The sequence below is a fragment of the Erinaceus europaeus genome, chromosome 2 (genome assembly GCF_950295315.1).
Source record: "Erinaceus europaeus chromosome 2, mEriEur2.1, whole genome shotgun sequence".
Classification (NCBI taxonomy): domain Eukaryota; kingdom Metazoa; phylum Chordata; class Mammalia; order Eulipotyphla; family Erinaceidae; genus Erinaceus; species Erinaceus europaeus.
In genome coordinates, this window is record NC_080163.1 from 72,999,152 (window position 1) to 73,071,240 (window position 72,089).

Below are 72,089 nucleotides of genomic sequence, written 5' to 3' on the forward strand. Positions count from 1 at the left end.
CTTAAAAATACACAAATTTTCAAAATAGAAAGAGGTCTAGGAAATTACCAAACTAAAGGCTCAATGTGTAGAAAAATCTGAGTTGTGTCAGTCCAATAAGTAGGCAACTGGTTTAAAGATTTGGCTAATACTGCTTTCACTCTTTTGCAAGGTAGAAAAAAAAAAGATTAAAGAATGTTTCAGATTTTCAAAAAATATTCATTTACTTCTTTAATATGACAGAGAGAATGATAAAGGAGAATGTGAGAGAGAGGACCAGAGAGAGCACTGCTCTAATATAGGTAGTGGCAAGGATTGAGCCTGAGACTGCTAGGACCTTAGATATGCAAGTGATATGCTCTAACAAGCTGAGCTAAGAGTGCTTCATTTATTAAAAATTCTGAGAAAGTAAAATAATTCTTTTTTATTTTATTTATTTATTTATTCCCTTTTGTTGCCCTTGTTGTTTTTATTGTTGTAGTTGTTATTGTTCTCATCATTGTTGGATAGGACAGAGAGAAATGGAGAGAGGAGGTGAAGACAGAGGGGGAGAGAAAGATAGACACCTACAGACCTCCTTCACCGCCTGTGAAGCGACTCCCCTGCAGGTGGGAAGCCAGAGGCTCCAACAGGGATCCTTACTCTGGTCCTTGCGCTTTGCACCACCTGCACTTAACCCACTGCGCTAAAGTAAAATAATTCATACAGGGCTGATGGATAGCTCCTTTGAGAAGGTGGTTGCTCTGCGATGAGTGTGAACTAGATTCAAGCACATGCCCCCTTACCCCTAGAAAAACTTTTAGTACTGTGGTATCTCTCTCTCTCCTTTTTATGTGAATAAAGTCAACCTGGAGTGTTGAAGATTGGCAATGGCTAATAATAATAATAATAATCCTATATAGGAAGACAAAAGAAGTTGCATATCTGGGTATTAAATGATATTTAATGGCATTAAATAAATACTTAATATTTAGTGATATTAATCTGAACAGCAAGCCATGAGCATCCATAATATTACACATCACTAAAAATCTGTTTACAGCCATGTGTTATCTTTTCTCATTTTATATAATAGCAATCTCATATTGAAGTGCATTCTGAAAAAAATCATGCTTTTCTTGAAATTTCTTTATAAAGGAATTTTCTTTGAAAACACAATTAATTAATTGATTGATTGATTAATGAGAGAATGAGAAAGGAAGGAGTAACAAAGCAGGACACTGCTCAACTCTGGTGTAAAGTGATGCCAGGATTGAACCTGTAGCCTCTGGGGTCTCAGGCACAGAAGTGTTGTATTCTAACAATCTGATCTATCTCCCTGACCTAAAAGTAGGATTTTTCAGCAAATACCAGACAAACTTTATGTAAGTAATCATACATATTCCTATCTAGGAAATTTGGCTACATAGTAAATGTTGTACTACCTATCTTTTTTTCTTCTCCAGGCATCTGCAGCCAATGTTATTTTTTTTGCCCAATTTTCCCAGTGCTCCTTTTAATTTGAACTTTCCACGTCTGTTTATTTTTCTCATTCTGTCATTTTTAAAAAAAACTTTTTATTTATAAAATGGGAACACTCGGGAGTTGGGTGGTAGTGCAGCGGGCTTAGTGCACGGCGCCAAGCGCAAGTACCTGAGTAAGGATCTCTGTTCGAGCCCCCAGTTCCCCACCTGCAGGGGAATCGCTTCATAGGCGGTGAAGCAGGTCTGCAGGTGTCAATCTTTCTCTCTGCTCTCTGTCTTCGCCTACTCTCTTCATTTCTGTCTATCCTATCCAAGAACTACGACATCAATAACAACAACAGTAATAACTACAACAACAGTAAAAAACAAGGACCTGAGTAAGGATCTCTGTTCGAGCCCCCAGTTCCCCACCTGCAGGGGAATCGCTTCATAGGCGGTGAAGCAGGTCTGCAGGTGTCAATCTTTCTCTCTGCTCTCTGTCTTCGCCTACTCTCTTCATTTCTGTCTATCCTATCCAAGAACTACAACATCAGTAACAACAACAGTAATAACTACAACAACAGTAAAAAAAAAGGGCAACAAAAGGGAAAATAATAAATATAAAAATTATTTAAAAACAATGGAAACACTGACAAAAAAACATAGAGGAGTACTACTTCACACAATTCCCACCATCAGAAGTCTGTATCCTACCCCTTCCCCTGATAGCTTTCCTACTGTTTATCCCTCTGGGAGTATGGACCCAAGGTCATTGTGGGATGCAGAAGGTGGAAGGTCTGGCTTCTGTAACTGCTTCCCCGCTGAACATGGGCGTTGACAGGTCGATTCATACTTCCAGCCTGCCACTCTCTTTCCCTAGTGGGGCGGAGTTCTGGAGAAGTGGGGCTCTAGGACTCATTGGTGGGTTGTCTGCCCAGGGAAGTCCGGTTCCAGATGCTAACATGATGCCAACTGGACTTCCCTGGACCGACGATCCAAATCTGTTTCTTAACCAGATTCATTTTGGATCTTTTCACATGCACCTGCCATGTATCTCTTGAACCCATTATTCCTCTATTTATGCTCCCAGTCCTCTGTCCACTGTCTCCAGAGGAAGTGCATTATCCTAACACCTTTTAGGGTTAGAAATAGATATGAGGAAATGCTCTGGTGAAAGTTGAACCTAGGATTTATGAAGAGGTCAAAGACAAAGGAAAATCCTTGGCCATTTAACATAATGCTTTTTTTTTTTTTGCTTTTCTGCTCTTTAAGATACTCCATCAAGTAGTTATTATATTAAACACAATATGAAGTTTTGTCTTTTATCCACGTTTGGAGTCTTCTACCTTAATTAGTGGATTAGGCTAGTTCAAACTTTAGTTGGCAGCCTTCAAAATGAAGATTCAGAGGAAACCACTTTTAATTTTAAAATACAACAATTTTATCCTAAACTTAATGGTTCCCAATAGCTCTATTTCTAGTTCTTTGTTTTTGCTCATTAAACTATTTATGGTACACAGTGCAATAAACTTTTAGATCAATTCACAGGCTTAGTGAAATGTGTAAGGGAGATTTTGAAATTAATCTGAAAAAAAAATGAAAAGGGTAAAACCTGTGAATATTGGATTATTTCACTGGCAACTTCAGTTTTACTTCCCAACTTTTCCTTCCAGGGACTTTCATTGTTCTGCAGCCCTGAGTGAGCTGTTTCACCTTTTCCCTGCTGGGAAATAAGCAACAATAGGGCTGCTTTGTAAGACAAAATGATGAAGGCTTTCCAAATGAGGAGGATGTGGGTCCTGCCAAAGAGCCAGAGGGCCAATGCAGCAAAAATGGATTCAACTTCCTCTACCTCCTAATGAACACAATTCATTTGAATCTAAGCTCAGGTAAGCCTGCAGAAAGAAGACAACATTTAAATCTGTAAAGAGCCAGCGTTTTGAGGGGCAAAGCAGATGCTCTCTTCTCTGTATGACACTTTCTCTACTCTGGTGCACCTGCTGAGTAACAACTATATGCTCTCCAAGTGAATTCACTGTCTATGATTTGGGGATGGAAATAGGAATTTATTCACTTGTGTAAAACATTAATGGGAAAAGGTTTATTTATTTATTTATTATCATTTTTGATAACTGTCAACAAATGAACAAGTAACTGCCAATTAAGCAGTGACTTTATGCCAAGGGCCAAGTTAGAAAGCTTAATGTCTTACTTTGAATTTCATAATTCTGCAGCACAGTTAAGGTATTTATATTTTATTTTTTAGGAGAAAAATAAGAATCAGACTTGAAAATCTTAAGCTAGTAAATGCCTATAATTCAAGATCTTTGAAGTCTTTCCCACAATCCCAGACCTTAGATAAATTATTGGCATTATATTTTTTTATTCCTTTTTCAGATGGAAGGACTATCAGAGACTGTTTCTCTTTCAGAGAGAAGAAAAGACACCCAGTGAAATTTCCTTCTGTGTGATCAACTTGGGCTCAAACCTGTGTCGCTCACATGGCAAAGCAGGCACACTACTCAGGCAAGCTGCTTTGCCATCCCAGCATTACAATTCTAATTTTTGGTTGAAAAGCAAGGCTGACTTTTTGATTATCTCTTCTGGGGCCCAAACGTAAAATCTGCTGCCTGAAATCCTTTAGCACCCTTGAAATCAGAGGAAGGTTTGCAAAATTCCAAGTGTGAAAATGAACCTGACTCAAAGAACCAAAAATGGGCTTCTAACAGCCTGGTGTTTGCAACCACGGAGATGGTACAAACACCAAGCAGGCAGGCGAAGTGCCAATTCATTTGCATTTGGTTGTGTCATAGAAACCTAGCCTAAAGCATGTACCAATCAAAACTATCAAGAAAAATGCCTGACTTTAAATCTAAAACTATTTTCTTAATCTCTGAGGCTGAGAGCTCTAAGACCTTTTCTGCTATGAGTTTTGTGCCAACAAACTGGAAAAATAAAAGACCGTAAAACAATCAAAGAATAAGTATATTGAGGAAAATATGCCTGAATTTAACTATGATTTATAAGTAGGCTTTTCAGAATGTGAGAAGAAAAATGTCTGTTTTCTCATGAATACACAATTTAAAGTCAAATTCTGTTGAGTCTTTTGGTGTTTGGAAAACCTCAATTTAAAACCTGTAAAACCATGTTCAGGCAAGCCTAGATCTATGCAATATCTTTATATAATCTCATTGAAAGAAATACCCAGCCCTTCATTTTAATTAATAATTTCATATAAAGCAAAGATGGCACACATCCTAGTGAACTGCTACTTTTCATCCTGTCTAAATGGTTCACTGAATCATAGTCTTAATGAGTGTGAGACATCACTGTACATCACCATGGAAACAACTATGATGACACATGTTAGCCCATGGCACTCTTAGTCATTAGTTTCTTCAGCCAATTCAAATTATATCTTCACATGCTAAAAAATTCTTTCTGTATTAAAAATCACAAAGCCCCTAAAACAATGACTGTGTTTCAAGTCACCAAAGTGAAATTAAAAGCAAAAGTAATTTCTGAGGTCCCAGGCTCAATCCCCACTGCTACCATAAAACAGACCTGAACAGTATGAACAGTGCTCTCTCTTTTTCTTTGCATTTTTTCTGTATCTCTCTCATTCAAATAAATAATTAGAAAAAGACCAAACATAATAATTGGTAATTCTATCTCTCTTCCCCCCAGCGGCTAATTCTAATTATTACCCAAATTTAATTTATTTTTCATATGTATAAGCACTACATAGTTAAGTAGCCCTTAATAATTTATTATTATATGATGTTATAGTAAGTAGAGCAGACTAGAGAGTTGATATTAAAAGCATAAGGCCGTAAGCTTTATCCCAAGCATATCATGTGCCAGAGTAATGATATTCTGGTCTCTCAGGGAGACAGAGAGAGAGAGAGAGAGAGAGAAGAGGAGAGAGAGAGAGAGAGAAAAGGAGAGAAAGAGAGAGAAAAGGAGAGAAAGAGAGAGAGAAAGGGAGAGAGAGAGAGAAAGGGAGAGAGAGAGAGAAAGGGAGAGAGAGAGAAAGGGAGAGAGAGAGAAAGGGAGAGAGAGAGAGAGTGAAAGGGAGAGAGAGAGAGTAAAGGGGAGAGAGAGAGAGAGAGAGAGAGAGAGAGAGAGAGAGAGAGAGAAAATATCAAATCCAGGGAATTGAATAGTAATGAGTGTGTTACACCTATTAAGCTATCCCAGGCCATTCTAAAGTAGTCTCAAGGGACTCCATTGGTATAGCAGCAGGTTAAGTGCAGGAGGCACAAAGCACAAGGACCAGAGTAAGGATCCTGGTTCCAGCCCTAGGCTCCCCACCTGCAGGGGAGTCACTTTACAAGCAGTGAAGCAGGTCTGCAGCTCTCTCTCCCTCTCTGTCTTCCCCTCCTCTCTCCATTTCTTTCTGTCCTATCCAACAATAACAACATCATCAATAACAACAATAATAATTACAACAATAAAATAACAAGGGCAACAAAAGGGAATAAATAAGTAAATATTAAAAAAAGTAATCTCAAGTGACTTTTTACAGTGATACCTAGTTTACTTATAATTGCTTTTAAAAATAATATTTGATATGTTTTTTGAAAGCATCGTTTGATGATCTCAGAAATATCATTGTTTTTTAGTAGGGACATGAGAAGTAAAAGTAAAGATTGTGAAAATCTTCATAAAGTTTCTTGTAGGTAGATATAAAGTTCATTTTATTATATTTCTTCAAGTTCAGCAGCTAAAAGCAAAATAAAAGCTTATTTCTCATTTTAATTATAAGACAGTGAAGATTTAGGAAATAAAATTATCAAGAACAGTGAAGATTTAGGAAATAAAATTATCAAGAACTTTTAGGAAATAAAATTATCAAGATTTAGGAAATAAAATTATCAAAGAAATTGCCACATTGAATCTAGATGCAATCCTGGAAAATTTAAGTGCCTGAAGCAAATAAACCATAAATTATGAGTCTTGTGTCCTATTACTCAAAACAACATTGGTACTCAAGAAATGTTACTGGAGTAAATTTATAGTCAAATATTTGAGCAAAAAAAAAATTAGCCAATTTGTAATTGAGGGCTCTATTTTCGTTATTAATGTGGATAAATCTCTACATCACTAATGGAGATAGATCTATGAATACATAAACACAATTTTACATCATTTTGGATATTTTTCATCAAATGAAACATTAGGTACTCAGAAAAAATAATCATGTTTATCAACATTAAAACTTTACTCTGTGAAATACCCAGTATATTAAAAGCTAAAGTATATACTGGGAGAAAACAATTGCAAACAATATACTCATGAGAGGACTGCTTTCAGGAATATACAAAGAATTGCTAAAACTCAGGAGCCAAAAATAACCCAATAGAAAATAAGGACAGGTAGAAAAAGACATTTCATTAAGGGGTTAGAGAGATAGCATCTATATGAAAAGATACTTAATGTTAATAACTATAAAATATATTTAACATCATTATCCATTAGAGAAATAAAAAAGTAAAGTCAAAATGAGATTTTCTAGACTTCTATCATAATGACTAAAGCAAAAATAGTGACATTGGCGGCCAGGGGAAAGCACATCTAGTGGAGTAGAAATTCTATCATGATGGAGGACCTCGGTTTGAGCCTCCAGTTACCCAGTGGAAACACTTGCAAAGGGGAGTGTCATCAGTGGTGGAGCAGTCTATGCTGCTTTGCCCTCTCTCTCTGTCTTTTGCTGTCCTTTTGTTTTGTTTGTTTGTTTTCCATCCTCTATCTGGAAAAAAAATATGAAAAAGAAAAAAAGAGTTTTCTTTGAGCAGTGAAATTGTATAGGTGTGAAGCCCCATTAAAGTCCTGGTGAGAGAGAGGAGGAAAGAAGGAAGGAAGGGTGGCGAGAAGGGAGGGAAGAACGAAGAGAGGGACAGAAGAAGGGAGTGAGGGAGAAAACAAAGAATCCTCATTAGAAAATCCATATAAAAATAAAATGATGTTATCAAATTCTGATGTAGACAGGAAAATCTGAACCACTCTCACATTGCTTAAGAGAATGTAACACGGCACAGATTTTTTGGAAATCATTTTGTTAGTTCCTTGGAACTAATCATGCAACTACCATAGGGCCCAACAATTATACTCCTAGGCATTTGTTCCAAGTAAGTGAGAATTTATGCTCACAGAGGAACATTTTCATTAATATCATAGCAACTCTGTTTGTTAATATCCTTAAACTAGAAAAAAAAAATCTTGTCATTCTCCAATGCATGGATAATAAAGTAGTCATTACTTTGAAATATTATGCAGCAATAAAAAGGAAGAAACTATTGATTTAGACAGAATCTGAATTAACAGCAGCTCGTTATGCTAAGGCTCTCCAAATGATTGTGCTAAATTGGAAGAACTAGAACACTAAAGGTACACACTATATGATATAATTTATATACATTTTTTAAATGCCAAAATATTAATGGTTTTCAAGGCTAAGGTTAGCTGTGGGCAAAGGAAGAGAGTAGATATTATATAAAAGGATATCCAGAATCCTGCAATAATGAAAATATTCTATATCCTGACTGTATCAATGTTGACACTCTGTGATAGTGTAAAACAGTTTTGCAACATATTAATTTGGGGAAAAACTGGTTAAAAGGTGCACAGGAGTTCTGTGTCTTTTTTTTATATATCATTTTGTGAATATACAGTGATCTCAACATAAAAGGTTTAATTTTACGTGTTATCTTTCAGAAATATATTCTTTTAAAATTTATTAAGATACACACGCAATGTTATATCTAAACATTTTATCAAAACTGCCTTATTTTCTGAATAGGATTTGCAAACTTGTAAAATTCTACTTGTGAAGTGTAATAATAGAAAGCAATGTAATTCAATCAGATGTTACCTACTTAAAACATTAGTAGAAACGACGGCATTAGTGCTAAGAGATGATGGTGGTAATACAAAATCCTGAATGATAATTTTAAGCAGCACCCTTTTCAATAAGAAGAACTCAAAGTTACAACTTCATGTTCATGATAGAGTACTAAGGATTCTTGCAAATTAATTTTTCCCTTCCTCTCTCCTAATAGTTGTCTTTGTGAAAATCTATTTGGAGAAATGAAATGAGATGCCTAGTGCAAATAAAGAAGGTGGTGTGGGATTTCCTAAATTTTATAATTCATTCAAGAACACTTATTTTCCTTCACTATATAAAGGCACAGTGCAGGGAGTCAGGCGATAGCACAGCAGGTTAAGCGCAGGTGGCACAAAGCGTAAGGATCCCGGTTCGAGCCCCTGGCTCCCCACCTACAGGGAGTCGCTTTGCAAGCAGTAACAGGTCTGCAGGTGTCTTTTTCTCCCCTTCTCTGTATTCCTCTCCTCTCTCCATTTCTCTCTATCCTATCCAACAACGATGACATCAACAACAATAATAACTATAACACTAAACAAGGGCAACAAAAGGGAATAAATAAATATAAAAAAAAAACTAAAAAAAAGGCACAGCACCAAAGATGAGGGGAAACAAAGGCAAATATGGTCTTGCCATTCTATTAAATATGCCCAGACATAAAGGCAGGAGTGTTGTTTGCTTTACATTGGGTTCTAGTTCTCCCCCGCCAAGAGAATTGGATCAGTCCAGTTAGTTTCGCAGGCCGGCTTGGCCCCGCCCCTAGGAACCCGGAGAGAGGGTTCCGGAGTTCGAGAATAGGAGAGAGTGCTTGTGCCACTGCAAAGAGACAGCAGAGTTCTGTTTGGTAATTAGTTTGTTTTACTTTATGAATTGTTGTTCCTGAATAAAGAAATACAGCTTCCCTGCCCAGCCGTTGTCTCCGCATCTCTGTTACCTGCCCGTGAAGCTAGCCCGGCCAGTAAGAGCCTCTGAATTATTAACAACACAGGAGAAATGCTTCCCTAGTAACATAATATAATATAATAAGTGCTATGAAGTATTTCTCCTGCCTTTATGTATGAACTTATTTAATAGGAAGGACATGAATGAAGAGGTGTTAATCATGCTTAAAAGACAAACACACCTGGGAGTTGGGTGGTAGTGCAGGTGGCACAAAGCGTAAGGACTGGGATAAGGATCCTGGTTCCAGTCCCCAACTCCCCATCTGCAGGGAAGTCACTTCACAAGCAATGAAGCAGGTCTGCAGGTGTCCATCTTTCTCTCCCCTCCTCTGTCCATTTCTCTCTGTTCTATCCAACAATGATGACATCAATAACAATAACTAACAATAAAAAACAAGGGCAACAAAAGGAAATAAATAAATATTTTTTAAAAATATAAACACACCTAGAAAGAGTTCCTGAAAGGACCTGTATTTTCATTTTGGACAAATCACAAGTCTGAGTAAACTATAGAAGTAGATGATCCCCAATTCAGCTACAAGTGAACCGTAGATCATCTCAAGTTAAACCCATATGCTGAGAAGGAGCACACCCAAGAATACAGTCTCAAGTATTTCTGTTACCTACCTGGCTATGAAATATGACAAGAGTTATGACTGAGGATACTGGTTCACAGTATGCCATGAGACACTTGAAATGTTTTAAGTGTGTAATATTTAACTATATGAGGCCTGCTTGTGCAACAGGACATTGACACTCCTAATAACTAGTAATTCACTAGAATTCCCCAAAGAAAGCAAATATATATTATTTTATTATCTATGATCTCGCACACAGACCTAAACATATAGCTTTATCTTGAGTAAATGTTGACAGTCTAATCAATGATTATTTTTAATATAAAGAAAAGACCTTGGCAACTCTGTCGAAGAGAGTGTATCATCATAGTGATCATATTTGTGCTTAGTTTAGCAATGGAAATGAAGTAAAAAAGAATAAAATCTGAGCATAGAGGTTATTTCATAAGCTGCCATTAGGAGAAAACAAAAGTCACACAAAAACTGCAAAGCCAATGTAACTTTTTAATCCTTTTACAAAGTAAATTATTTGTTGAAAACATCAGAAATGGAAACTGAGAAATAGAAAGTATATGAAGTCTTAGTGTGGGAATCATACCCAAATTCAGACAAAGGAAAATGTCAGACAATATACAAATAAATAATATGAAAGACGTTTTCATATGTTTAATATTCACCAATAAGATATTTTATTTTTCAAGTATTGTTCTGTATCTATAAAAATCACAGCAGGTTAAGCACACATGGTGTGAAGTGCAAGGTCCAGCATAAGGATCCCTGTTTGAGCCCTGCAGGGGGGTCGCTTCATAGGCGGTGAAGCAGGTCTACAGGTGTCTCTCTTTCTCTCCCCCTCTCTGTCTTCCCCTCCTCTCTCCATTTCTCCCTGTCCTATCCAAAAACAATGATAATAATAATAATGATAAACAATAAGGGCAACACAGTGGGGGGGAGACTCCAGGAGCAGTGGATTCATAGTGCAGGCACTGAGACCCAGAAATAACCCTGAAGGCAAAAAATGTAACACATAGATTTTACCATATTAAAGTGTGCAGTGATATCAAAAACTGCATTGAAAACATTAAATACGAAATCTCTACGGATGTTATTGAATTCTTATATGTTATAAACTTGAAGTCACTTTATTTTATTTTATATTTTTAGATTTGAAAGACTGAAACTATTGCCTCGGGGCCAGGAGATATAACTCACCTTGTTGAGCACATACTATACCATGTGCAAAGACATGGCTGCAGGCTCTAGCATCACATGAGAATATCTTGCATAGAGGCAAATTGAAGAAAGACAAGCAATGTTGCGATCTATCAGTTTATCTCTCTGTGATTAAAAAACACACAGCAAAACAAACCTACCAGGAGTGAGGAGTGGTGAAATCATGCAAGTATACAGCCACCATGTCCACAATAGTAACAAAAACAACAGCAACAACAAAATCTTTTAAAAGATTTCCTTATCACACTTAAAAATTTAATTAATATGCCCATGTTCAGTTGGAAGCTGAACATGGGCATATTAATTACAGAAGCCAGACCTTCCACTTTCTGCATCCCACAATGACCTTAAGTCCATACTCCCAGAGGGTTAAAGAATAGGAAAGCTATCAGGGGGAGGGGATGGGATACGGAGTTCTGGTGGTGGGAATTGTGTGGAGTTGTACCCCTCTTATCCTATGGATTTGTCAATGTTTCCTTTTTATAAAAAAATCATTTATTAATTAATTTTTATTATTGCCACCAGGATTATCACTGGTGTTTGGTGCCAACACTACAAAGCCACTGCTTTCAGTGACTATTATTTCCTCCCCCTTTTCCTTCCTCCCTTCCTTCCTTCCTTCCTTCCTTCCTTCCTTCCTTCCTTCCTTCCTTCCTTCCTTTCTTTTTTCCTACTATACTTAATAGGAAAGAAAGAACTTAAGGGCGGGGTGGGGGGAGAGATAGAGCTAGACACCTGCAGACCTGCTTCATTGCTTTTGAAGTGCTCCCCTGCTGGTCGGGAGGTTCAAACCCTGGTCCTTATACATGGTAATATGTATGCTTAACCAATTGCAAAACCACCTAGCCCTGCTTTTTAGCACTTTTTCTGTAGAAAAAAATAATTTCTTTCATAAAATGACAAATAAAAACACTGAGATTTGTAGGTTGTGAGCCAGGCATATTTAAAAACTACCAACTGAGGGAGGATGACTAGCTGTAAGAGCTCACAGTGCACCAGTAGAAAGATCTATATGGGGAGCTAGGCGATGGGCGATGGTGCAGCGGGTTAAGTGCATATGACCTGAAGCACAAGGGCCGGCATAAAGATCCCAGTTCGAGCCCCTATCTCCCCACCTGCAGGTGGTTTGTTTCACAGGCGGTGAAGCAGGTCTGCAGGTGTCTAGCTTTCTCTCCCCTTTTTGTCTTCCCCTCCTCTCTCGATTTCTTTCTGTCCTATCCAATAACAATGACAGGAAATAACAAGGGCAACAAAAGGAAAAAAATAAGTTAAAAAAATAAAAAAGAAACTGTAATGTTTAAAAAAGAAAGACTTATATGATGCATCTGGATTATGAAAATGCTCTTCTCCCAACATGACCCCACACAGAACCACCAACTCATTGATTTGAGTGGACACCCATGTTTATGAATTTTGCTTTCTTTCAATTTGGCTAACTATGTGTTTTAAAATATTTTTAAAGGATGACAGAGGACCTAGTGGGGGTTGTACTGTTATGTGGAAAACTCAGAAATGTTATGAATGTACAAACTGTTTTATTTATTGGAGACTGTAAAACATTAATCCCCCAATAAAGGGGGAAATGTTTAAAAATTAAAAAAAAATCACAGTCTTATGCTGGCAACTTCCTCCACACTGAGCTGAGAAAATGAAAAAAATGAAGTTATTTAATAGTGCATTATCAAATTCTCAGATTCCAGGAATATATTCACACTAACATATGGTATATTAAGTCAGCACACTCTCCATCAAAGTTCAGTGCCCTCACCCATAAATACCTTAATTTTCACAAAGTCTAAGAGATAGTTTGGTCGCCATTTTTTTTGGTACGTTCATTTACTTTAGTCAACTATATTTCATATATGAGTGAAACTATTCAGTAGCTATCCTTAGCTAAAGATATTTTTATAGAAATAGAGAAATTGAGGAGAAAAGGGAGATAGAGAGGAAGAAAGAGTGACATTTGCAGCACTGATCTTCAGCTAGTGAAGACCCCCACTTTCCCCTGCCTCACAGGTGGGCACCACTGACTTGAATCTGGGTCCTTGCTTATGATAATATGTGCATTCTACTAAGTGTAACAGCCCAGCCCTAGGTATTTTAAATTGAAGTCCCTCAGAACATTTTTTATGATGCATACATAACCTTTGTTTATCTGATAAATCAATGACCAATGAGCTACTGAAACAGTCATTGTGACAGTTCAGCACCTGTATCATAAATGAAAGCAGAAAGGGTCTGACTTGAGAGATATTCCATGAAATATCTGGAATATCTGCCTGTCTACCATCTTTCTCCATTCAGTGAAATATATACCAATCTACCATCTTTCTCCATTCATACCAGTTTATAAATAGTATCATACTTTTAGAAGAGAGAGGGAGAGAGACAAAGATATGACTCCACATTGGCATATGTGGTGTCAGGGACAGAAGTCAGGTCTTCAAATATACATAACATGTACTCTATACTCCGAATTAAATCCACAGCCAAAACCATCCTGATTTTTGACAAAACACTAGTGTCTTGCTTCAAAAAAAAAAAGTCAGCATGTATTAAAATACAACAAGAAAGAGATGATCATCACTGGAAATCTCACCAAAATTATCCCTCTAAATCTTGTGTCAATTTAGACAACTATCATTTAGAAGGCAATGAATATTGGAAACTGATACTCTGGGCTCAGTTTTAATGAACTGAGTACAGAACAAGGTAATGGGTGAATCAAGGAGCATGTGAGTCTATAGAACTATATGATTGTCATCTCAACTTCTAGGTGCATGAAGAATTGAATAAATTTGGAGGCTCTAAACAATTTGATTTCTGTCTGTCACATAATAATTACATGGTCTATGTACATGTCACTTACATTCACTGAAAATCATCCTTTCTAAAACATAGGCATACTTTTATCTATTTTTCAGAGGCATTATGAAAACTAAGATACAGTAGAATGCTTTATGAGTCCAAGAAGCATATTGTATAAGAACAGTTTTTGAATGAATAGCATGTGTAACATACATAAGTCACTGATTTATACAAGATTCTCAGTAAGTTAAAACTTGTAGTTTACTCCAAACTCAGTCAATTTCTGCTTTGCGTTTCTACTTCTTTTTTTTTTTACATGCATAACATTCCCCAGATTCCCATTTAGCAATACAACCCCCACTATTTCATTCATCATTTTTCATGGACCTGTATTCTCCTTTTACTTTGGTGTAATACTCCAATTCCATTTCAAGTTCGACTTGTGTTTTCTTTTCTAATCTTGTTTTTCAACTTCGGCCTGAGAGTGAGATCATCCCATATTCATCCTTCTGTTTCTGACTTACTTCACTCAACATGATTTTTTCAAGGTCCATCCAGGATCGGCTGAAAACGGTGAAGTCACCATTTTTTACAGCTGAGTAGTATTGGGATATGGAGATTGGGTGGTGGGAATTGTGTGGAGTTGTACCCCTCCTACCCTATGGTTTTGTTAATTAATCCTTTCTTAAATAAAAAAAAAAAAAACTTGTAGTTTAAATTTTACTGATGTGGAACATTCAAACTTTGCCCAACTATCAAGATATAAAAGCCCACAAATCTCTTAGTCCAAGAAGAAAAAGTAACTGTGCTATGAAATATTTTTTCTTACCAAACTTAGAACATCCTCTTGAAGGTACTTGTCCCACTGACATTAAAAATGTACACCAGCCAGAAAAAGAGGTGAATTTGAAAATCTATTTAGAGCTGCAAAGGTAGGAATTTTTCTTTCATGTTGCCAGGAACCAAAACAGTACAGGTTATAAAAAGGAACATTCTCCACTTATTCACTACACACATTTATTTAGTATTTTCTATTTTGGTCCATTATTAATCTGTAATTATTTTTCTTTGTAGAGTTGAGAAATCATAGCAAGATGTTACAATAGGCAAGGAATTAGTTTGTCCTCGAACAAGGAAAATTGGAAAAAACACAAGCCCCAAAGAGAAAAATACCTTCCCATTTCCTGAGGCACACAAAGAAGTCTACAATTAGCTCAGTTTCTAATAGTTTCCATAGCTCTGCTACTGGACATATCTCATTGTTCCACCATGAGCCTGGTAAGAATTGCCTAAATCTGCAATCTCTCTTCTACTCTTTTGGGTCCATATCACTTCTTTCCTATCTCCTAGGAAGAGGTGTGAGTTGGAACCTCTCTTAGAAACCTACTCTTTTGCGTTCTGACCTTTTCCTTGATGCCTCATTACTTGTCCCTTTTAGTGGATGCTATGTTTCCCAAGAGTGCACTTGAAAATTAAACAAAGTGATATATTTGAAAACAAATAGTTGATGCTCAATAAATACTACTTATTATTACCATGACAGGCATCTCTAAACTGTCACTGGAGGACAGGGACCTTGTCTTATTCATCCTCATATTCTTAATGTCTATTGCAAAGTCATGCTCAGTAAATGAATGTTGACTTACAGTTCAACAAAAAAACTAATAATAATCAGAAATACAATTTTTGCATTTCAAAGAATACCACAAAACTGCAATGTAACACAAGCTACAATCACACAATTTATCTTTACAGTAGAAAGGGTTCATTTTGTAGTAAACACAATCTGCCAATGTGTCATATAATTTTATAGATTATGGACATCTTTATACTTTAGCCAATGTATATATAACTTCTTTGTTGCTTATCCATAATTTACTCCAAAAGAAAACTCTCAGTCCCTACTTTCAGTAATGAACATAATATATAACCTTTGAGAGTCATCAGCTACTATAAAAGTTGATCTGGATTTTGAGTGGTTCCATCCTGAGTCTGAATGGATATACTCTTATAGAAGAGCTTCCAAACACTTATCCCTGACTTTAACCGGTATATCACCCAGCTTCCAACTCTTGCCCAGGACCTGAGGATGTGTCCTAACATAGTTTGACAAGGTTCTTCTAGGAGAATCATAATGTTTTATTGACACTCATACACATGTTCTTGACTTGGTGAAACAAAGCCAATATTATAATATTTCTTGCTTCATTACTAAGCAGAAATAATTCTATATCAAGAAGCTGAAAATTCCTACTGGGGTCTTGTAGAAAAGTAAGGCTCTGATCACTTGAAATGGAATTCCTATGGACCTGGAGTCTGATCTCAGGTGACTATGATTTTGTGTGGTTCACAGAATGAGCCATGATTAGGTTGCAAAACCAACCATAATACCAACCATAATAGTAGCATTGTCTTAGTGCTGGAGACACAATAATTAGAAAATAGAATTATAAAAGCACAGTTATAAGTAGTCCTGTGTGATTTTACTAATCAATTTTCTCATTTAAACCATAATGCATTCAAATTCTGTATACACATGCCACATTCATGTTTACCTTTTTAATCTGCAAGAAATAAATTAGGAGAAGCAAAAATAATGCACATACAGACTATATAGGTATTGATTTTAAGATAATAGTTTTTATTAATTTAAATTTATTTAGACATTACATGGAATCCATAGAGAATAATGACAGGACACAGATTCTGGACATGAAGCTCTAGCAAAGAAGTGGATGGATGGTAAACCAGATACAGTATGTCTGATATCAGAGAAAAAAAGGCCATATAGTTTTCAAGGACTTCTTGTACTGCTGCTGATTTATAATATTGTCCACACACAGGTATCAAACAGACAGACAAAGAGAGAGAGAAAAAAATGTTAAACTTATGTGCTCTTTTTTCCTCTATTGAAAAACAAAGAATTGTTTCTTCCTGAATTATTAACTGTACGTTGCTAGTCCTAGTCGTGTTCTAACAATTTCCCAGTAATTAGAAACATACGTATCTGCCTAAGTTACTGCCAAGGTACCTAGGTATTTTACTGGCATTCATAATCAGCATATGGTAGGGAAGCTCAGCCAGAGCAGAAGGATGTCTGGTATTTGGGCCAAAATAGTAGAAGGCGGTTATGACTGTATGATGATGTACTTGGAGAACAGAGTCTCACTTACCTTTATATTTTGGTTTATTTCACCAAGTCTGATGTCTTTGTCATTTATGATCAAATTTCCTGATTGTGTCCCATCCTTCTATAAGAGAAAGAGAAGAAAGCCTTAGGATAAATGTTCTTGTGTATCACTAATCCCATACATATTGCAAAACATATAGGCAAACAACTTACCTGTTATAAGGGAATCCGTAGAAATGTCTGCCTTGAACCAGTTGTTCTGTATTAAGAACAGATCCTACATAAAGACATCTTCAGGTGAGGTTTGGAGTCCAGGACAATCCATTACTATTGCTGAAATGAACTCTGGGTTTTCATCGTAGAATAATACAATCAGGAATTATCAGAGTGCTGTCATAAGCACAGGTTCTGTGAATTTGCTGAAAAGTGACACCTCAGCACCTTATACCAGATAGTTTTTATAACTTGCTGGAGGAAACCACAAAGGACAGAGCAGGAGGAAGAGGACTTTTGGTAAAAGGTGTTCTCTTTTTATGCATGTGTGAAAACAGTAGAAAAACCTGACATTCTATGGGTGAAGCTCTAACATAGATCTTAAGTCTATAGAAATCTAACAACACATAACATATTCCAACAACAAAATCCCCGCCTTAATGCATGTAAAATTGATTATGATAAGCACTGTATCCAGGGCTATGTTTTCAAGGCAGTCTATAAATCTCTCTCTCTCTCTCTCTCTCTCTCTCTCAAATAAAGCAATGTTATAGGTATTTAATGGAGTGGCGGGCTTTATTGTTCACCCATACCTGTTTCATCTTCTGAGGATGGGATTGCATTTTCCCAAAACACTAAAGTCAGAGTTGGATAGACTTGCTTTTCCACTGAAATAAACATGAGTGGAAATGACTTGTGTGATATCCAGGTTTAAAGCAGAATTTGTGGTTTACCATCCCTTTTGCCCTTGCCATACTGCACATCATTATTAAGAGAGTCCTCCATCACGATGGATCCCTTAGAGAGAATGATGCAGAGCAGAACCCCCTGCTAACATTCACTAGACATGTGTAACTGACAAATAAACCTTCACTTGTAAACTGCCAAGACTTGGGGCGGTGGGGAGGGGAGTTTGTTACCACAGAACAACCAAACCTATTCCAGCTGAAATATCCAACAACTTGGAAGAAAACAAGTGTGTGGTTAAAACTGCCTCTGTTCATATTGTGTTTATAAATTAGTTCAAGTATTTAAACATTTGACTATTTTCTTGATGTTGAGCATCTTAGAAAATTAATGATAGAGAGCTTATTTTGTTCCACACATTACAATCAGTTCAAAAATTATTTATTTGCTGCATTATGTGATAAAATCTGAGTCCTTATTTTTTCTTCTTCATTACTGAAGAGATACCAAACTGAAAGTAGTCAAATAGAGTAGAAACAGGTTGACCCATGATTTTTTTAACTAGGAAATCCATATTCAAGAAAATCTAATTGTGTATGTAATTAAATCTAAAAGAGTGATCAGCAAATTGGCAAAGTAGTTGGTACTGAACGAACTCTGGCACTTTGCTGCACCCACAGGCCCACTGTTATGGAGATCTGCCCAGTGACTAATGGGAAGCCAGCCTCAGATACTCTAAGACTTCACATCTTTAGAGGATTTTCTGAGTTCACGAGAATAATTTAAGACAGTGATCTTATAAGGGTGAAATAAAATGTATTCAACTTATAGTTAAGTTATATGTGTACCATGTTAATATTTGTATTCAAGTTCATAAAAACATATAATAATTATTAATAAATGTCAAAAATAAATAAATAAATAAAGTATAGGTCTGAGTGGCTGGATTCTAGTGTGAATAATAAGGACAACAGAAAATAAGAAACAACAACTATTAAGTGGAAAGACAGAAGCCATTATGATGATTCCATTTACAAAGAAAAATAAGTATTTTTTCTCATGCTTTTTCAGGGAATAAAATATATTGGAAAACAGTATAGCAAGAAAAAGTAACAAACTAATACCACAATATTTGTTCTATATGCTTAACAAGTTAAAATAATCCCAGCTGGGAAGACCAGCAGATGGGTACATTCCAATGACTTATAATACTGGATAATAAAATGACTTAAGACTCTATTTAGAGAAATAGAACAGCTACTCTGGGGCTGTTTACAGACTTAGAAATATCACGATAAGCAAATACAGGCAGTTCAAAGGAATGATAAAAAAAAAAAGACAAGTGGATAAATAATGACATGATGTTGTTACGAAAACGTAGAGTAACTTGCATTGTTAATATAAACACAGATGACCTTTGCATTTGCTCAACTTTCCTCTTCAGGACAGGAAACAGCAACTGATCTTTATCAGAGAAGTAGAATCTTCCACTTACTTCTGCTGTGCTGATATTATGGTCTATGTCAGAGCATAGCAATGACCCTATCTCATCGAAGCACATGCTGAAAACCTGATAGGCGCTTGAGAGAGAACTTATCCTGGGCATAGGCTGTGTGTGTCACAGAGATGGTGTGGCCAGTGTCACAATGTGGGAAGGCTATGTGCTGTTGGACGATGTGGAGTTGGAACTGAGGATGTTTATTAGAGAGAGAAGGATTCATCACTACATTTTCATACAAATATGCTAATTCATCATTTCCACAAAGTTAAGTGTACACTAGGTGATGTGTTCAGCTTATCAAGGAAATAAATATAGAGGAAGAATGATTATTTCACTCCTAAGGGTAACTAGTGCTTTGGATATTCTGAATAGACAATGAACTAAAAGACAATGAATTATTTACACATTATGCCACAGTTTGCATCAAAAGAGTTGCAGACTTTTTTTTTCCTTCTCTATTTCCCATACAAATGGATTGAAATCCTGTTTTTCTTCCAGTATACACATAAGCATGCGTGCGCACGCACACACACACGACTAAAACATCTAAGAGCTTACGTAGTTCACTTCAACTTAGGGGGATTGGTAAACATTCTCTCCTGTCTTCTCACTACCTATTACCTATCTGGGGAGCTGTTATTTCATATGATCCACCCCTCACTCCACCACTAATGAAGTCACCTACATTGACCTTTCTTTTCTTGCAGCATGTCCCATTCGGTCTAGTCTCCTAGCCTCCAAAACAAATTTTCCCCAACAAATCCTCTCAATATGAAATAAATTCTTACTGTTCTTGTTTATTAAATATTTATTACCTAGCTTAACACTTGCAGAAGACAATTTTGTTTTATGTCTCTTTATGGCCATTGTATAGAGGGCCATAATCTTGGGCCTGTGACAGGATAATTTTCATTAGGCTGCATGCACCCCTAGAAACCAGGCCAGAGAAATTGTTTCTCTTGGAAAAGTCATTAGTCCCATCTTCCAGCTCACAGTTTCACCTTGGAACCTGAGTACACTCAAAATTGGTGATACCAAGGGTGCTGGAAACCCTACTGTACCTAATAAATAAATTCAGATATACTACTCCTTAAGTTACTAGCCTGTCTGTTACATATTTTGTAATAGTACAACTTTACACTGTATACTTAGTCATAAGCAATGCTTATGAATCAATGATTGACTTTTTTTCTGTGAAAGTTAGAGGGTATATATTTCAGCTTTTTTTTTTTTTGCCTCCAGGGTTATTGCTGGGGCTCAGTGCCTGCATCATGAGTCCACTGCTCCTGGTGGCCATTTTTCCCCCTTTTGTTGCCCTTGTTGTTGTAGCCTTGCTGTGGTTATTATTGTTACTGTTGATGTCGTTCGTTGTTGGATAGGACAGAGAGAAATGGAAAAAGGAGGGGAAGACAGAGGGAGAGAAAGAGAGACACCTGCAGACCTGCTTCACCGCCTGTTTAGCGACTCCCCTGCAGGTGGGGAGCTGGAGGCTCGAACAGGGATCCTTACTCAGGTCCTTGCGCTTTGCACCCCTGTGCTTAACCTGCTGCTACAGCCCGACCTCCTCAGCAATTTTTAATTGTCACTAAGGTTACTGCTGGGGTTCAGTGCCTGCAAGATGAATCCATTGCAACTGGTAGTCATTCTTCTTTCTTTCTCTGTCTCTCCCTCTCCCTCTCTCTCTCCCCCTTCTCTCTCTCTCTCTCTCCCTCTCTCTCTCCCTCTCCCCCCTCTCTGTCTCTCCCCCTCTCTCTCCCTCTCTCTCTCTCTCTCTTTCTCTCTCCCTCTCCCTCTCACTCTCCCCCTTCTCTATCTCTTTCTTTCTCTCTCTCTCTCATTTGATAGGACAGACAGAAATTGAGCGAGGTGTAGGACACAGAGAGGGAGAGAGATACCTATAGACCTGCTACCTTCTGGCAGGTGGGGAACAGGGGTTTGAACCTGAGTCCCTCTGCATGATAACATGTGCATTCAACTGGATGTACCACCACTTGGCCCCCATATTTCACTGTTTGATGAGGAGAAAAGGAGAAATGGAGTGATCACTCTACTGTATGTAGTGTCAGATTTGAACCAGAGCTTCATGCATACATACAAGTTAACAACCGAGTCACCTCTCCTAAAATCATATTTTATCTCCACGGGCAACATAGTTTCTGGTTTTCTGTTGCAACTAAGAAACTCTGCCATGGTCACAAGAAAACAGCCATAGATGTAAATAAATAAGCATGTTCCAATAAAAATTTATTTACCAAAATAAAGATTGGCTTTGGTCTGTGGGCTACAGTTTGTTGATCCTTGGTCAAAAAATCAAACAAACAAATACTCTAAGCTATACTAACAATTTGTAAATGAGAGTCTCATCCTGTTGAAATCACACTCGCTGTGTTTTTCACATTTCCTCCTATCTTATTTAGGGAACATTAAAAAATTAATATGGCATATTTGGAAGTTATGAGCAGTGCAGATCTGAAGATCCTAATCACAAGGAAACAAAGTTCATTTATTTTATTTAAAAAATACTTAAGCATCGGGGGCCGGCAGTAGCGCAGCGGGTTAAGTGCACTTGGCGCAAAGAGCAAGGGCGGGCCTAAGGATCCGATTTTGAGCACCGGGCTCTCCACCTGCAGGGGCCCCAGATTTTCACAAGCAGTGAAAGCAGGTCTGCAGGTGTCTGTCTTTCTCTCCCCTTCTCTGTCTTCCCGACCTCTCTCGATTTCTCTGTCCTTTCCAACAGCAACAATAATAACAACAATGATAAACAACAAGGGCAACAAAAAGGAAAAAATAGCCTCCAGAAGGAGTGGATTCGTAGTGCAGGCACCGAGCCCCAGAGATAACCCTGGAGACAAAAAACTAAAAACAAAACAAACAAACAAAAACTTATATCTGTTGGAGAAAGACAGAAAGAGAAGCCAGAGAACAACTTAGTTTGGGCATATATGGTGGCTGGGTTGGAACATGGGATGATATGCACGGAACTCTATGCTCTACTGCAAAGACATTTCCCAGACCCTTTTCTTTGTCATTTTTTTTTCTTGGATCTATATGAGATGATGAATGGTAACTAAATAATTACCAATAATTTTTACAATATATTTATATTATATCGTGTTCTATAAATGTTAAATTTGCATACTGTGGTTTGTTACTTATATCTCAGCAAGTCTAAAAATCAATACAGAGAGATAATTAGTACTTTCTGGACAGGTTCCTTCTATATCTATTAAGAAAACTGACATTCCAACTTCTGCCACTAGTTATTCTATAAGTATTGTCAACTCACACAAATACCCCCTAAAAGTGATGCATTTGAATGTCTTAATGTTTCCTTATCATTTGGAGAGTGTGATTTTATTTAACCTCCTTCATATTTAGGTAACTTTCAAGTCAACAGGGGCTATAAAAATGCTACTGATTCGGCAATTCATTGAAATCAAAGCCATAATGGGCTTAAATCATAGTAGCCACAAGTAAGTACTTATTAGAACATTTACAATGTGCCAAATGCTAAGCCAGGTACAATCATATGTTACCTCATTTTTCTCTACTCTCTTTTATAGATGAAACTAGCACTTAGATATATGAAATGACTCAGTCAAGTTTCTAAAACTAGTTAGAGACAAATCTGGGACTTACACTGAGTCTCCTAATTCATTCTAATATACTTCTTACACCAAAATTATAAGATCTTACTTTAAAAAATTGGTTACACTTAAACTTTATTTTATATACATATGTTTATTATATAATTATACATGAATAGATATAAACACACAATACATATATGTTAATTTATAGGGAATAAAATCTGTATTTCAAAATGTTAAATAGATAGAATTTGGCAACAAATTTATGTGCAATTTTATTTGGGAGTGCCTCCCAAGTTCTCACATGTGCAAATTTTTGTCAGGGGACATTAGAAGATTTTTCTGAGAAACTTAGGAGGAATCAGTTCTAAATCTTCTAATCTCTAAGACAAAACCATCTTTTGTAATGTGACAACAGGGAGTGGACTGAGGTCTTACACATTCAAGATTCCACCAGTGAGTGGCCTCACCAGTCATTTTTTGAGAGGAAAAGAAAGAGAGAAAGATGAATTATCATAGTACCTCCCTCATATCCATTGAGCTCTTATGGTACCATCTATGATTCTCCTATATGATATTAGGGACCCAACCCCTGACCTCACTCATATGAAGGCACTTATTCTACCATGTGAACTATCTCCCTGCCCAAAGGACTCATCCTGATCTTTGCTGATGAGATATTCCTGATTTCAGAACATGATTTTATTGAACTGAACTGAGAACCTCTAATTCACATTTAAGTTGAAGACATTTTGAGGAGCCACAGTAAAGTGTATTATGTCAAACGGCATGGAAGAGGAGTATGGCACCAGTTGAATGCTCACAGTGATTCACCACATTCTAGTTAGCCAGAGTCTCCTCAATTTCAGGACTTCAGGGCAAGTGCTTCCATGCCTATGACTGCTCACACTGGTCCTTCAATGAAAGGTTTATATGATACTGTGGCTACCACAAGAGGGGATATATGGGGAAAGTAAAGACATAGAAGCCTAAGAGACATATTACAAAAGACAGCACTCACTCTTAGTTCAAAGAACAGAGTTCCTTAAGACTACAGTCAACAATATGGATATATAGATCAAGTTGAACCTCTCAGGTCAACCCTATGAGCTAATAGCAGGTTAGATGCTAGATGGTTATTTAGAAAGAGGGCTCAGGATACAAATAGTTGAACTGGAGGTGATTATTCTCAGTGAAATAATCAGCTTTCTAGCCCTATTCTCAAATCTGACACCATCTTCCCAAACAATGCTCTTAGCCCACCTTCACATTAGCTGTCAGACTTGGGCAAAAACTAGTAATGTCATGGGCCCCTTTGAATATAACTAAAATAGATTTCCTAGCTTCTTCCATAATGAAGACCCCAAATTTCACCTGTTATACTCTTACCTTTAGGCTCCTGATTATTAGACAATTTGTTCTGCTTTATATCTTAATGATTTTCAGCCACCAAGTTGTAGATGCTACCATGACACCAGTCTGATTTCCCTGGGCTTCACCAATGTGTCCTGAACCCCATCTCCACAGGGCCCTATCCCACTAGAGAAATATAGAAATGGGTTGGGGGTATGGATTGACCTATCAACACCCAATTCTAGCAGAGAAGCAATTACAGAAGCAATACCTTCTACCTTCTTCACCCCACAAAGATTTTTGGTCCATACTTCTAGAGAAACTTCAGAGGGGGTGAGCTGGGGGATATAGATCTCTGGTGGTGAAAACTATATGGAATTATACCGCTCTTATCCCATAATCTTGTCAATCATTATTAAAAAACTAATAAAAGAAACGAAGTGAATGACAACTACTGGATGGTTTGCATTGGTGTATAATATATTTCATTGTAAAATATATTTCACTGGTGTAGAAGTGTATTGTGTTGTTGGAAAAGTCTTGCTGTATTTCCTGTTTTCTATGCAAAAATGCATCATGACTCTATGGCCACCCAATAGATAATTAAAACATATAAATTTGCAAAAAGAAAAAAAAAGCAACTGAACAACCTCTCAGATTGCGTGAAGAATATGGTAATTATTTTTGGTTGGGGGTAGACATTTGCTGGTGGGTGTGTGTGGAACTATAATCTTACAACTTTGTAAAACATTACCAAATTGCCAGTAAAAACTATTTTTAAAAGTGAGAGGGCTTAAAAACTTCACAGAGGATATAAGTTTCTAGAATCCAAAAACTGGGTTTTCAAGTACTGGCTTAAAATTACTTTTTAAATGATTTTTAATTTTTTAAAATTTTTATTTATAGAAAGAAACACTGACAAAAACCATAGGATGAGAGAGGTACAACTCCATAAAATTCCCACAACCAGAACTTCATATCCCATCCCCTCCCTTGATAGCTTTCCTATTCTTTATCCCTCTTGGCAGTATGGGACCAGGGTCATTATGGGGTGCAGGGCTCTGGGGAAGCAGGCCTCCAGAACACATTGGTGGGGTTGTCTATCCAGGGAAGTCCGGTTGGCATCATGTTAGTATCAGGAACCTGGTGGCTGAAAAAGAGTTAACATATAAAGCCAAACAAATTGTTGACTAATCATGAACCTAAAGGCTGGAATAGTTTGTACGAAGAGATGGCAGGGGGGGGTCTCTGTTTTATAGATAGTTAGTAGTTTTATTTTAGTTATATTCCAAAGAGCCCATAACTATACTAGTTTTTTTTTTTCTCCCTGAGCCTGACATCTGATATGCAGGTGGATCCAAGTTATTGTCTGAGGAGATGATGTCATGGCTGGGAAAAGGACCAGAAAGCTGGATCTGGGAAGATAGCAGCTCCCAAATATGGGAAAGGTGTATAAATATTGTTGACTGTAAACTCCATCGATTTAATCTGATCTGGGGCCCATATTCAGTGTAGGACCCTGTGTGACTTCTGAATCCCTGTAGATCTCAGCTCACATTCTGTGGTCATGAGTAGGAACACTCCATATTGTCCCAATTTTAGGATCCATCTTCCTCATGTGGAACATAGAGTATGTTGTCCAGCCACCCTTCTCAGGATAGAACATTCTCTACTGTTGTTGATCCATATTGAGGGTAAGGTTCTATGGGGGCCCACAAAGGGGTCTATTGTGTTGTTTCTGATAGAGATGACCGGTAACAATGGAGAGAGAGATCTAGGACCATCATGTCTGTTTAGGAATCTCAAAACTCCCGACTAGGGCCTCGGATCATGGGGTGGCCTGATAGTGACTAAAGAATCATCATTAAAGTATGCCAGTCTCTTGCTCTTATTCAACTTTTGCAGTCCTTACTTTGATAAGGTTACTCTTGTAATTAGTGAGGGAAGTATAATAGGAAGTAGGTGAGGAGGGTATCTAAGTCTAAGTAGACACTATTTCATTAGGAACTTTATTGTGTCTTTTTAGGTCTTTCTGCTTGCTGCATATACTGACTCACTACAGACTATTGTGCACTTTTGCTTTCAGGTATATATTTTGCCCTAATTTATATATGCACATGAACATTTGCCCTATCACATGGGACCTGGTCTATATATAGATGTTGGGACTTTGTTAGGGAGTGAACCTGATGTCTCTGGACACAGTATGAAGTGAAGCTTGCTGAGGTGGTACTCAGTGCATTGATTGGGTTGAGATCAGCAGATGCAATATCATTTGGTATGAATTGAGAGAAGCATGCAGGAAAGTGAGCCCCACCCTAGAGGTTCCAGGACTGGGGAAATATAGGCTCTACAGAGGAAGTGGGAGGTTCCTGCTGTCTTAGGGTTTAAGAAAGCAATAGATAGTTATTGCTGTAATCAAATTATTTGGCAAAGGGATTTTCAAAGTTAACCCAATTTTTAAACTTTTTAAAATTGCCACTAGGATTATAGGTGGGGCTTGATGAACCACTGCCAATGGCAGCCATTTTCCTTTTTTTTTTTTTTAATTTTCTGGGACAGAGAGAAATTGAGAAGGAAAAGAAAAATAGAGAGGAGAGAGAAAGAGAGACACTACAGCATTTGCTTTATTACTCATGAAGCTTTTCCCCCTACAGGTGCTTAAACCCAGGTCCTTGCACATGGTAATGTGTGCACTCCACCCTAAGATAAAATTTCATTCCTCATTATTCTACTACCTGAAAAGTATCTGAAGGGTAAATGTTAAATAAAGAAATTCTAAATAGTTTGAAAGCCAATCAAAAAGCTTTAGTTAGATGAAACTAACAAGATAACTCACAATAAACCAATCATGATATCTTCATGGAAAACTGAATTCAAATAAAAATTTAAAAATAATATATTTTAAAGAAAAAAGTGAAAAGTGTATGGAGAGGGACACGGGTGGGGCTGTTGAATAGAATAGAGTTTTTCTGAGTTTGAAAAATGCAGACCTTCTATCTTTGAATTATTTGAATCTTTGACTGAACATGTGTTTGCTTTCATGTAGACCAGGTCTTGTAAATCTTAGTATTATCTGTCAGTGAAAAGAGAAATATGTAGCCTTGTGTGTGGCTATGTAATAAGATGAAATGCTTCTGATGAAGTGTGAGATATCTTCAATTACCTTTCCTGGAGACAATAACCTTTAAAACATGTCAAAACTGTGAAAATATTACAGCATGAGGAAAAGGTATTAGAGTCGGCTAGTGAAACAAATATCAGAGGCCAAACAATGAAGCAATCTCAGTTGTAGAGCAGTAGTTTTTCAAGGTACTCCTTGTGAGTCTTTGGGTCAGAACGTAGCTAACAACTTCTGTTGGGCCCGAGGGCTTCCCAGATGAACTCTCACATTGGGAGTGTAAATAAGGGAGTAATTTAAACCAGGTGAAAGATTGGCTTCTTTTTCAAAACTGCAGTGAAGCCTCATTATATCATAGTTGGTTACTACACAGATCCAAGCAGTGTACTATGAGTTAAACCAGGTCCCCTGACACATAACAACTGCATTCAGTTATAGTCTGATAAGGCATGGTTAGAATGTAATGTAAAAATCATTAGACATTCCATTCTCTTATCACTTTGGCAAAGATCAAAAACACTGACAATACCCAGGGTTGGTAAAGTTAGGAGGGAATCAGGTACTCTATTACAGTGTGGGTGGAAAGTAACCTGGTATAACCCTTCTGATGGTAGGTGGGAAATATGTTTAAAGATGAAAAGATCTGCAAATATTTTGATACAATAATTTTACTTCCCTGGGGTTTATCACAGAGAGAAAGCTCATCAAATGCTCACAGATGTATGTAGGAGATTCATCAGTGCATTGCTTGAGAGTAAAAAGGAAAATACCCTTAGTGTCTATCCACAGAAGGTTGGTTATGTGGTTAAACATCCATGAAATACATTATAGATAAAAAGAAAATTTATATCTATAAAATTTGACATGATAAACTATTAATGATATTGTTATTTGTAAGAAGGAGAAGAAAGAAATAAACAGCAAACTAAAAAGTGTGCTTATTTTGCTTATATATGTGTGTTTATAATGTGCACTATACTGTCTCAAAGTAAAAAAAATTGGATTATAATATACAATATATAAAATAATCTATAATTATATAGTATATAATTATTATATTTTTTTGTTTTTATCTTCCCATATGTATCTTTGTTGTCAATTTGAGTATTTTTTCTCTTATAGCACCTGTGTGATAAAAAAAAAGTCCCACAGTGTATGTTAAATGATTTGCATTTTTCTGGGGGCTACAGAGCAGCAGCAGCTGTGTTTCTCTCCTCTCCTCCAAAGGAGACCACCTGGAACTGCAACAAGACAGGACTAGAATGACTTCAGGAACCCACCAAATCATCGGTGAGTGCAAACATAGGTGGTTCCTGGACAGAGAGGAGCCTAGGGAGAGATTAAGTGGCAGGTAACAGTCTGCCAGTTTACCAGTTGAGACACCACCTCCAGTCTGTTTCATCAACAAAGGGACAGCTGAAGCTGAAGCAAGTAGAGGACTCCCCTGAGACTCACCAAATGCAACTGTGAGTCTCCATTGCTACTGCCCTCAGAATCTGAAGCAGCTGCAGGGAAGCCCTGGGCTGATACCAGGGGTCAGAGAACTAACCAGGAAACTCAGAAGATCTATACCTAGGTAGCCTTGCAGTGGGGCTGTGAAAATCTCTTTGCATAACCACTTGATTATCTCTGCCCCACCCTGCTTTATCTCTTGGTCAGGAGTCAGTGATAAAGCAAAGAAGCCTACTTATAGTTTAAAAGCCCTCAGGCTCCCATAGCCTACAGGGAAGAAAAAGCACAAAAGAGGCTTTTAAACCACTGAGCTCCAACTGAGGGATTAAAATAATATTGAAACAACTGTCAATTTCCACAGATGTTAACCCTTTAATTATCTTACTTAGACACAAGTCAATCCAGGCAAGAGTGATCAGTTATTTGAAAAATACAGAGAGAAGGAGCACATAACATAATATAGAAGATGGCTAAGCCACCAGGTACCCATAAACTAAGGCAAAATATATACCTGAAAATAGAGTTTGCAGTGAGTACCCCCCAACACTTCATCTCCACTATTCCAACCTTTGGGTCCGTGATTGTTCAACTATGTGTTTGGCTTTGTATGTTAACTCTCTTTTCAGCCACCAGGTTCCAGATGCCATCAGGATGCCGGCCAGGCTTCCCTGGACTGAAGACCCCACCAATGTGTCCTGAAGCTCCACTTCCCCAGAGACCCACCCTACTAGGGAAAGAGAGAGGCAGACTGGGAGTATGGACTGACCAGTCAACACCCATGTTCAGTGGGAAAGTAATTACAGAAGCCAGACCATCCACCTTCTGCAATCCACAATGACCCTGGGTCCATGCTCCCAGAGGGATAGATAATGGGAAAGCTATCAGGGGAGGGGATGGGATGTGGATATTGGGTGGCAGGAATTGTGTGGAGTTGTACCCCTCCTATCCTATGGTTTTGTTAATGTCTCCTTTCTTAAATAAATAAATAAATAAATAAATAAATAAATAAAATAAAAATAAAAGACTGACTACACACAAAAAAGAAGAAATATTGGAGAAATCAACCAGGATAAGAGTCCAGCTAAAAGCCCCCCAAAAGTTGAAGCACAAAATAATGTCAACACTCAAACACTAGTTAAGGAAATACTCATAGTAGCAAGCAAGGAGTCTGAAAGAATTGTCATCAGAAATGCAAAAACAACCAATGAGTCTCTGGAAGAAAACACTAATTATTTCAAGGTTATTAGAGATCTGAAAGCTAAAGTAGCTGAGCTAAGAACACAACTAGCTGAACAAGCTAAAACAGTATCAGAACAGGGTAACAAAACAGATGAACTACAGAAAACAGTAGAGGGGAGAGAATAGAATCAATGAGGCTGAAGACAGAATTAGCAAGATCAAGGATGAATTAGAGACAACTAAAACAGAAGTAAGAGATCTTAAAAAGAGATTAAGAGATACTGAAAACAACACCAGAGACCTATGGGATTACTTCAAAAGAAATAATATAGGTATTATTGGCTTACCAGAGGAAGAAAGAAAGGGAGGAGAAGAAAGCATTCTTCAGGACATAATAACTGAGAACTTCGCTAGTCTGGACAACATCAAAGACACAAAGGTTCAAGAAGCCCAGGGGGGTCCCAAACAAATTAGCCCAGAGTTAAAGACACCAAGACACATCATACTAGAATGGAAAGGAATAAGGATAAAGAAAGGATCCTAAAGCCTGCAAGAGAAAAACAAAAAAGTCATCTACAGAGGAAAACCCATAAGGTTAGCAGCAGACTTCTCCACACAAACACTACAGGCCAGAAGAGAATGGCAAGTTATCTATTGAGTGCTCAATGAGAAAAGCTTTCAACCAAGAATACTATATCCTGCTAGACTGTCATTCAGACTAGATGGAGGCATCAGAACCTTCTCAGACAAGCAACAGTTGAAAGGATCAATTATCACCAAGCCTTCCCTGAAAGAAGTTCTGAAAGGTTTCCTATAAACAGTCAGACCACCATAAATAGGCCATATATCAGAACACTCAAAAACTGTACAAGAATGGCATTAAAATATCTTCAATCTTTGATATTGATAAATGTCAATGGCCTGAATTCACCTATTAAAAGGCAGAGTAGGAAGATGGATCAGAAAACACAACTCAACAATATGCTGTCTACAGGAAACCCACCTAACTCAACAAATCAGACACAGACTCAAAGTGAAAGGATGGAAAACTGTCATACAAGCCAATGGCCCATAAAAAAAGGGCAGGAAGAGCTATTCTCATATCTGACCTGATAGACTTAAAATACATAAAATTTAAAAAGATAGGGATGGACATTACATAATGCTCAGTGGATAAGTCAATCAAGAGGACTTACCAATTGTTAACATCTATCCACCCAATGAGAAACCATCTAAATACATCAAACATCTACAGAAGTAGATACAGCAATATATTAATAGTAATACAGTCATAGTAGGGGACTTCACCACCCACTCTCTCAACTTGACAGATCATCCAGGCAGAAAATCTATAAAGACATGAGGGAGCTAAATGAGGACATAGATAAACTAGAACTATTGGACATTTTCAGAGTCATTCATTCCAAGAAAGTGGAATACATATTTGACTCAAGTCCACATTGGTCATTCTCAAGAATAGGCCACAAAAACAGCACCAACAAATTCAAGAGCATTGAAATCATTCCAAGCATCTTCTCAGACCACAGTGGAATTAAACTAACACTTAATAATAAACAAAAGACCAGTAATAATTCCAAAATGTGGAAGCTCAACAGTACACTACATAACAACTACTGGTTCAAAGAGGAAATAAAGGAAGAAATCAAAATGTTTCAGGAGTTCAATGAAAATTAAGACACAAGCTATCAAAACATTTGGGACATAGCTAAGGCAGTACAGAGAGGAAAGTTCATAGCCATGCAAGCACACATTAGGAAACAAGAAAAAGCACAAATAAATAACCTGATTGCACATCTTAAAGACCTAGAAGAAGAAGAACAAAGGAACCCTAAAGCAACCAGAAGTACAGAAATCACTAAAGTTAGGGCAGAAATCAATAACACTGAAAATAAGAAAACCATACAAAAGAACAATGAAAGTAACTGTTGGTTCTCTGAAAAAGGGAACAAAATTGACAAACCTTTAGCCTGATGCACAAAAAAAAAAAAAAAAGGGAAAAGAACCAAAAAATTGGATCATAAATGAAAGAGGAGATATCACATCAAACACCGCAGAAATTCAACATATTATGTGAGGCTTCTATGAACAACTACATGCCACCAAGCTAGAAAACCTGGAAGAAACAGATAATTTCCTAGATACCTACCAACTTCCAAAATTAAGTAAAGAGGAACTAGATAATGTGAACAGGTCCATCACGGCTAATGAAATTGAAACAGTAATCAAAAGCCTTCTCAGAAATACAAGTCCTGGACCACATGGTTTTACAAATGAATTCTACAAAACCTTCAAAGAAAAACTAATACCTCTACTTTTAAAAGTCTTCCAGAAGATTGAAACACTGGAATACTCCCTTCAGCTTCTATGAAGCCAACATCACTCTAATACCAAAAGCAGACAGGGACACAACCAAAAAAGAAAACTACAGACCAATATCACTGATGAATATAGATGCTGAAATACTGAACAAAATTCTATCCAACTGGATACAACAGTTATTGAAAAGATTGTTCATCATGACCAAGTGGGGTTTATCCCAGGGTGCAAGGTTGGTTTAATATATATAAATCAATCAACGTGATCCACTGCATCAATCAAAGCAAGACCAAAATCCACATGGTCATATCAATAGATACAGAGAAAGCCTTTGACAAAATCCAACATCCCTCTATGATCAAAATTCTAGAAAAAATGGGAATAGATGGAAAATTCCTGAAGATAGTGGAGTCTCTATATAGCAAACCTACAGCCAACATCATACTCTATGGTAAAACACTGGAAGCATTTCCACTCAGATCAGGTACTAGACAGGGCTGCCCACTATCACCATTACTATTCAACATAGTGTTGGAAGTTCTTGCCATAGCAATCAGGCAGGAACAAAGAATTAAAGGGATACAGATTGGAAGAGGAGAAGTCAAACTCTCCCTATTTGCAGATGACATGACAGTATACATAGAAAAATCTAGGGAATCCAGCAAGAAGCTTTTGGAAACCATCAGACAATATAGTAAGGTGTCAGGCTACAAAATTAACATTCAAAAGTCAGTGGCATTCCTCTATGCAAACACTAAGTTAGAAGAAGATGAAATCCAGAAATCAATTCCTTTTACTATAGCAACAAAAACAATAAAATATCTAGGAGTAAACCTAACCCAAAAAGTGACAGGCTTGTATACTGAAAATTATGAGTCACTATTCAAGGAAATTGAAAAAGACACAAAGAAGTGGAAAGATATTTCATGTTCATGGGTTGGAAGAATTAACATCATTAAAATGCCATATATAAATTTAATGCTATCTCCATCAAGATCCCAACCACATTTTTTAGAATAGAACAAATTCTACAAATGTTTTTCTAGAACCAGAAAAGACCTAGAATTGCTAAAACAATTTGAGAAGAAAGAACATAACTGGTGGCATCACACTCCCAGACCTCAAATTGTACTATAGGGCCATTGTCATCAAAACTGCTTGGTCCTGGAGCATGAATAGGCACACTGACCAATGGAATAGAATTGAGAGCCCAGAAGTAAGCCCCCATACCTATGGGTATCTAATCTTTGACAAAGGTGCCCAAACTATTAAATGGGGAAAGCAGAGCATCTTCAACAAATGGTGTTGGAAAAAAATGGGTTGAATCATGCAGAAGAATGAAACTGAACCACTATGTTTCACCAAATACAAAAGTAAATTCCAAGTGTATCAAGGACTTGGCTGTTAAACAAGAAACTATCAGATACTTAGAGTAAAATATTGGCAGAACTCTTTTCCACACAAATTTTAAAGACATCTTCAATGAGACAAATCCAATTACAAAGAAGACTAAGGCAAGTATAAACCTATGGGAGTACATCAAATTAAAAAGCTTCTGCACAGCCAGAGAAACCACTACTCAAACCAAGAGACTACTCACAGGATGGGAGAAGATCTTTACATGCCATACATCAGACAAGAGGCTAATAACCAGAATATATAAAGAGCTTGCCAAACTCACCTACTAGAAAACAAATAACCCCATCCAAAAATGGGGAGAGGACATGGACAGAATATTCATCACAGAAGAGATCCAAAAGGCTGAGAAACACATGAAAAAATGCTCCAAGTCTGATTGTCAGAGAAATGCAAATCAAGACAACAATGAGATACCACTTCACTCCTGTGAGAATGTCATACATCAGAAAAGGTAACAGCAGCAAATACTGGAGAGATTGTGTCGGTCAAAGGAAGCCTCCTGCACTGCTGGTAGGAATGTCAATTGGTCCAACCTTTGTGGAGAACAGTCTGGAGAACTCTCAGAAGGCTAGAAATGGACCTACCCTATGATCCTGCAATTCCTTTCCTGGGGATATATCCTAAGGAACCCATACACCCATCCAAAAAGATCTGTGTACACATATGTTCTTAGCAGTACAATTTGTAATAGCCAAAACCTGAAAGCAACCCAGGTGTCTAACAACAGATGAGTGCCTGAGCAAGTTGTGGTATATATACACGTATATATACACAATGGAATACTACTCAGCTATTAAAAATGGTGACTTCACCGTTTTCAGCCGATCTTGGATGGACCTTGAAAAATTCATGTTAACTGAAATAAGTCAGAAACAGAAGGATGAATATGGAATACTGTCACTCTCAGGCAGAAGTTAAAAAACAAGATCAGAAGAGAAAACACAAGTAGAACCTGAACTGGAATTGGCTTACTGCACCAAAGTAAAAGACTCTGGGGTGGGTAGGGGGGAGAATACATGTCCAAGATGGATGACAGAGGACCTAGTGTGGGTTGAACTGTTATATGGCAAACTGAGAAATGTTATGAATATACAAACTATTGTATTTACTGTCGAATATAAAACATTAATTCCCCAATAAAGAAATTAAAAAAAAAATATTTGCATTTTCCTATGGAAAGTGTCATCACCAAGCACAGGAAGAAGGAGAGCTTTGGTCTGTGGCCTGTTGGTGTGTGCTGCATTAGGTACACTAAAGATAGAAGAATCAATAACTTGACACTAATAGCTTGTTAATCATCACAATGAGCATAAGTTTCATTTTTGTAAAATAATACTGGAACGGTAATAGCTTTGCATCTTCACATTGCTCTTCTTTCTGAGGGCTTTATTAACATGACCTCACTGATGCGGTATGCCTCTGAGCTGTAGCTGCAGGCAGTCACCTTCTCTTTTAAAGGTAGAAGCTTCAGGTTCACAGAGGGGATGGGCTTTGGTTAGAAACTACAAATGCAATGCCAGAAGGGAACAAATATATATATTTATATTAAGTTTTATTCTTTTTATCTTATTTTATTTGGCAGAGACATAGATAATTTAGGGAAAGGCCTATATTCTTTATTTACTGATTCACTGAACAGGGAGTCAACTTTTGAGTATCTTACATATATTCCCTCCCCAACCTCACTCCTCAAAACTAATCATTGTGATTCAAATCAACTCTTCTTTTCTGCCTCAATTCCAGGGTCTACAGTAAAGGATTTAGACAAGTCTTATCTGAGTTGGAAAAAATTGTTGTGCTACATATAATGTGTTCAAAAGATGAGCAAAAGCATCTGGCATGGTTTACAGTGAATATTAAAACGCCCTATGTGACAAAATGACAATTTTTTGTACATGCTAACAACTCTATCTTCAGTTACTATAAAAACAAGTGAGAGTTGAGTGTAGCCACTCATCACCAAGTGACAGAAATTAAAAAACTGAGAAATCTTATGCATGTACAAACTATTGTATTTACTGTAGAATGTAAAACATTAATTCCCCAATAAATAAATTTAAAAAAATTTAAAAAAAGAAATTAAAGGATAGAAGGTACTTCTAGGGTGCTTTTAAGATCTTGAGGCAGTGACTTAAGATGCCCACAACTATATCTCATTAAGCTACCTGGAATGTGCCAGAAGTAGAAATTGTGCTATATCTGAAGGAGGAAATACCAAAAAGGAAGTTTGGGGATTTTTGTCCTCCTCCTGAAACATTAAGATAAAGTGATGTACGGGGAGAACAATAACAAAAACAACCACTCTCTCCCAAGGGGAAGTGGACCCCCATTAAACATTAAGAAAAAAAGCCCCATTAAACATTAAGAGGCTGTATGTTCCCTTACTCTTTCTTCCCTTGGAGTGTTCACACTGCAAGTTTTCTGCACTCATCCTGCTGGCTAGACATAAACACAGATAGTCTAGTTGTGTCCAGCTAGTTAAATATAAACACAGAATACAGAGCAGTGATGTGGACTCGAGACTGATTCCTATAATACCACCTTCTGGTGGAAAGTTATAGCATCAGGCACACCAAGTTCTTTGATCCCATCGACCAACTGTGTGAATCACCCTTGTGGTGCTTTCCGGCTTCTGTGTTTATTGAGATTAGCAAAATATTTATGGGGTGTGTGAGGACAATAAGAATTTAGTCCATAGATTTTCTAGACTGTGAAGATTAACAGTGTCCACTCTGTATATATGTGAAAGATTAGATACTGTTAAAAAAAAAAAAAGTATTCTACCTAAGCTTTATGTTGTCTTTATGAAAATGTCCTTAGTTATCTTGGCATGAAATATTATTAAATTAGTATTTTGAAAATATTTTAATTATTTAAATATAAATATGTCAATCATAAAAAATCTATTATTACAGAAATGGTTAATTTACATAATTTAAATATTTTTAGAATGAACCATAAGCTTGCAAGTCTATCTCAACACACTCCCCCCTGAATCCATTTTTTTCTTTCCTAAGTGTATTTATTTAAAGACTAGGTCTAGTAGAACAAACTGATGGGGGGGGTATTGTTCTGTTTTCACATAAATGTTGTCTAGCCACCCTTGATGTCTCTTGGAAGAGTATAGTGGTGGTAAACATATATTGTATTTGTTTTTGTTTTGGTGGCTATATTATTTATTTATTTATTGCCTCCAGGGTCTCAGTACCTGCACCATGAATAGCACTAGCCTAAAGTTTAATTAGCAAATAAACACAGATTACACATAAACACAAATGAACAAATTTCTCATTCTTATTCAATACCTGAAATATTGCTGATAATTGTGCAAAAACTTTCCTTTTGTTTAAAAATATTGCAATCTTAAAATGTTTGTGTGTGTGTGTTTTGAAAGGAATGGAATGCAGAGCATCACATATGCAAAACATACACTCTGCCACAGAGATTAAATAAAGCTGATTTAGAAAACATGAATAAAAAAACATAAACCAAAGACTAACAAAAATTAATGTGGTGCAAACACTTCCCTCATTATAAAAGGGAATGCTAAACACTACTGGAACGAGAGAGCAAAAATTCCTAAAAGCCATAGAATCCAACTTCTCCACAATTATTGTTTTCAAAAAGTAAAATTAGGGCCTAAGTGGTAGTGCACTGGATTGAGCACACACATTACTATGTGCAAGGACCAGAGTTTGAGGCCTTGGTTCCCACCTGCAGGGGACAAGCTTCAGGAGCAAGATGTAAGTCTGCATGTCTATCTTCTCTCCCTCTCTATCTCCCCTCTTTCAATTTCTCTGTTCCTATCAAAAAAAAAGGAAAAGAAAGAAGAGAGAGGGGGAGAGAGAAAGGAGAGAGAGAGAGAGAGAGAGAGAGAGAGAGAGAGAGAGAAAGAAAGAAAGAAAGAAGTGGGCTCTGGGAGCAGTGGACCCATAATGTAAGCACTGAGCCCCAGAGATAACACTAGTGCCAATAAAATATAAAAACAAAAAAAATTAAAAGAAAGAATGATCACTTTAAGGAAAAAATAACCATTTAGATAGTTTTCACTGTCTTTCCTTTGATTAAGGAAACTTTGAGAATAACCCAAAAGTTTCTATAAGACCAATAAAAAGTCAGTGTTCTGCCCATATTCAGTGGAAAAGCAGTTACAGAAGCCAGACCTTTCACTTTCTGTACCCCACACTCATCCTGGGTCCATACTCCCAGAGGGATAAAGAATAGGGAAGCTATCAAGGGAGGGGATTGGATATGGAGCTCTGGGGTTGGACACTGTATGGAAATTTACCCCTCTTATCCTATAGTTTTGTCAATATTTCCATTTTATAAATAAAAATTTAAAAAGTCAATGTTTGTATATTAGATGGGAGCATCCATAGGAGGAATGTATTTAGCAAATTTCCTATATCGTCTCTGAACATGAAAACAGTTTCATAAAATCTGTGTATCTAAATGCACACTAGCACTGTCATGGTTGCCGTAACACCAGATGTTGGGCAGCCCCCCTGCTCCATGCTCCATTGCTGACACTATGGCCTATTTACATAATCATTGTTTTGCCTAATCTATCTTCTTTCTACCTCGAGACCTGCCCTTCCTTCAGGGTATTAATTAATCCCACTGGTTAAAACCTTCGCCACAGTTGCTAAGGGAGTTTCTACAATTATCCAGCTCTTTCCTTTTCTCCACCCCCTTTCCTAGCCATTTCCTTTTCCAACTTGCCACTTCCGGTTTCTAAGATATAAAAAGCATTGTCTCTGATCAATAAAGGCATTGCATTCCCATTCTGCCAAGAGTTCCTGGTCTCTCTCCCGCATCGCTGAGTAAACAGCAGCCCAAGCCCAGGTTGGCTCCGGTCAAGTTCTCTCCAACCCAGAGAGCATGTGCCTGGGAAGAAACACCCTCATGCTATCCCGGCAACCAGACATGTCTTCTCCCAGATCTCACCACCAATGAGTATTTCAGTCTACGATGTTCTTCAAAAAATTCAAGAAATGCATCCCTTAAAGAAAGTAATTAAAAGGCATCCACTTTGTTGCTCCTAATTACTGAACAATATCTGAAGTAGTATCCTAATATTTTACTAAATTGGGGAAAGTTCAGACTTCTTTTTTTTTTTGTATTTATTTAGTCACCTGCAGATTTGCTTCATCACTTGTGAAGCTACCCCCTTGCAGGTGGGGAGCTGGGGATGGAACTGGAATCCTAACTCCGGTCATTGCGCTTTGTGCCACCTGCACTTAACATGCTGCACTACCCAGCTCCTGAGAGTTCATACTTCTGCTTATAATCACTCAAGAGCTTGTTTGATAAGACTCCCATGTTTAGTTACTTGAGTGAGACAAATAACAGGCACTAGTTCTGTTTCCCCCATCCTCATTTAAATCTCAAGTAGTAAGCACAGCTCTGACAGAGTGGGCTACTCAAGAGGGTGCTTTTCTAGTCTTGCTAATAGTGTTTATCCATATTGTTATAAGTCCTTCAGTACATGTATGCCAAAATCTTTTCTTTCCTTCTTTCTTTCCTTTTTTTTTTTTACAACCAAGGCACTGGCATGACATTAATCAATACTAGAATATTCAGAATCTCTGATAGAGACAGATAGCAGTACCCTAACCACAGAGTTTCTGAGTCTAGAAGTCTTTGGTAAGATCAGAGACTTTTAAAAAAATTATCTTTACTTATTTATTTATTGGATAGATAGCCAGAAATTGAGAGGGAAGGAAATGAGAGAGAAGGAGAGAGAGAGAGAGAGACACCTACAGCCCCACTTCACCACTTGTGAAGCTTTCCCCCTGCAGGTGGGGACCAGGGACACAAATACAGGTCCTTGTGCATTGTAACATGTAACATTGTAACATGCTCAACCAAGTGAGACACCACCCGGCCCCAAGATCAGAGAATTTTCATTTCCACCAAGTTCCCAGGTGTTGCTGCTGTTAGTAGTGGTGAAGAAACTATACTTGAGAACCACATATACTATTAGTACCCCCAGCAATACTTGCATGAAGGTGTATAGGAGGTAGAAAAGATGGAGGGAGTGTAGAAGAAGGGAGAAAGAAGGCAATTATCAATGTCTTACTAGATTCTGGTTCCATATTTAACGCTTTTTGTCATTAAAGTTCATTCACCACTCATACCAATATAAAGATAGGTGTCATTATACATTGTATGCTTTTGCAGCTGGTGGATATGAGATAATAAAGTAGATAAATAACTATCCAAAAGGTTATAATGCTGTTAATTCACAGTCATGCTATAGATTCAGGCTGACTACAGTGCCCTAAGATGACACTATGTTGATATTTTAACAATTTACTCACTGAGTGTCTGAAGTATATGTCCTCGGTCTGATCTTGTTCTGTTAAAGGTCGTTGTATAGTCTCTCTGCTACCACGCTGAGTGTACAGCAGCTTATGGAAACTAAAACTAAATAATAAAGGTTGTGTACAAAGGGCCTTCTAGGAATTCTCTTATTAACTTGTCCATAGTCATAGTTCTCAGTATGAAGAGCAAACAAAATTTTAACAGATTACATGTAAAAAGCATGGGTTGTAACATAGGACTGAATTGAGTGAAGATGAAAGTTAATGGGAAGGTAAGAAGAAAAAAATGTAAATGATAAAGCACAGAGGAGATAGAAATAAACAGAAAACTTGAGTATGTGTATAACAGCAAGAGTTAGGGAATTTTCTGATATTTGAGTATATTTTATATTGCTTTAATATTCATGGTCATATAATGTTCTCCTGTTAAAACCACCAGCAGACTAGCCACAGTACTCATAGGGTTCACTTCTCTTCTTATGATGAACATGATTCATCTACTGAGAAGAATCATTCAGTAGGATATCAAATCTGAAGTAATTCAGATAAATAGATAAATTTCAGCATGTGCATTTTGAAAGTTCTTTCCCTGCTCACCTTAGTCTTTAAAGTAACATCTGCCACTAATAGAATATATTTCACATATGAATACACTATAGAAAACAGACACCCAAAGTAGAGTTTTGTTGAGATACTTTTATAAAATAGATGACTTAACTTGATGAAGAATATAATATTGGGAGTCGGGTGGTAGCGTGGTGGGTTAAGTGCACGTGACGCGAAGTGCAAGGACCAGCGTAAGGACCCAGTTCGAGCCCCCAGCTCCCCACCTGCAGGGTGGTCGCTTCACAGGCGGTAAAGCAGGTCTGCAGGTGTTTGTCTTTCTCTCCCCCTCTCTGTATTCCCCTCTTCTCTCCATTTCTCTCTGTCCTATCCAACAACAACAACAATAACTATTACAGTAAAACAAGAGCAACAAAAGGGAATAAATAAATAAATAAATAAATAAAAAGACTATATTATTTACCTCAGTTAATAAGTCAAAAAAAAAAAAAGAAAGAAAGAAAGAGAAAAAAAGAAATGAGGGCATAGTTGTAAAACTCACCACAACTATTATGCAAAGTTTTTATTTTTTAATTCTCCTCCAGTCATACAGTTACCCTTTCCAGTAATAGCTGGTGTCTAGGTTGTCATCAAAGCATTCAATTACCTAAAGTAGACCTAGTAGGTTTTTCCAAAAAAAAAAAATGGAGACCCAAAATCTCATCTGCTATATTTTTGCCTTTATGTTCCTGGTTATTTAACAATTTGTACTGTTTTATATCTTAATACCTTTTCAGCCATCAAGTTGCTACAGTAACACCAACCTGACTTCCTTGGGCAGATGACCTCACCAATGTGTCCTGGAACCCCACCTTTCCAGAGCCCTGCCCTGCTAGTGAAAGAAAAAGACAGGCTGGGAGTATGAATCGACCTTCCAAAGCCCATGTTTAGCAGAGAAGCAATTTATAGAAGCCAGACCTTTCACCTTCTGCACTCCATAATGATCCTGGGTCCATACTCACAGAGGAATAAAGAATAGGAAATCTTTCAAGGGAGGGGGTTGGATATGGAGCTCTGGTAATGGGAATTGTGTGGAATTGTACCCCACTTATCCTACGGTCCTGTCAATATTTCCATTTTATAAATAAATAAAAAAAGAAATAAATAAGTGACATTAATTATAAACATGGAGGTCTTGCATTCAATGCAATTTGGGTCCAAAGGGCCTGTGAGTTGAGGGATGGATTCTCCTTAACGGTGAAAGTTTTACAAAGTTTGAACTGTCTCCTTCCTGGTCATCACTACTTTAAAAGGCTCTGAATGTCTGAATTAGTTTCATGACATTCTATATTGTTTGGTCAGTCAATGGGTTTTTAACCTTTGCTGGTTTACATCAGAGTTATAGCCAAACTGTCAAGAATAAGGCCAGACACATCTGTTCAACTCAAAAATGACTCAGGTTGTGATCACCGCAGTTCAAAATGAAGTAAGTCATTTCCCCCCTCTACTTCTGAGAGTAAGGAATTTTACCATCACATTTTCCTGTCTAAAGCTATCTCCATTCTAAACACTGATTTTCCAGAACTAACTTCTAAAAGCATTAGAAAGTAGGGAGTCTACTTCCAGCTCAGCCTTTCTGTTCCACTACACAATCCAGTTTAGTAAACAAGCAGGCTTAATTTTCCTATATAAGAGATGACTATGAAAATTAATTATTTTAGAAGAGAAATCAAAGCTTTTTATTGTCATAGATCAAACCATCAGCAAAGATCCCACTTAAGTAGAAATCCTCCAACATTCATGAACCTGCATAGATGAAAACAGACTGCCCTGCCATTGGAAAACACTGAAGTCTTTATCTAGGGAAGGGAAAGAAGAGTGAGTTATTGGTGTATGTTTATCCTCCGGGAGCTCCATTTATCCACATACTCTCTCAGGACACCTGATCTGTGTTCTAGAACGTAAGCCAGTTTATTGTTGTAATTGATGATTATAAGTGGAATAAAGTAGGCTAAAGCTGTAAAGATCTGCCTACTATTCAGGAAACATTTTACTCATCCTTAAATTAAAGGAATGGTTTAATGACCAAAGTTTCAGACTCTATAGGAGAACACAGGAATGAAAAGTTTAAAGTCATATGCTTTATTTTACTCAAATTAAAAATTAAAAAAAATGCATATTCTCTGTAGTCAAGTAAAAGAAAAAGGAAATGAGCCATATCCAATTAAAGACAACTCCTCTTAACACGGCTCTTTTGTTTAGTTATTTTCTAAATGAATTAGTTAATTCTATGAATGAAAGAGAGAAAGAACCAACACATCAGTACAACATATGGAGTACTGGGGATCAAATCAGATCTTGCTCATGGAAGCTTTGCACTCTAGCACTGAGCCACTATCCTGGATGTTTCTTTAATTATTGTAAATAAATAAATACATAAATAAGTACTATATATATTACCTTCGTATAACTAGGATGGATATAAAATTTTGCACTTTTTATTAAGAACAATGAACCCACCTTCTCTGACCCATCTTGGACAGAGCTAGAAGGAATTATGTTAAGTGAGCTAATTCAGAAAGATAAAGATGAGTATGGGATGATCCCACTCATCAACAGAAGTTGAGTAAGAAGATCTGAAAGGGAAACTAAAAGCAGGACCTGACCAAATTGTAAGTAGGGCATCAAAGTAAAAACCCTGTGGTGAAGGGTAGACATGCAGCTTCCTGGGCCAGTGGGGGGTGGGAGTGGGTGGGAGGGATGGGTCACAGTCTTTTGGTGGTGGGAATGGTGTTTATGTACATTCCTAGTAAAATGTAGTCATATAAATCACTAGTTAATTAATACGAGAGGGGGAAATTAATGTATGTCTCAAAGTTTTTCAAAACACAAACTGAATCTTTTCAATATATAGGCTGTGTAATTGATATGCAAACTCTCTCAAAAGCCTAGACCAAGTAGATCAGAAGCAACCAATAGCACAGCTATATACAAGATACTGGGTACTGTATAGCAAACCCTAACAAAAGGACTTTTCAAAGTTAACCCAATTACCAAATAATGTGATGATAACATTAACCATCGATTGTCTTTTTGAACCCTAAGACAGCAGGAACCTCACATCTCCACTATAGAGCCTCTACTTCCCCCAGTCCTGGAACCCTTGGATAGGGCCCACTTTCCCGTATGCCTCTCCCAATCCATATCAAATAATATTGCATCTGCCGATCACAACCTAACCAACACAACAATTGCCACCTCAACATGCTTCACGTCAGACTGTGTCCAGAGACTTCACGTGTGGCATGACAACCCTTCAGCTTCATTACTCGGGTGAGACCTTTCCTTTCATAGTATACTCTAATTCCATCTCAGGTGGTTCACTTTCTAACAAAGTCCCAAAACCTAGATATACACCAGTTTCTGTGAGAGAGAGCATATGTTCACACGTATCCGTAAACAACTGCAAAATATATACCTGAAAGCAGAAGTACACTAGAGTTTGCAGTGAGTACCCCCCTAATACTTCCTCTCCACTATTCCAAGCTTTGGGTCCATGATTGCTCAACAATTTGTTTGGCTTTGTATGTTAACTCTCTTTTCAGCCACCAGGTTCCAGATGTCATCAGGATGCTGGCCAGGCTTCCCTAGACTGAAGACCCCACCAATGTGTCCTGGAGCTCCGCTTCCCCAGAGACCCACCCTACTAGGGAAAGAGAGAGGCAGACTGGGAGTATGGACCGACCAGTCAATGCCCATGTTCAGCGGGGAAGCAATTACAGAAGCCAGACCTTCTACCTTCTGCAACCCACAATGACCCTGGGTCCATGCTCCCAGAGGGATAGAGAATGGGAAAGCTATCAGGGGAGGGGGTGGGATATGGAGATTGGGTGGTGGGAATTGTGTGGAATTGTACCCCTCCTACCCTATGGTTTTGTTAATTAATCCTTGCTTAAATAAAAAATAAAAAAAAATTTGCACTTTTCCGACCTAAATTTTGTATTTAGAGTACTTTTAGATGTGGACACATTGTGATGATGGTATAAATAGATCCCATTTTACCCTACATTCACGTTTCCTTCTTACTAATATTTTACATTAAGAGAACATTTGTAATAACCAATTTTAATAATTTTAATAATTTTAATAACCAATTTTAACTTTTTATTAGTGATTTAATAATTATTTACAAAATTATGGAATAACAGTGGTATAATTCCACACCAGACCCACCACCAGAGTTCTGTGTCCCCATTCCCTCCACTGGAAACTGCGGTAGTTCTCCCAAGGCCACAGAAGTCGGTTTACTATTACCTATGACTATCTGTCTACATTTCTATATATGTTTGCCCATTTTTTTCTATGGTCTTGCCTTCTCTTTCTTTCTAAGTCATACCTACACCTGTTACTACTTCTGAATGTCCTTCTTTTTTCCTTTTCTCTCTCTGAGTCCTGATAGAATTGGAGTTTAGAGCCCTCTGGTCATTTCCCACTAACATTTCTCCCCCTCTATGAGAATGGACTAAACATTCTTTTGAGGGTGCAGAAGGTGGGAGTTCTGGTTTTTGTAATTGCTTCTCTGGTGGACATGGGTATTAGCAGGTAAATCCATACTCCCAGCCTCTTTCTAACTTTCGCTAATGGGTTAGGGCTCTGGAGAAGTGAAGCTCCACGTGGGACATATTGGTGAGGTTGTCTGCTCAGGGAAGTCAGGACAGAATCATAGTAGCATTTGAAACTTGGTGGCTGAAAGGCGGTAACAGGCTGAAAGCAGGGCAAAGTTTTTAATAAACAGGAAGTAAAAAGTAGGAATACATTAGATGAGATTAGGGATACTGGGGTGAAAAAAAGCTAAGAAGTCCATTTTTGATATGCTCTAGGGGCCCATGACTTTAATAATCCTTGCTTAAACTTGATAGCTAACATGCAGGTGCACTAAGAATATTGTGATTTTGATATAGCTTTAACTAAAGTATTTATTTCTATTTATTTTATTTTCACCATTTTGGTTTAAAAGTAGCAACATATTAAAAACCCAAAGAAATATTATAACTAAATGTTGACTTCAGGATTCCACCAAGAAAACTTTGTTACATTTAATTATAATGATTCTTGAGGCTTGTAACATGTTTTTACTCTTGTCAATACATTAAAGGCAATTACCCAAGTAGATAAATAGTATTTAAATGCCTACTTTGTAATGAATGTAGTATTTCACTGAGTGACTGCATCATATATCCTATATCTAATAATTTATTATTTAGCATTTAGGTTGTTTAAAAGTTTATACCAGCATAAGTGTCTTGAAATACATATTTAATACTTACACATCTATGATGATATTTGTGTACAAGTTTGGAATTGGATAGCTAGGTTAAAGACGTAAATGCTTGAGATTTTGGACACACATTAGAAGACACTGAGTCATAGAAATAGATCATTAGGGGCCGGAGGTGAATTCAGGCTTCTTCCAGAGAGAACTACTGTTCCCTAATTTTTAAAGTAGAGTAAAAACAACAACACTCATGATAATAATATCTAATGTGTAGGATCTTTATGAGGACTAGTAAAAAATGTATATATCAATCAGGATTATCCAGATAAATAGAACCAACAAGATTTACTTATATACTAGTACATCATATATCACTTTGCACAAAAGTCAGCAATAAGTGACAGTGACATGAACATTAGACCAGAAACTATCAAATAGGGGAACACTTAATGATCTATGCTTTGGAAGCAATTCAAATGTGCAAGGACAGATGAGCGGGTAAGAAAATTGTAGTGGGAGTCAGGCGGTTCTTCTTCTTCTTCTAGCGTTTGCCCTTCTTCCGTAGCCAGTCAACAGGTCAGGTTGAAAGCTGTCAGGAGCTGCTTGTTGCTGGCTTTGAAAGTGACTGGGATCCATGTGGATTCAGTTGGCTAGGAAGGATCGTCAGTTTCCCCAATGAATGGATAGTCGGGCGGTAGTGCAGCGGGTTAAGCGCATGTGGCGCAAAGCGCAAGGACCAGCGGAAGGATCCCAGTTCGAGCCCCTGGCTCCCCACTTGCAGGGGAGTTGCTTCACAGGCGGTGAAGCAGATCTGCAGGTGTCTGTCTTTCTCTCCTCCTCTCTGTCTTCCCCTCCTCTCTCCATTTCTCTCTGTCCTATCCAACAACAATTACATCAGTAATAACAACTATGACAATAAAACAACAAGGGCAGCAAAAAGGGAATAAAGAAACAAATATTTAAAAAAAAAGAAAATTGTAGTATATACACACAATCGAATGCTACTCAGCTATTAAGAATGGTGAAGTCATCTTGGATGGAGTTGGAAGACTTGGAGTTAAGTGAGATAAACCAAAAGGAGGACAAATACCAAGTGATCTCAAGAAATAAGGACAGAGAGGGATAACACAAAGCGAAACTTGGATTGGTTGTTGTATATGCACCAAAGCAAAAGACTCTGGGAAAGAAGGGGGAGGGAAGGGGTCCTACTACATGATCATGTAAGAGGACCTAAGCTGTGGGAGAGAGTGTTCTTTAAAGATTTCACAGAGGGATGAGAAATTGTACCCATGTATCAGCAATTGCACTGCAAGCCATTAATCTCCCCAATAAACAAGATTTGCATGTGTTTGTGTTTACATATATGTGTTTCTATATATACACATATTTATAACTATATGTTGTAAGGAGTTAAGTCCTTTATTTTGTAAAAGGTGAAAGACTTGTCCAGTCGGAAAAGAAACTAGAATATAGACCTGTGGTTTTGGAGGCTGAAAAATTCCCAGATCTGCAGTCAGCAAGGTGGAGACCCAGGAGAGCCAAGACTTCAGTTTTAGTCTTGGTACAAAGGGCAGAATATATAGATTGTTCTAGTTCCAAACAATCAGAAAGGAGCAGTTCACCCTTAATCAGTATTTTTATTCTATTTAGTCTTTAATGGATTGGAAGAAACTTACACACATTATATAGAAAAATCTACTTTATTCAAGCTACTGATTCTTTTTAAATTTTTTAAAATATTTATTTATTTTATTTTTTGTGCCCTTTTTGTTTTTTATTGTTGTTGTAGTTACTATCATTGTTGTTATTGATGTTGTCATTGTTGGATAGGACAGAGAGAAATGGAGAGAGGAGGGGGAAGACAGAAAGGGAGAGAGAAAGATAGACACCTGCAGACCTGCTTCACCGCTTGTGAAGTGACTCCCCTGTAAGTGAGGAGCCCGGGGCAGGGGATGGGGTTGGTGGTGAGGGGCCTGGAACTGGGATCCTTAGGCTGGTCCTTGAGCTTTACTCCCTGAGCTACCGCCTGACTCCCTTAAGCTACTGATTCTAATGTTAATTTCATCCAGAGATACTCTCAAAGAAACACCCAGAATGTTTGTTCAAATATCTGAGCACCCATGTTACAGTCAAGTTGACATATTAGTCATCACAATACATAAATAGTTTAGCATAGAGTGAGCACCTGCCCACAATGCTCTAATGAAGACCTAAAACAAGTGCACACAATATGTTAAAACTCAGCTGAATGACTGATGGAAATGTTTCTTTTTGCTTTTAATTACATACTATATGAGAGAACAGCACAATAGTCTGACATTTGTGCAATGCTAGGAATCAGACCAGGACCCCCACACAGGCTTCTTTTTTTTTTTGAGAACAAACAATTTTTGGATAAAAAATTTGCTTTGACTAAGGTACATGATCAGAATCTGAATAATTTGTAGACAGTCTAATAGTGTATTTTTGGAGTTCCATAATTCATAGTATACACATAATTACTATATCTACTTTAATCCACTTTATTGAATTCTACATTGTTAGCTTTCCAAATTTGATAAAAACCAATACAAAAGCTTTAGACTTCGGGTTCTGGTTTCTTCAGTTGCCTTGAATAGGTAAGAATTCTTTGTATAATTGAATCCAGGTCCATAATACCTGTAAGGCAGGTATTCTACTGCTAAAAGTGACTCCTTAGCCACTAATCTGCCATTTTAAAAGGAAGGTAACTTTAAAACTAATCTAAATTACAACATTTCTCATTATTTCTATTATTTAACTTAAAAAATTTGACATATTTTAGTTTTAGTTAAGCAGTATCATGAAGACCTAAAACACACAAGCATGATTAAAGGTAAGTAACAACCAACATTTCTTAAAAAGTGTACATAAAAATATCATAATGAAAAGAGGTAACAAAAAACAAACAAACAAACAAACAAAAACAAGTTTATACAAAAGGTCACTCACTATATCCTCCATAATGCATTTGGGAACTTTCAGAATTCCCACCAATAGGTTGAATAAACTGTAGTATACCTATGCAGTGGAGTATTATGCAGGAAAACATTAATAAAGATTATATTTAGATAATCTGATAGCATACTTTCCAGAATATGAAAAGAAGGAAGGTTGGAAGAAGCAAAAGAAAAAAGAGGAGTAGGAGAGGAAGACATGGTTGGAGGCAAGCATGTATTTATGTTTAATTGTGTTATGCTTATGCAAAAGTAGAACCAAAAATAGATATTTTTAAAAAGAATTCTTGGCTAAGCCATTTTTCAGTGGCTTATATTTCTCATCTGCAGCTAGAAAATATGGACTGGGGCCAGGCAATGGGGCATCCACCTGAGCTCATATGTTACCATGTGCAAGAGACTCAGGTTCAAACCCCTGCTCTTTACTTGTAGGAAAGTTCACGAGTGGAGATGTAGTTCTTTGTTTATTCTTCTCTTTTCCTCTCTGTCATCCCTCTCTTCTCAATTTCTCTCTGTCATGTCAAATAACAATTTTTTGAAAAAAAAAAAAAAGACTACTGGAAGTAGTAGATTTGCCATGGAAGCACTGAAACCCAGTGGTAACCCTAGTGACAATGAGAAAAAAAAATTGTGAATTATAATGACTCAAGCCTATGCACATTTCTGTTTCCATTAAAATATATTTATTTGAACATGCTCACAGCGAGGAAGTAAATAGTCCATGAAGGATGGTGTCCCACCAAGAAGCAGTCTTATCTCACCTTTAGTTCTTGAGTGGGCAACTGGGATGATAAAGTGACTAGCAATTCTAAGTCTGAACATAACTTTTTTTTCTTTTTTAAATACAATACACTCTGATGTGAAGAAAAGTAAAGCAAATGAGAAGACAACTGATTACATGTTGAATGTGGAATTCCTCATACAAGCAGTGCATTAACTTCTAAGGATTTTTGAGTCCATTTTTTATTGAATGGCTTCTGAAAAGTTTTAAAATACATACTTAAGAAACAAACATTTCACGAAGTTGATTTCCTCAAGATGAACAGAAAGGAATCACCTGATAATTTACTTAAAATTCATTCCTCCTATGTAGACTCCTAGTGGTTTGTGGGAAAACAGGAGAATCATTGCAAAGAATAGTTCCAAACTATTCAGAAGCAAAGTTCAGAATGATAGGCTTGTAGAGACTGTGGAGATAGTGGTGACACTTGCTTCAATAAAACTCAGATGAAAGGAGCATTGAAGGGAATCTCCCTCTGGGAAAAATCATTCAGCAATTTTATTGAACTTTTCCATCATCCTTCCAATGTGCTCTTGTTACTTAGTTAATCCTCACTTAGTGCTTTCCTGTGAAGAGAGTCAATGTCATCACCCAGTTTGCACAAGAAGAAACAGAGACAGAGAGAAGTTAACCACAAAAGACCATAACTTAATAAAGAGCTAGTGGGGAAAGTCTAATCACAGAGTTAACTGTTACCTGCTTTGTTCACTTTCTATTTTCTCTCTCTCTTTTTTCTTAAGATAGAGATAGAGAAGGCAGAGGAGAGAGAGAGAGGAGCCAAAGCTCCCTTCAATGGGGTGAAGGCTGGGTTTTAATCAGGGTCCCACACATGATTAAGCAGCACACTATCCAAGTGAATTATTTTGTCAGCTCTGTTCACTTTCCGCTGGCATTCTTGGAGCTGACTCACATACTTAAATTGCTTTGAAAAACAGTCTATTTGCTTAAAGAGTATGTTTTCTTATGAATTATGGCTTTATGTTAAAGTCCCTTCTATTTATTTGTTTATTTTTCATGCAACCTTAACTGTATCTCCATCCTGTCTTAGAGAATCTTCCCCATCATTTTGCAACATATATTTTATGGACATGGAAAATTTCTCCTACTCCACAGGTTAGAATACATGGAAACTAATTTAAAGTAAAGGGTTTAGCAAGGACCCATTACTTTCTCTCAGTAATTCCTTAGTCCAGAACTCCTAAGAGTAATGAAGAAATACTTCACATATTTTAAGAGGTGTGGCTTTCCACTGCAAATTGGACAGCTTGTCCAATCAAAGCAAACTGTTTCTGTTGCTCTGGAAGAGACCACACATCCCAGCCACCTGGATTTCACTCTTTGATGATTAGGTTTAAAAGAAACAAGTCAAAAGAAGCAAATACTTTGGAGCGAAGCTTTACATAGGAAAGAAATTCAGTAGGAATGCCTATTACTCAAGGGTGAATCAAGGGTAGATAGACTCATTTTTTTAAAAGTATATTTCTTTTAAAATTTTTTAAAAAATATTTATTTATTCCCTTTTTTTGCCCTTATTTTTTTATATTTTATCTTATTTATTTATTCCCTTTTGTTGCCCTTGTTGTTTTATTGTTGTAGTTATTATTGATGTCGTTGTTATTGGATAGGACAGAGAGAAATGGAGAGAGGAGGGGAAGACAGAGAGGGGGAGAGTAAGACAGACACCTGCAGACCTGCTTCACCGCCTGTGAAGGGACCTGCCTGCAGGTGGGGAGTCGGGGGCTCGAACTGGGATCCTGACGCCGGAAGCTTAGCGCCACCTGCGCTTAACCCCTGTGCTACAGCCCGACTCCCTGCCCTTGTTGTTTTATTGTTGTAGTTATTGTTGTTGGATAGGACAGAGAGAAATGGAGAGAGGAGGGGAAGACAGAGAGGGGGAGAGAAAGATAGACACCTGCAGACCTGCTTTACCCCCTGTGAAGAAACTCCCCTGCAGGTGGGGAGCTGGGAACTAAAACCTGGATCCTTAAGCCTGTCTTTGTGCTTTGTCTGTCACTTGCGCTTAACCCGCTGCGCTACCGCACAACTCCCTCCTTTTTCTATAATGAGAGTCACACCATCATTACATTATGATATGAGGACTACCCAATATCAGTGGCCACCCCAATAATTTCAGTAACCTGACGGTAACTTCATGTCACAATGTAACCTTTGTCCCCAGTGAGTTATGAAGTTATATCTATGCTTCAGCAACTAGGAAGCACTTCAACATTTTGTTCTTGGATAGGAAAATAGAATAGCTCACTTGGATAGTGTACTGCTTTGCCCTGTGCAGGACCCAGGTTTGAGCTTGGTTTCCACTTCAGTGCTGTGGTCTCTTATTCTCTCTACCCCTATCTATAAACAAACAAACGAACAAGAATTTGTAGGGTTGCATTCATTCAGAACAGTGCTAGCATTTCCTCCTCTATCCCTTTACTCTAGTCTTCAAATTTACAAATGACTGGGAGTCGGGCTGTAGCGCAGCGGGTTAAGCGCGGGTGGCGCAAAGCACAAGGACCGGCATAAGGATCCCGGTTCGAACCCCGGTTCGAACCCCGGCTCCCCACCTGCAGGGGAGTCGCTTCACAGGCGGTGAAGCAGGTCTGCAGGTGTCTATCTTTCTCTTCTCTTCTCTGTCTTCCCCTCCTCTCTCCATTTCTCTCTGTCCTATCCAACGAGGACCACAACAATAATAACTGCAACAATAAAACAACAAGGGCAACAAAAAGGGAATAAATAAATAAATAATTTTTAAAAATTTACAAATGACACTTCTACCTTATTTTTTTATTATCTTTCTAATTGTTATTTATTTATTGGATAAAACAGTCAGAAATTGAGAGGGAAAGAGGAGAGAGAGAGAGAGAGAGATCTGCAGCACTGCTTCACCACTTTCAAAGCTTTCCCCCTGCACATAGGGACCAGGGACTTGTGTACTATAATGTGAGCACTTAGCCAGGTGTGCCATCGCCTAACCCAACTTGTTTTAAGAGTAGCATTTTGAAATTATTATTGGTTCAGCAAACTGATCATTTACTACAAATAACTACAGGATCATACCTTGTTTTATGAATGAATTATTTATGATTAAGATAGTTCAATCCCCCACAACACCTTCATCCAGAGCTGAACAGTGTTCTGGAGGGGGGAATAAAAATGTAGTGGAATGAAATTTGGAAAGTAAAAATAAGAGGATGGTTCTGTAGGCGTGGTTGCTTCAGTTATAGGAATAGTTGAATTTCTTTGCTTTGATCAGCTCATCTCTTCTAGATTCCAGCCCTCTGGCCTGGAAGGGAAAGCATGGAAGCCTGGGAAGTTCTATCTCACTTTAGCATAAAATGCTAAATCAAACCTTTTCCCTCCTATTTTGCATTTCCTCTGATTTAGAAGAGGTCCTGATCTGTCCCTAAAGATAAAGTGTTAAGAACACGGGTGCCATTCAGGAGACATTTTTGTAACATCTCACACAGATGTTAACATATGTCCTCACAGGCAAGTATCTGGTTACTTCTAATTGATTGTGATTTTATTATTTTGTCAGAGCACTGCTTAATTCTGGCATATGGTGATGGTGTGGTGGGGGGTGGGGGGGAAGTGGGGAACTGAATCTGGTGCCTCAGGCAGGAAAGTCTTTTGCATAACCATTATACTATCTTGCTCAGTTCCCCACTCTAAATTGTAAACTTATGTCATGCAAATGTCTATTCTTAACTTATAAAAATACTTCTGCTCCAAACCTTGCACTCACACCTCATCCTGCCTTGACACCTCCCTTTTTTCCTGATAAAATGTAACACTGGAATTAATAATTTCAGTATTTCTGAAATTAAAATAAAGTTCCCCATCCCACTCCATGCAGTTGTAGTAAATATATATATATATATATATATATATATACACACATACACACACACACACATATACATACATACTATGGCTATATATCTAACAACAACAAAAGATAATTTATATCTTCTACAGAATCACTGGTGAACTTCTAAGGATATGAACAACACTAATACATACCAATTTCATAGTTTTCAATGTATATTTCCATATGTTACTTCTGTCAACATTTTAAGCATCTCTGTTAAATGGGATGGGGTGATAGATGGTCTTCATATTACAAACAGAGACAGAGATGCCATGAAGTAACTTGCCCAAGATTATGAGGCTCTAAGGATACATATATATCCCACACTTCTCCCATTATCTCAGAGAACCTTTAGATTTCAAAATTTGAATTTACACCAAACTCCATTTGTCACCACAAACTGCTTTTACTAAATGTTCCATTTTTAGATTGCTCTTGACCTCTGGCCACAATAATCTGAACCTGTCTATTTCCTATTAAGAGTTTTTTCTAAAAGTGATAACTGATTTTACAGTTAAGAAATATTTCTTCTTAGGTACAACAATGCACTTCTAACAAGATGACTTCTCCAAGAACTAAAAGCTGTCCCAGATGAAGGTAGTCCTGCTTTCAAAAACCACAGTGCCAGAGCCATAATAGTTCACTTGGATAGGTGTGCTTGCTTTGCCATGTGCAAGCTCTAGGTTCAAGCTAGTCACCACTCCACTGGAGGAAGCTGCGGTGTCTTTCTCTCTGTCTCTGTATTTATTTGTTTGTTTATTGATTGATTGATTGATTGATTGATTGATTTATCAGAACACTGTTCAGCTCTAGCTAATAGTAATGTGGGGGATTGAACTTTGAACCTGGGACTTCAGAGCACCAGACTCATGAGAGGTTTTCTGCATAACCATTATGCTATTTCCCCCACTCTGTCTTCATCTTTGTATCTGGAAAGAAAGTAGATCTGAAGTGGTGAATCCCCAATGATAACAAAAATTAAAACAATGAAAAATAAACAAAAAAGTACCTTAAGCATAAAGCATATATGCAGGGGAAAAAAGATTTTTGTGTTTATAATAGTGATATATTAAAAAAATTGTAGGAACCATCAAATTCAGTTTTTTTGTATCTACTAAGTTTCCTATTTTTTTGTATAATTAAATCTGTCAATATCTTTAGAAAATGACCCTATTCAACAAATACATAAATGATGCATAGAAACAAGGAATCACATAAGGAGTTTTATAATGTTTGCACATACCATATAGTAACTATTTTTTTTTTTACTGAACAATTAATATATGCTAGGACCTAAGTGCTTTATAGTATTAATTTATTTTTGTTCATATGCAGGTGAAATAGTTCACTTGGATAGTGTGCCATGTGTATGACACATGTTTTGTCCTGCTTTATATCTTACCGCCTTTCAGCCACCAAGACACAAGTTCCATCCTGACTTCTTTGTGCAGACAACCTCACTAGTGTGTCCCACTCAGGGCCTCATGTCTCCAGAGTCCCACCCCTCTAGGGAAAGATAGAAATGGGCTGCGGGTATGGATTGACCTGCCAATGCCTGTATCCAGTGGAGAAGCAATTATAGAAGTCAGAACTCCCATCTTTATTTCCTTTAAACCCTACCCCATTGAAAGAAGCTTCAGGGTTGTGATCATATGGACTCTCTCTCTCTGCCATTTTGTTTACCTCTATCTAAAAAAGACACACAAAGAGAGAAACTCATATTTTAGTTCTCATAAGAACTGAGTATTGTACAGTAAATATCCTCACTTCATATATAATAAAACAAAGGCAGAGATATATTTTATTTGTTGCCTAAGGCAACATAATCTGTTGTGCTCTTAAAAATACATGCTACCATGATGCCATACTGACTTCCCTGGGCAGGTGACCTCACCAATGTGTCCTGGAACCCCACTTCTCCAGAGCCCTACCCCACTGTGGAAAGATAGAAATAGGCTGGGGGTATGGACCAACCTGCCAATGCCCATGTCCAGCAGAAAAGCAATTACAGAAGCCAGACAAACACAAATGAGGTGAAAAATTTCAGAATTTTGGGGAATTATATGACAAAAGAATATTAACTGTATCCTATCATGCCTGATGCCTAATAATACAATGAATCACAGGAAGGAAAAGCCTTTACAAATAATTACTGTTTTCTACTTTAAGTCACTTCAAAACACTTTTAAGATCTCTCTGGAACTAAGATTAAAGTAAAAGATTATCAGTTGGAAATATAGCTCATGTGTTTAGTCCACCTGCTTTTCCATGGTATAACCTAAGTTTGAGTCTGACCCCAACTGCTCTAGAAGAAGCTTTAGTGCTATGGAATCTCTCTCTCTCTCTCTCTTTCTCTCCCTCCCATATCTGAAAAAGTCAGAAATGTGCAGTGAAGCCAAGTAATAGCAAAAACCAAACAAACAAAGGATATCAGTTGAATTGAGTATAATTCTAAATATATGTCTTAGCAACAATAAACCAGAGCTTCTGATGACACATTTTAGGACACATATTTTTCAAAGATATTTTTTTTATCTTGTGAGGGAGATAGAGAGGAAGAGAGAGAGAGAGAAGAGAGAGAGAGAAAGAGAGAGAGAAAACCAGAGCATTCTAGTTGCTATAGTTTATATGTTTCCAAATAACTTACATTTCTCTGAAAAATAACTACTATATCATGTCACTCATATGTGCAATATAGACAATGTTAAATTATTTAAAAAAGAAGCTGGATATATGATAGATAACCAAAGTATTGGCACCTATAATCCTGCAGATCAAACTCATTCTTGAATCCAATGGTATATCCATTGTGCCACCCTTTCACTCACTATTTTATTGATAGATATATTAATTATAACTTTCCATATGTTTAAAGTATACAATGTGTTACTTTGAAGAAATTACATAAAATAAACTATTTTTACTTTATGTTAGGTGTTTTATGTGCTTCTTTGTTTTGGTGGACATCTCCTGGGCTTCACCATTCCACGGCTGACATTTTCAGAAAAAAAGGAGGACTTAGGATCATTATCTGGAGTCCTACGCAGGGAATCTTTGCATTTTCCCCATAGACAATATAGGCTTAGGTCTCTAATAGATTCCTCTCTCCACAATCATTGGTTACTTCCATCAAGAACATTAGGTGTCTATCTCTCACTCCCTATCTCTGTCTTCCCCTCCTCTCTCAGTTTCTCTCCGTCCTATCCAACAACAATGACAGAAATAACAACAACAGCGATGATAAACAATAAGGGCAACAAAAGGGAAAAAAATAAAAAGAAAAAAAAAGTTACAAAAAAGCATTGCCTCCAAGTTCAGTCCCTGGCATAGCATGTGCCACAGTGATGCCCTCAGATATTCTTATTCTCGCTCTTGCTCTCTTTCTCTCCTTTGCTTTCCATTGTGAAAAACAAATCTTGAAAAAGTAAAAATAATAAATACCAACAAATAATATACCCCCAAACAGATACATATCAACCCCGCTACAGAACTGATGATCTGAAAAAATCTAAGTGTATAATCCATAACACACACACACACACACACATTCACACACTCACGCAGGGAGGGGTTGGATGGATATGTGGAAGAGAGAGAGAAAACAATGAAACGAAAGAGACAGAGAAGACCAGCAGTGGTGCATCTGATTAAGTGCATGCATTACCCTATGCAAGGACCTGGGTCAAGACCCTGATCCTGACCTGCAGGATAGAAGCTTCAGGAGTGGTTAAAAAAAAAAAAAAGAAAGAAAAGAAAAGCACTACAGATGTTTCTCTATCTTTCTCCCTCCGCTCTTAATTCCTCTCTGTAAAAATGGCCTCAACAGGCCCTATTTGGGAGTCCTGAGATTCCCAAACAGACATGATGGGCCTAGACCTCAAATAAATCCCTCTCTCCATTGTTACTGGTCATCTCTATCAGGAACAATAAAATAGACCCCTTTGTGGGCCCCCCCATAGGACCTTGACCTCAACTTGGATCAGTCATGGTAAAAAATGTTCCATCCTCTGAAGGGAGGATAGACAACATATTCTATGCTACACCTGAGGAAGATGGGGTCGATATTGGGGCAGCTTGGAATGTTCCTACTCATGACCACAGAATGTGAGCTCTCATCTACAGGGTTGCAGACGTCACATAGGCTCCTAAGCTGATTATGGACCCCAGGTCACATCAAATTGATGGGGTTTACAGTCAACAATATTTATAGCCCTTTCCTATATTAGGGAACTATTCTCTTCCCTGATGCAGCTTTCTGGTCCTTTTTCTAGCCATGACATCATCTCCCCAGACAATAACTTGGATCCACCTGCATATCATATTTCAGGCTCAGGGGAAAAAAGAAAAAAACAAAGCAAAATAAAACAAAACAAGCCAAGCAAACAAAAGTAATATAGCCACAGGCTCTTTAGAATGTAACTAAAATATGCCCACTAGCTATCTACAACATGGAGGACCCCCTAACTCTTCATTTGCACTATTCCAGCCTTTAGGTCCATGATTGATCAACAATTTGTCTGGCTTTGTAAGTTAACTCTCTTTTTAGCCACCAGGTTCCTGATGCTAGCATGATTTTGACAAGATTTTCTTGGACAGGCAACCCCACCAATGTGTCCTGGAGCTCTGCTTCCCCAGAGCCCAACCCCACTAGGGAAAGAGAGAGGCAGGCTGGGAGTATGGATTGACCTGTCAACACCTATGTTCAGAAGAAATTACAGAAGCCACACCTTCAGCCTTCTGCATCCCACAATGACCTTGGGTCCATACTCCCAGAGGGTTAAAGAATAGGAAAGCTATCAGGGGAGAGGATAGGAAACGGAGTTCTGGTGGTGAGAATTGTGTGGAATTGTACCCCTCTTATCCTTTGGTTTTGTCAATGTTTCCTTTTTATAAATAAAAATAAAATAAAATAAAACATTAATATATTTCAGGTAAAAACCAAACATGGAATTATATGAAAGTAAATGATTAACTATGATGCTTGGTGCCAATACTGAAGAAAAAACAAAAGAACTGTGTTAGCATATTTATTATTTTTCTTATTATTTTTGTTAGTGTTCTGCTTACATGTTGTCATAAATGTTTAATGATTTTGACAATTTCATATGCCTTATTACTTTTAGGACAGCAAGGGTGCTTCAGGATGATATTAAATATATGATGTTAAAGCTTTTATATTTCACTTATATATACACATACTGATTCTGCAGAGGGTTAAGTGCCTCAAAAAATTTGCATAATGTCATGGGACCTTTGGAATATATCTAAAGTAGACCTTCTAGCTATTTCCAAAATAGAGTCCCCAAATCTTTATCTGCAAAATTCCAGCCTTTAAGTTCATGATTAGTCAACAATTTGTTTGGCTTTATATTTATTAACCCTTTTTTCAGCCACCAGGTTCCAGATGCTATCATGATGCCAACCGGACTTCCCTGGGCAGAGGACCAATATGTCCTGGAGACCCACTTCCCCAGAACCCTGCCCCACTAGGGAAAGAGAGAGGCAGGCTGGAAGTATGGATGGACCTGTCAATGCCCATGTTCAGAGGAGAAGCAATCACAGAAGCCAGACCTTCCACCTTCTGTACCCCATAATGAGTATGGGTCCATACTCCCAGAGGGTTAAAGAATAGGAAGCTATCAGGGTAGGGGATGGCATATGGAGTTCTGGTGGTGGGAACGGTATAGAATTGTACCCCTCTTATCCTATGGTTTTGTCAGTGTTTCCTTTTTGTAAATAATAATAAAAAATACGGAAAAAATGGCTCCAGAAATCCTCCCTGTAGGCAGGAACACTGAATACTAGAGATAATTCTGGTGGCCATGAGAAAGAGAGAGAGAGAGAGAGAGAGAGAGAGAGAGAGAGAGAGAGAGAGAGAGAGAGAAAGAGAGAGAGAGAACACAACCAAGGGTTATTTAGTAATCACTTGACTCAAAGAAAGAGTAACTCAAGGATTCTTCTTTAAATCCTTCACAGGGAGCTTGACTCAGCCTCGTGACTGATCATAATTTTAGACTTCTAATCTCAAGAACTAAGAAAGAAAATAAATGTATGTTGCCTTAAGTTACCCATTTAGGTAATCTGTTGTGGCAGCCCTGGTAATCAAATACAAACGACCCTCAAAATTGGTGTGCTGCTCTATCAAATATCTGAAAATGTGCTAGTGACTTTTTAAAATTTTTATTTTATTTTTTATTTTTTTAATATGGAATTTTCTTTTTTTAATATTTTTATTTATTCCCTTTTGTTGCCCCTGTTGTTTTTATTGTTGTAGTAATTATTTATGTCATCGTTGTTGGATAGGACAGAGAGAAATGGAGAGAGGAGGGGAAGACAGAGAGGGGGAGAGAAAGATAGACACCTGCAGACCTGCTTCACCACCTGTGAAGCGACTCCCCTTGCAGATGGGGAGCCAGGGGCTCCTACTGGGGTCCTTGCTTTGCGCCACGTGCACTTAACCCACTGCGCCACCGCCCGACTCCCACTAGTGACTTTTAATTGAATGATATGCAGTGGTTGAAAACCAAAGAAAAAGTCTAGGTTGTCTTGATTATTCTTCATGCTTATAGTATAACAGAAGTATCTTATATTTTATATATTATTTATATAAAATTAAGTATTATATATATAACAAGCATGTTTATCAAATTCACAGGATACAAGGTAATTGATCACAAGTAGATTATATTTTATACAGTCAAAGAAAAGAATTACAATTTAAATTAATAAGCCAATTCCATTTACATAGTATCAAAAGCATGCAATATCTGACAATATATCAGTAAGATTCTAAACATCATTAACATGTATTTGAAAGAAGTTTTTAAGAAGAAAAATCAATTAACTGTGGGATAAAACTCAATACTTAATAACTTATTCTGTCTAATTTGATCTTTAGATTTAACAGAATTAATCAAAATTTCAGCAGATATTTTTGTTGAAATTCAAAGACTGATTCTAAAAAGCTTTTGAAAGTGCATAGCAGAACCTAAAATATCCAAAATAACTTTGAAAAAGGCTATGTGTAGGACTTACTTTATCTAGCATCAATAACTATGGTCAAGTTAAGATAATCAGAACAGTATGATATTGGTATAGATTTAAGTGGCTGTATCTGTGAAAAGAAAGAAATACCCAAAATAGATCAAACACAAATAGACAATTTATTTTTTAATAATAATTCAAAGGCAATTTAGTAGATTAATTATCTTTTCACAAACAATGCTGAAACATAATTCAAAAACAAAAATTTTCACCCATATCTTTCATAATGTATAAACTTAACTTTAAGTTAAGGTAAAACATAGAGCCATAAAGCATCTAAGAGGAAAAAAAAAATAAGAGAAGACATTTGTTATCTTGAGTAGGCACAGTTTCCAAAATACACATCAAAAGAACTACCCAAAGGGGGGGGGGAAATTTAATCAAATTTAACATTTTCTCTTCAGGAATAAACAACAACAACAACTTTGGTGTATTGCACTAAAGTAAAAGACACTGGACAGTCCCTGCACACTGCACCCGACACTGGACAGTCCCCGCACACTGCACCCGACACTGGACAGTCCCCGCACACCGCACCTGACACTGGACAGTCCCCGCACACCACACCTGACACTGGACAGTCCCCGCACACCGCACCCGACACTGGACAGTCCCCGCACACCGCACCTGACACTGGACAGTGTCTGAGGTTGGGGGAGAGTTCAGGTCTTGGAACATGATGGCACAGAAGGACCTTGTGGAGGTTGAATTGTTATGTGGAAGACTGGGAAATGTTACACATGTTCAGATCATTGTATTTTACTGTCGACTCTAAACCATTAACCTCCAAATAAAGAAATATAATAATAATAATAATAAAATTATAACACTCTAATTCAGATGTATACCAGTACAACTTCAAAAGCATGTAAAAACTTGACTTTTTAAAATTTGCCTCCATTTTGAATCCATCATTTCCTATGGCTATTTTTGTCTATTTGATAGGACAGAAATTGAGAGAGAAAGATAAAAAGGGATATAGAGAAAGGGAGAAAGAGAGAGAGAGAGAGTCCTCCAGACCTGCTGCTGCTAGTACAGTATGCTCCCGCAGGTGGGGAGTGACAGTTTCCTTGATAATATGTGTGCTCAACCAGGTGTGTCACCCCTTGAGCCCCCAAAATGACTTAATCCTCATCTTTTCCTCTTACTGATGTCATAAAATTATATTTTTGTGTTTTGTGTGTTTGTATATGTATATTTAGAACTGGAGTCTCATTTGTGCATACTTTCACTGCTCTAATGCCAGTTTCCCCACTGAACTAGAGATAGAGATAGATAGATGATAGATCAATAGATAGATAAATGATAGAATGAAAGCGAAAATGAGAGAATGAGAGAGGGACACATACAGAGAAAGAGATTCTAAAGTACTAGAGCTTCTCTTGGTGGCATGAACCTCCTAAATGGTGTTGGGGCTCAAACCTGTACTGAAATTGTGAACAGATTTCTTCAGTCATTGCTGAGTTGGACAAAGCTGAATGCGACCATGTGATTAATTCTTCTTATTTAGACAGTTATTTTATCAATAAAACTTATTTTATCAATAAAACTTTCCCTTGGATGTTGAAAGCTTATAGTTATTTTTCCTGATTTTAACTAGGTTAATGTACAGTTTTGCCAACTCTTTCATCACTTTTAGTAATGGTTTCTTGGAATTGATGATTTGCACTGTCATTCTTGATAATACCATAATGATTACACAAAGACTTTCATGCTTGAAACTCTGAGGTGCCAGGTTCAATCACCAGCACATCACCACAAGCCAGTGCTGTCCAGTGCTCTTGTCTCTCTCTGGGTGTATCTTCCTCTTTCTACCTCTCTCATTAAATAAACAAAATTATTTTTTAACAAAAAAAAAATGAAAAAAGAAGCCATACACTAGAAGAAGACATGTACAAGTAACACATGTGATGATATGTAAAATACAGTATATTAAAACCTTTGTATCTGTAAGTTAGGGGAAATATATGCTTTAAAGTAAAAGGGTGGGTGCAATAGTCTGCAATGACTCAGTAAGTGCAACAAGGAAGTAGAAAAACCTAAAAAGGACACCATAAAGTACTTAATCAAATACTTTCTATTATACCTACATACCCTTTTCATCTACTTCCTATTTCACTCTAAACCTAGCCCTGTCAGATAAAGTAAGGACTACAAAAGTTGGTTTAGAGCAAGAAACTGGCACACACTGATGATAGCCCTTTTGCTCACTACCAGGTCAACCCATCATTTGGGGTCCTAGTCAGGGAATCCTGGGATTCGCATATAGATATGATGGGCCTTGACCTCTAACAGATCCCACTCTTCACCCTCTCTGGTCATTTCCATCAGGAAGAACATCATAAACCCTCTTATGGGTCTCTACAGGACTTACCCTCAGTTTAGAACAGCTATAGTGGAAACTGCCCCAATCTCTGAAGGGAGGCTGGGTCAACCTACTCTGCCATTCCATGAAGACAGGTCCTGCAATGAGTACAGCTTAGAATGTTCCTAGCTATGACCATGGAATGAGAGCTCAGAACTATAGGGATGAAGAGGTTACACAGGCTTCTGTGCTAAATATGAACAGACATGGGCCCAAGGTCAGATAGAAGGGGTTTACAGTTAAATGGTATTTATATACTTTCCCCATATTTGGGAGCTATTCTCCGCCCTGATCCATATTTCTAGTCCTATTCTCAGCTCTGACACAATTTTCCCAGACAATAGTTTTAGTCCACCTGCATATTAGCTGTGGGGTTCAGGCAAAAATTAGTAAGGCCATGGGCCCCTTGGAATATGCCCTAAATATACTTCCTTTTTTCCAAAAGGGAGACCACAAATCTCACCTGTTGAGTATTAAACAATTTTTGTTCTGCTTTATATCTTTTTTTTGCTTTATATCTTTTTAAAATAATTTTTTAATGTTTATTTATTTAACTTATTCCTTTTTTTTTTTTTGCCCTTGTTTTATTATAGTAGTTGTTGATGTTGTCATTGTTGGATAGGACAGAGAGAAATGGAGAGAGGAGGGGAAGGCTGAGGGGGGGAGAGAAAGACAGACACCTGCAGACCTGCTTCACCGCCTATTTAGCAACTCCCCTTCAGGTGGGGAGCCAGGGGCTTGAACTAGGATCCTTATGCCAGTCCTTGTGCTTTGCTCCACGTGTGCTTAACCCGCTACGCTACCACCCGACTCCCTGCTTTATATCTTAATGCTCTTCATTTTTTCATTTCAGCCATCAAGTTGCAGATGCTACCATGATGCAAACGTAACTTCCCTGGGAAGAGACGACCTCACCAATGTGTCCTGGAACCCCACCTCTCCAGAGCCCTACCCCACTAGGGAAAGATAAAAACAGGCTGGGAGTATGGATTGACATGCCAATGACCAAGAGAGAAGCAAACACAGAAGACAGACCTCCCACCTTCTGCACTAATAAAAAATAAAAATCTTTGGTTCATACTCCCAGAGGGATAAAGAATAGGTAAGCTTCCATAGAAGGGGAATGGATATGGGAGTCTGGTGCTGGGAACTATATGGAATAGTACTCCTGTCATCCCACAACTTTAAAAAAATCTCAAAAATAAGAAAACCAGAAACCCAGTAAGTAAATTGACCAAATATTTGGACAGTCATTTTACCAAAGAAAATATACACATCTGAATAAGCATATAAAAAGATATCCAACATCATTAGTCATTAGGGAAACACAGATAATAACCACTATGCACTATCACTGCACACAAATTTAAACCTCAAAAGTTAAAGAGATTGACCATACTAAATGTTGATAAACAAATAGTATTACTAAATTTTTGTTACTACTGTTGCAACTATAAAATAATTCAAATATCTTGGGAAATATGTAGCAATAGATTAACATTTTATAATACACCAACCATATAACCCAATCCTGGCTCTACCACTAATCAACTGTTTAATCTTAGGTAAGAAATAAGTTGACTTGTGCTTGTTATAATTACCATCAGTGATAAATTATTTTCTGCTATTTCCATAAGCTCACCCAAACCATATTCCCCACATCACCTAGTACAAAAATTTATACACAAAGAAGGGAAAAGGAAGAAAGTCACTATCACTTAAAATGTTTAGTATATGTGAAAAGGAGGATTAGCCTAAATAAATATTCCTTAAACTCTTTTTTCTCCCTGAGTGACATCCATCATAGAGCCCTTACTTTAGTTTTATTTTTTCTAATTTTTATTAGTGATTTAATATTTATTTACAAAATTAGAAGAAAATAGGGGTATAATTCCATACCACTCTCACCATCAGAGTTCTGTGTTCCTATGCTCTCCATTGGAAACCACTGTAGTTCTCCCAAGGTTACAAATATGGGCTGACTTTATAACTATCTACCTATATCTATATCTACTTATCTACATTTTCCTCCCATTCTTTCCCAATAGTTCTGCCTTCACTTCCTTTCTAAGTTGCACTTACCGCTATTACTACTTCCCAAGTGTCATTCCTTTTTTCTCTTCTCTCTCAGATAAGAGAAAAAGTGCCTGGCTTCTTCTTCCATTTTCCAGATTCACTTCCCTCTCAGTGCTGGTATAAAAACAAAATTCCTGGTGACAAACACTTTGTGTCCTGGTAGAATTAAGCCTACTGGTTACAGTCCCCTAATATCTACCTTCCTTCTCCCATCATGAGTTTGGACCAGATTTCTTTTGGGGGTACAGAAGATGGGAGTTCTAGCTTCCGTAATTACTTCTCCGATGGATATTGCTATTGACAGGTCATGCCATCTTCCCAGACCTATTTTCATCTTTCCCTAGCAAGATGGTTGAGCCCTTACTTTATAACCATTTCATTCATTGTTTATATTAGACCATCTTAAACCAACTTACAAGTCTGAAAGCAACCCACTTTAAGACTCACTTCTAACAAAGCACAGGAGGCCAGGGGGAAAAACAAACAATTCTTTTCATGTTATGTTACCCAGTAAAAATGGCACTTTTGTCTTTTTTTTTTTTTTTAAAGCAACACTTGTACCAGATGGAATGGGCTAAATCTTTCATCTCATATAAGGACAAAGATGAAGTCAGATTTTATGAAGGAAGAGCAGTGGGAGGAAGGGTTGGAGGATGCGAAGGGAAACTAGGAGGAAGGAAGAAATAAGTTCACAATTGTTCTGTTAAGCTGGGTCTCTGAGAATCAACCATAAGGTAAGTGATATGTGATCTTTGCGGATTTGGAATGTTTTCTTGGTAAATAACTCTGTGTAAACACCCCTGGATAGGAAAAAACTGAAACAGGAGAATTTTCAGCAGCTCCAGATCTACTCTTTAGGCTGTTGTGAGGGATGAGGCAAGGTCTCATGGGACCTGCAAAATGTGGTTTATGTCAGGTGTGTGTGTGTGTGTGTGTGTGTGTGTGTGTGTGTGTGTGTGTGTGTGTGTGTGCATTGACTAAAGGTTAGTAACACAGAAGACTTAGATAAAACATGGCTTAAATGATACAAAAGTAGGTGGATCTGGGAAGGGAAACTGGGGGGGGGGGCTGCGCGGGGTGAATAACAGCAGTGAATTCAAGACTAGCCCCTCCTTTACAAACTACAAACTATAAATTATTTTTAGAGAAAAATGAAAGAAGTTTGGAAGCCTGAAGACATGTTCAACAAAAATTAAAGAAGACAAACATAAGTGAGGAACAACTGGTAAAGTAGCTGGGTAACAGAAAAGCATGATAACAATTTGCTCACGAAGACCAAGAGTATAGTGTCTCACACTGATTAACATCACTTTCAGTGTAGACTCAGGATGGAAAATGGATTTCTTCCAGTAGGTGGGAATTCATATCTTTAAATAAAAATCACATTCCCATAAGATAAAGATGATACTTGGTGGCATGAGGGAGAAGTTAACCATGATACATCTACAGCATCAAGGTGAGGAAAAATATAAAGTTAGTTAAAATAAAATAGCTCAGGACTGTAAGGTGTGTGGCCAACACAAATATCTATCTTTCTTGAAAAGCCTCTCAGCAAAGCATCCAGTCAGGAAGTATTCAGAAAGAAGAGGAAGTAAACAGGAGTCTCTTGGTGGGTGGTGTAATGGGGGTGCCTACCTTACAATCCCAGGGTCCCTGGGGGTCTCTCTCCATCTCTCCACAAGAGCATCCTTCTGGACTTAAAGCAGAAGTACTTGCTGACAGACTGGTTTCTCATAAAAGCTGATGCTTTGTTTACTTTAATTAAGAGATTTCTACTTAAGACTCATTGTATCCCTTTCAAATCACCAAGAAATAACCAAACAACACTGAAACATTTATATGGAGAAAAGTGTTATTGAATTTAAGACTATTCACCACCAAAATATATGAAAAATAAAAATAATAATTTGATATAGACATTGTAATCTTTCAAATGAAATAGAGCTTACAAAGTCTAAAACAATTAAAAGGCACTATATCTGTAAATCAACCAATCATGATTTATTTGAATATATTAAATTAATCAATAACAACAAAACCTTTAAAAAAATTTAATGCGGGGGTTATGTTTTACAATATATAGTATTGTATTATAATATAGTCTTCAACATATAGTACAGCCTCTTATCTCTTCTTGATTAAGCAATAGATGAGAGAAAAAAGAGAAACATTAGATTTTTCAAGTTGACTAAAACATTAGATGAAGATCACCGTATTTTGACTCATTTCACATTGACAAACAATATGCACAATCATATGCCATTTATGGAATGTAGGAACCTTTAAAAGTTCATATTCAGGTAGATAGAATAATGGTTATGCCAAGAGTCTCATGCCTGAGGCTCTGAAGTCCCAGGTTCAATCCCCCACACCACTATAAACCAGAGCTGCTCAGTGCTCTAGTAAAAGAAAAAAAACAATCACATTCACTTGAACATGGTTTTTAAAATCTATTTTATTTACTTATTTATTTTTGGATTGACAGTGAAAACTGAGAAGGAAGGGGAGAATGAAAGAGAGGGGCAGAGATAGAGATGCACCTGTAGCAGGGCTTCACCACTTTTCAAGCTTCTGCCCTGCAGAAGGGGACAAGAGCTTGAACCTCAGGTCCTTGGGCACTGTAATATGTGCACTCAGAGGCAAACGCTAGAAGAAGAAGAAGTTGCATGCATCATCACTCAACCCCTACTTATACACGTTTTGAAAGAAGTCTCTCTCTCTCTCTCTCTCTTTTTTTTGCCTCCAGGGTTATCACTGGAAATTGGTACTGGCACTATGATTCCATTGCTCCTGGTGGCATTTTCCCCCTCTTCTTTTCTTTTCTTTTTTTTTTTTTGTTAATTGAGAGAAGAGGATGGAGTTAGAGACAGACAGACAGACAGATAGAGAAAGGTAGATATCTGCAGACCTGCTTCACTGTTTGTGAAGCAACCTCCTGCAGGTAGGGAGCAGAGGCACTTAACTGGGTACGCCACTGCCTTTCACCCCTTGAAAGAAGTCTTTACTAAATTAAACATATTTAATGTGAGAATATAATCCCAACTTCAACGTGCTGTCAGGGGACAGGTTTACAATGACTCATAAGGTCAGCATCCTGTTATATATAGTCTCCCATATTCAGTCTTGGACCTGCTGCAAGCTGCCACCTTCTCAATGGCAAACACCAGCTTCCCAGCTTTCCTAGCTGTTATGCTTTTCTTTTTCAAATGAATCATCTCACTTTCATCATTAACATGTTGTTTCACTAAAGTGGCTCTTGGCAGTAAGAACCCAACAACTCTGTTATAGACTATGGCTGCTTTTCAAGTTTTAAGACTTCTTAATGATCTGTAATGTGTGTCTTGACATCCATGAACACTGTTCACATTTAAAAATGACTATTTATTTTAAGTTGACCAAAATATGCTTTGAACTTCAGAAAATTATATCTAAAATACCAGCAGCTGAATCTTCCCCTTTCTTAGTCATTCTGTGGGTTACTATTAATTTTTTGTTATCAATTTTAAAAGACACATGCACATAATGTTAATTTATTTTACTTCACTTACTTTTTTAACTGTTTTCATTTTTAAATTTTTAATGGGAAGTTTATTTTAGAGCTTCACTAGGAACAAAATCAGGTTATGTATATGTGTTAACATACCTATAATAATGACAAAATGAAATGGGGAATCAAAATTTTACTTCAGATATTTGATATTTTGTAGTCATTATCAGACCATCCTAGTACAATATTTATATACAATTAAAGAGGTGCTGAAATCTCAATTTAAACAATTTCAACAAATATTTAATGAGTTCCTGCTAAGTGATAGGTAGTCACTGTGTAGGCTACTGTTAATACAAATGAGAACAAGATAAATAGAGGGCCTACCCTTTAGGAGCTTTTAGTTACAGAAGAGCTGGATAATCAGTCAATGATGACAGTTTATGGTCAGTACCATGATAGTTGAAGTGAGCATTGTGGATGCAGAAAGAACGATGCCTAACCCAAGTTTGTAAGGTCAGGGAAGGGTGTATTTTTTTTAAATTCCAACTTCAGTATCACTTTATTGAGGGAATGTTGATTTGAAGTATTGTTTTGTTGTCAAGAGGGTATATTCCACATTTCTCGCTCAAACTGTCATTATATTCCACCACAGGGATTTAGATTCCCAAACGTCCTTTAGTACTCTTTCCATCTGCCTTTTAGATTCCCAAATTTGCTGCAATAGATATAGTTTGTTGAGATTTCACCTGGTATTGACTTTTGCTTTGTTTCTTAGATTCCAACTATGAGATAATCCAGCATCTATCCAGAGAGGGAGACATACTGAGCCAAATAGGCCAGAAGGTCAGAGAAGGTTTTATGGGAAACAGACTAATCCTGACATGAAATCTCAAGGATTAGTATGGATTGTTTGAAAAAAGTAAGACCAGAGAGAGAGGCATGAAAGCATTTCTATACTCAGAGCACAAGAAACCTAAAGGGAAAATAGCGTCTTCAAGGGTGTAGAATAGAGTAGGAAAGACAAAGGATGGGGAAAGTAGTGAGCAGTAAATTAGGACAAAGTAGTGGCAATGTCAGGCTAAACTTTATAAGAATTGCCCATTTGAACATTTCAAGCAGTACTTTTCTAATTGAAGAGGAAGGACTGAAAGAGAATAAGGTCAGACAAAGGGAGACCTACTGGGTAGAAACTTCAGAATGTTAGATAATAAATGATGAGGGCCTGAACATGAAACATGCAATGGGCATATAAAGAAATATTCATTCAAAAGATATTAGGGGACAGGATGAATATATTTTGATAATTGATCTTTTCATTGAAAATAGAAGAGGAAAAAGTTACCATACACTTAGAAAGGCATACAGAAATAAGCCCATAATTTGTCAACCAGGTAACAGATTTTCTCCAAAAGTAAATCATTCCTATGAAACTCTTTGTAAAGTGAAGAAGCAATACGGTTCATTTAAACTTAAAAATAAAAATTGAGCATTGTCAGAAATAGCAAATGACCTACCAAATCATAGCAAATAGCAGACAAAACCCAGAATAACACTTAACATACAGTCAAAGCAGAAATGAGATGATACATACACAGCTTGTAGGAAGTAGTCTTAGGAGAAGAAGATAGCAGGCCACTCTCACTACTCAGGATGCATACTACCTTTAATATAGCTACCACAAATAAATACTAAATCATCATTTTATTTTTTATCTTTTAGAGGTAGATGATAGATAGGTATAAATAAAGATACCACAACACAAAGTGCTTTTCTTTGGTACCATGGAATTCCAGTGTGGTGCTAGAATTCAGACCTGGACTATACACAAGACAAAGTCTTTGCCCTATCTGGTGAGCTATTGCTGAATCCTTGGCCAAATGTCTTTTAAAGACAAATTTTCAAAGAATAAGATTATTGGTTTCAACAATGACAAATCAAAGGTCTTTTACATTTTTATTGCTAAATGAACACCATGAGTTCAAGAGGGTCACCATGTGGCTATTTCCTATTGTATGCTTTAAAGTGTATGGAATTAAGTTCCCAAGTAAGAGGGGAGACCCATAAACACTTGCTATTTCCCAGAAGCTAGAAGGGTACATTTAAAATGAGAGGAAATTCCATTGGCAATGTTCTCTCTTCCCTCACATAAAGCTCACTTCTGCTTTCCAAAAAGAAAAGCTTTCCTCTTTTGATATTATGTTTACTAATTTATCACCTAAAAGATCATTATGAGAAAAGGCAGAGAGTTGAAAATAGAATTGATGAGGGGAAAAGCAGTACCACTGAAACAGTATTCTGAGAAATGAAACATTTTTGGGGGGAGGAGTTAAAATCATTTTCATAATCAACAGTCAAATGAATAAACTGAAAATCTCAAAACCTACGCTCTCTCTTCCTGATAGATTGTCATAAGGTTTTGTTTTTTTTTTTTATCCATCTGGAACTAGGGACTGAGGGCATAGCTCAAATCTGTGACCACAGCCCTTGTAAATCACCTTATAGGCACTTAAAAGACTCACATTGGCACATTTATTAATTCAACAAAAATTGATTAAATGACATGTAAGGTACCAGGCAGAGTTCTAGGCTATAGGCATGTGACACAGGATGGTGATTCACTTTCTACATTAGACATTTTGCTTAATAATAACCACTGACATCCTTTTTTAGATTTCATACACACACACACACACACACACACACACACACATATGTGATGAATAGATAGATGGTAAATACCTTGTCTAATAACAATTATTCATTCCAAAAGAATGTCTTTTCACATAAATTTATATAAATAAAGTTAGCATTCCTTAAAAGTTCTTCAATGCACTTGCAGAGATAATGTCTATAGTATTTACAGGGTTGAAGATGTGACAAATATATGAAAAGGAACACTGATATGGATAGTGCTGAGGGAGGTCCATGTGACTAATCTCTTTCTACCTGTCTGTCCAGGTTCACTTGCCATTAAAATCCTCATTTCGTACTTGTTTTTATTTATTTTTTTATCCTAAGTGATTAAATTGCAAAAAGTTCATAGAAAGAGGTGGCTTCTTAATCCAGTCTCAATTTAGATTAATCTAACAATGAAGGTCACCAATGCTAACAACTGTTATCTCAGCACAAATAGTAAATTCAATATCCTACTCTCCATTTTTTAACCTTAAGTTTACACAAATTTATGAGGTCACATGTTGAAACTCAGGAAATCTTCAGCGATTCTTTTAGTGAGAATTTTTCAAGAGGCAGCAGTGTCATAGAGTTTTTTTTTCTTTGAAAAAAAAAAAGGTTCCTTCTTGCATCATCTGACCACTAAAAGCATTAACAAAATTAAAGAATTTAATTGTTGTGGGGAAAAGGGTGTGGATTGGGGCATGAACTTCTGGTTAAGAACCTGTACAAGCACTCTTCAGAAGAGGTCAACTAGGTAAATATCACTTAATCTGGGAGGTGCTTCCTAAAAGGATTCTTGGGAATCAGACTTGATCATGACT